The sequence below is a fragment of the Chroicocephalus ridibundus genome, chromosome 1 (genome assembly GCF_963924245.1).
Source record: "Chroicocephalus ridibundus chromosome 1, bChrRid1.1, whole genome shotgun sequence".
NCBI lineage: Eukaryota > Metazoa > Chordata > Aves > Charadriiformes > Laridae > Chroicocephalus > Chroicocephalus ridibundus.
The window spans coordinates 233,158-285,363 of NC_086284.1; the positions used below are offsets into that span (position 1 = coordinate 233,158).

Genomic DNA, 52,206 nt, shown 5'->3' on the forward strand with positions numbered 1-52,206 from the left:
AGGCCCCCTTTAGGGACTGGAAGGCTGCTCTAAGGTCGCCCCGGAGCCTTCTCTTCTCCAGGATGAACATCCCCAGCTCTCTCAGCCTGTCCTCATAGCATAGGCGCTCCAGCCCTCTGATCATCTTCGTGGCCCTCCGCTGGACCCCTTCCAGCAAGTCCACGTCCTTCTTGTGCTGAGGACTCCAGAGCTGGACGCAGTACTCCAGGTGGGGTCTCACCAGAGCGGAGCAGAGGGGCAGAATCACCTCCCTCGACCTGCTGGCCACGCTTCTTTCGATGCAGCCCAGGATGCGTTGGCTTTCAGGGTTGCAAGCGCGCATTGCCTGCTCATGTTGAGCTTCTTGTCCACCAGCACCCCCAAGTCCCTCTCCTCAGGGCTGCTCTCAAGCCATTCTCCGCCCAACCTGTAGGTGTGCCTGGCATTGCCATGACCCAGGTGCAGGCTCTTGCACTTGGCCTGGCTGAACTTCATGACGTTCACACAGGCCCACCTCTCGAGCCTGTCCAGGTCCCTCTGGATGGCGTCCCTTCTCTCCAGTGTGTCGACCGTGCCACACAGCCTGGTGTCGTCAGCAAACTTGCTGAGGGTGCACTCAATCCCACTGTCCATGTCACTGACAAAGACGTTAAACAGCACTGGTCCCCGTACTGACCCCTGAGGAACAGCACTCGTCACCGTGGGCTGCCCAGGCAGGCAGGGACAGCCGGGCATGCCACCGCCGCTCGGCCAGCAAGACACGCCAGCAGCTGCTGCAAGCTGCCGCCTCTGCCACCAGCACCCTCGACTCCTTCTGCCGCGGGCTGGGAACCGGCCAGCAGCACTGCAGCCAGCGGCTGCCTACGGCCGGTCCCACCTGCTGGGGGCATCAACGGTGAGCGGGGCAGACCTGCGAGGGTGAGGACGTTCAGGCCTGCCCAGCAGCTCCCTCCAGCCTACAGCGCAGCAGGGAAGGACGCCGCCCGGGACATCACAAACAAGGTCCTGTGCAAAGTTTTCACTGCAAGCCATGGACCCAGCCAGCAGCACCGCGGGACCGTGCACATTGCAAGGCTGCGGCCATGACTGAAAGAACAGACAAGGTGTTGGCAGCCAACAGCAGCAAGGCCCCCGCGGCTTGTCCCACACTGAGGGGGGCACAGGGGGTCACTGGTGCTGCCAGCAGGGCCCCTGCACCAGCTTCCCTGGGCAGGCACGCGGGGCCAGGACACCAAGGACAAGCAGCACAGCAAGATCCACCTACTTCTCCCATCTTCAGTGAGCAGGCCCCTGCAGCAGAGGCAGAGAGGCAGGCACCTGCCCCATACACACCCCGAGAATATGAGGACAAGGGTCTGCAGGACACACCAGCACCCTCGACCTCTCCTGCCGCGGGCTGGCAAATGGCCAGCAGCACCGCAGCCAGCGGCTGCCTACGGCCAGTCCCACCTGCTCGGGGCATCAACGGTGAGCGGGGCAGACATTCGAGGGTGAGGAGCTTCAGGCCTGCCCAGCAGCTCCCTCCAGCCTACAGCGCAGCAGGGAAGGACGCCGCCCGGGACATCACAAACAAGGTCCTGTGCAAAGTTTTCCCTGCCAGCCATGGACCCAGCCAGCAGCCAGCAGCACCGCGGGACCGTGCACATTGCAAGGCTGCGGCCATGACTGAAAGAACAGACAAGGTGTTGGCAGCCAACAGCAGCAAGGCCAGCTCCCTCCAGCCTACAGAGGAGCTATAAAGGACACAGCCCGGTGCCTCACGAGTGAGGTCCTGGCCAAGGTTTTCCTTGGAAGCGGGGGACCCAGCCAGCAGCCAGCAGCACCACGGGGAAGGGCTGAGGCCATGACACCAACATCAGACAAGGTGTTAGCGGCCAATGGAGGCAAGGCTTTTGCAGAGGATCCAGCCATCCTGTCCATCAAGACAGAGTCCCTGGAGGAGCTGGAGAGGAGCTGCCTGGCCCGCACCAGGCGCAGCCTGGCCCAACTCAGCAATGCCACCCTGCAGTGGCAGCAGGACAGCCCGGAGGAAAAGCCAGGGGCCTTGGCCGAGGAGCAGGAGAAGTGCAAAGACAGCAGTGACAAGGAGCTGTCCCAAGGGGAAGACATCAGCATCCACACCATCTGGGTCAACGCCTCCGTCCCGGAGCTCTTCCAGGACACCCACGCTGGTCCCCAGGAGGAGTCCGGCCGGCCCAGCCGCCTGGGCACAGGGGTGGCAGGAGACATAGCTGGAGACCTGCAGAGCGCGTCTCCTGCCCTGGCTGGTCCCACGGATGCTGAGCCGGCAGCTTGTGCCCTGGCCGGAACTCCTGAGCAAGAGGGGCACCGCACGCCTCTGGCTCCCATGGCAGAAGAGGAGGCAAAGGCAACCGCTTCTCCCATCCTCAGCGAGCAGGCCCCTGCAGCAGAAGTAGAGAGCTGGGCACCTGCCCCATACACCCCCCCAGGCTATAAGGACGAGGCTTTAGAGGACACAATCCTGAGCATGGTGAGACAGGCTCTCATCAATTCTGTGCCTGTGAGGCAGCGCTTGCGGGCACCTGCCCCATACACCCCCCAGAGTACAAGTACGAGGCTCTGCAGGACACAGCCCTGAGCATGGTGAGAGAGGCTCTCATCAATTCTGTGCTTGTGAGCCAGGAAAAACTGGCAAAACGCAAGGCTGCAGCAACAGCAGCAACACCACCTGCAGCACCACAGGACAGCGAGTCTGCCTCGGCTGCAGAGCCTCGGGGAGAGGCCAGCGCAGCCCCTCTCATCCCTTTGGCACGTGAGCATGGAGAAAACATGGCTTCTCCCACGTCGGAAGACCACTACGATGAAGCGGCTGCTTCAGTGCCTGAAATCCCTCTGGCAGAAGCCGGCGCTCCGCACTTTGCCCCAGCAGCACAGGCAGAGAGCCAGGCACCTGCCCCGCGCAGCCCCACAGCCTACGAGGCTCTGCAGGACATGGCCCTGTGCATGGTGACAAAGGCTGTGGTCAGTGCTATGGCTGTCATCCAGCACAACCTGGCCCAAAGCACCCAGGCTCTCGGCAGGGACACCTCCCACTAGACCAGGCTGCTCCAAGCTCCGTCCAGCCTGGCCTTGAACACCTCCAGGGATGGGGCACTGACAGCTTCCCTGGGCAACCTGTTCCAGCGCCTCACCACCCTTACAATACAGAAATTCTTCCTGATATCCAATCTAAATCTGCCCTCTTTCAGTTTGAAGCCGTTAGCCCGTGCCCTATCATTACACTCCCTGATAAAGAGTCCCTCCCCATCCTTCCTCTAGGCCCCCTTTAGGGACTGGAAGGCTGCTCTAAGGTCGCCCCGGAGCCTTCTCTTCTCCAGGATGAACATCCCCAGCTCTCTCAGCCTGTCCTCATAGCATAGGCGCTCCAGCCCTCTGATCATCTTCGTGGCCCTCCGCTGGACCCCTTCCAGCAAGTCCACGTCCTTCTTGTGCTGAGGACTCCAGAGCTGGACGCAGTACTCCAGGTGGGGTCTCACCAGAGCGGAGCAGAGGGGCAGAATCACCTCCCTCGACCTGCTGGCCACGCTTCTTTCGATGCAGCCCAGGATGCGTTGGCTTTCAGGGTTGCAAGCGCGCATTGCCTGCTCATGTTGAGCTTCTTGTCCACCAGCACCCCCAAGTCCCTCTCCTCAGGGCTGCTCTCAAGCCATTCTCCGCCCAACCTGTAGGTGTGCCTGGCATTGCCATGACCCAGGTGCAGGCTCTTGCACTTGGCCTGGCTGAACTTCATGACGTTCACACAGGCCCACCTCTCGAGCCTGTCCAGGTCCCTCTGGATGGCGTCCCTTCTCTCCAGTGTGTCGACCGTGCCACACAGCCTGGTGTCGTCAGCAAACTTGCTGAGGGTGCACTCAATCCCACTGTCCATGTCACTGACAAAGACGTTAAACAGCACTGGTCCCCGTACTGACCCCTGAGGAACAGCACTCGTCACCGTGGGCTGCCCAGGCAGGCAGGGACAGCCGGGCATGCCACCGCCGCTCGGCCAGCAAGACACGCCAGCAGCTGCTGCAAGCTGCCGCCTCTGCCACCAGCACCCTCGACTCCTTCTGCCGCGGGCTGGGAACCGGCCAGCAGCACTGCAGCCAGCGGCTGCCTACGGCCGGTCCCACCTGCTGGGGGCATCAACGGTGAGCGGGGCAGACCTGCGAGGGTGAGGACGTTCAGGCCTGCCCAGCAGCTCCCTCCAGCCTACAGCGCAGCAGGGAAGGACGCCGCCCGGGACATCACAAACAAGGTCCTGTGCAAAGTTTTCCCTGCCAGCCATGGACCCAGCCAGCAGCCAGCAGCACCGCGGGACCGTGCACATTGCAAGGCTGCGGCCATGACTGAAAGAACAGACAAGGTGTTGGCAGCCAACAGCAGCAAGGCCCCCGCGGCTTGTCCCACACTGAGGGGGGCACAGGGGGTCACTGGTGCTGCCAGCAGGGCCCCTGCACCAGCTTCCCTGGGCAGGCACGCGGGGCCAGGACACCAAGGACAAGCAGCACAGCAAGATCCACCTACTTCTCCCATCTTCAGTGAGCAGGCCCCTGCAGCAGAGGCAGAGAGGCAGGCACCTGCCCCATACACACCCCGAGAATATGAGGACAAGGTTCTGCAGGACACACCAGCACCCTCGACCTCTCCTGCCGCGGGCTGGCAAATGGCCAGCAGCACCGCAGCCAGCGGCTGCCTACGGCCAGTCCCACCTGCTCGGGGCATCAACGGTGAGCGGGGCAGACCTGCGAGGGTGAGGAGCTTCAGGCCTGCCCAGCAGCTCCCTCCAGCCTACAGCGCAGCAGGGAAGGACGCCGCCCGGGACATCACAAACAAGGTCCTGTGCAAAGTTTTCCCTGCCAGCCATGGACCCAGCCAGCAGCCAGCAGCACCGCGGGACCGTGCACATTGCAAGGCTGCGGCCATGACTGAAACAACAGACAAGGTGTTGGCATCCAACAGCAGCAAGGCCAGCTCCCTCCAGCCTACAGAGGAGCTATAAAGGACACAGCCCGGTGCCTCACGAGTTTTCCTTGGCCAAGGTTTTCCTTGGAAGCGGGGGACCCAGCCAGCAGCCAGCAGCACCCCGGGGAAGGGCTGAGGCCATGACACCAACATCAGACAAGGTGTTAGCGGCCAATGGAGGCAAGGCTTTTGCAGAGGATCCAGCCATCCTGTCCATCAAGACAGAGTCCCTGGAGGAGCTGGAGAGGAGCTGCCTGGCCCGCACCAGGCGCAGCCTGGCCCAACTCAGCAATGCCACCCTGCAGTGGCAGCAGGACAGCCCGGAGGAAAAGCCAGGGGCCTTGGCCGAGGAGCAGGAGAAGTGCAAAGACAGCAGTGACAAGGAGCTGTCCCAAGGGGAAGACATCAGCATCCACACCATCTGGGTCAACGCCTCCGTCCCGGAGCTCTTCCAGGACACCGAAATAATAATATAATAATAATAATAATAATAATAATAATAATAATAATATAAGAAATAATAGTGTATCAGCGTCCTTGTAGTTCAAGCTTCTAAGTTACAGAAACTAAGAAATAAATTACAGTAATTAAACTGTAATAGATTAAAAAAAATCTGTATTATCATCTTCCATTGCTTTGAATTTTCAGGAACACATGTTAGCAGCTTTGCTTTTAGGATTTATAAAAGAAGTAAGGGTACATTTAAAATCAAGTAATTTAAGTACTAAAGGGTAGATGAGATGACAAAATTAGTGGTAAAAAAACACGGTGTCAAAAAAGACTCTAAAGCTTTAAGACTATGAGATTTATTATGAGCAGTGTAACGTACCGCCAGCTGACTAGCTGGTATCTACTATGTCTGCTCCAGCTATTCATTGCGCAGACAGAAAGAGCCTGGAAACGTATCCTTCTTCATGAAAGTGAGTACAAGGCTGGAACGGCCACGCATTAACACATAAATTTGGTCACAACATGACAAAGTGTGAAGGGAGAGTAGAGAGTAGCAATACAGTATTAAGGCCTAAGCTGTAGGAAGAACCAAAGGCTTCAACACCGGCATGATTTTCTTCTCTCTTACACTGCTGTAATCTGCTGTTTTCTATTTAATCTCTCCTGATTTAAATTCATCCATACAGCCTAATCTGAGGTGAACTTTTTTCCATAAAAATCAATGTAAGATAAACTTTGTTGTAGACTGAAAAAGGACACGTAAGAGAAAAGCTGAACTTCTACATTGTACAAGCGCTCACCAAGGGCTGAGCACGAGCTTGGCCAATTTTTAACTACTTTAACCACTGAGACAATCAAAACCACTGTTTTGTCCATCACAGCTCACTGGGACACATGAGATAAAATCTACGTCCGAGAACCTGTACACCCTCGTCTGTCTGGTGGCATCCTTGCACTGCTTCCTGCTTGGATTTTCTTTTCTTTTGACTGATTAGTCTAGATATTGCTTACTAAAGAAACTGCTTGATGTTTTCAGCTTTCATTTCGGCCGTAAACGTTGCCTTCATCTCCTCATAAGGACTCACAGATGTCTTCTTTTCTGTGGGTTTTGCAAACCAGCCTGTACAACACACCAAAACACAATAGTAAGAACACCAGAGCAATCTTACCATGACACACACCATCCCTCTTTGGTTTCACCACAAGATTGTCACTGTGTATTTTACCACTGTTTTTATCTCAGCACAGACAAGCAGCCACAATCTACTGCAGGCTGCACAGCGACGGCAGCAGCAGTTGCCCTCACGTGAAGAGAACTTCTTTACCTAGGTAGATACTGAGGGGAATAAAATACTATATTCATCACAGTTATTTTACTGTACATTCTAAGGAGACTTCTCTTTCTTTAGCACCAGAACATCATTCTGTCAGTCCTATCAGTCAGCTCAGCAGTAAGGCAGCAGCCTTACAAAAAAGCACAGCAACACAGCCAGCCTTTGTAAGGAACAGATGTCTTGTAACTCCTTTCTCACTCTCTGGTCTGTCTGGCTCTTATTCTGGAATTTCTCCCTTACTGTGCAGGCATTACCAGAGTAAGCGATGAGAGGAACACCTGGCTAGGAAGAAAGTGTTTCTGACATCTGTTTTTTGCTTTTAAGTCAGAGTTGGGACATGGTGAGTGCAAACGCAGCGGCGGGTACATGGGCAGTGCAAATCAGCGAACCATCGGGGAGCCGAGGGCGGGTGACAGGCTGGCACCGGCGAGGCACCGGTCACTGGCATAGCGGAAGTGTGCCACATGAAATGTGCCACTTCTCTTTCGGCATGAAGAGAGCGATTCAGTCAGGGCTTCCCGATGGCACGAACCCCAAGGACATACCAAAGGGCGTTTCAAAATACAAGTGGCTCTTTTGTTTTCCTTCCTCCCCTCAGCTGGCCCTGAGCCATCTGCGAACCAAAAGGGAGGGAAAACCTCTTGTGGCAGCAACCCGCAGCCCTGCCTGCTTGGGCCGAGGTGGCACATGAAATTAAAGCCTCTTTCACCCCTCCTGTCAGCGCTCCTCCAGCCCCGTATGTGTCTTCCCGCCGTTCTGGTTTGGGCCCGTGCAGTCTCACGGCAGAGGGCTCTGTCCCCTCCTCACAAACCCAGAGCCTCTTCTGGGCAGAACTACTTTATTTAAAAGGAAATCGAAAACCCAGCCGAAAAAGACACTCTCGACTGAAGACCCCTTCTCTTGCGGAGGAGTCAGGAGTCCCTGGAAGGGTCGGTGGCTGGCCCGGACCGGCCTGAGAGATTATGAGGGAAGGAGGGAGGGAGGGAAGGGGGGAGGGAGGGAGTGTCGGCCGGGCCGAGTACGGACCCACCTCGGGCACCCCTGGCACAAAGCCGCGGGCGCTGGAAGCCGCCTGCTCCTTCCCCCCACCCGGCCCTTCCTCAGCCCGGCTCCGAGCCACCTCCCCCGGCTGGAAGGGCCGAGGGTGGCCGGGAGAGCCCCCCCGCCCCCGATGCGAAGGGGGGTTAAGTCCGCACTGTCCCGATAAGGAACCCGAGGAGGAATAGCCCCGCCGCTGCTCCCAGGACGACAGCCCAGAAGCGGCCGCTAGCTGCCCTGGGGCCGGCCGGCTCCCTGGCAGCGCCGAGCGACGTCCACATGGCTGCCGGCCCCCTCCCCACCGCTCCCGGCACGGCCCGCCCCGCCGGCCGAAGTCCCGCCGTGGCCCGGCCCGCCCCGGAGGCGGGCGGGCGCTGGCCGTTCGTTGCGGCCAGCTCCGCGGCTCCCGCCTGAGCCCTGAGCCGCCCGTGAGGGCTCTGCTGTCCGCCGCCGCCCAGGGGCAAGGCCGTCCCGCCATCGCCGGCAATGTTGGAGTCCGCCCGGCTGCCGCAGCCGCTGCCCGGGGGGTTGCCGCTCTCTCGATGGACTCTGTCAGTCGATCCCAGCGCGCCCAACCCCCTGCTGCCCTCCCCCTCTTTCTCTCCTGCTCCTCGACACCGTGCCACCCCCTATTTCTTTTAACTTGCTACAGAGTGCGGTGAGGAGGGAAAGCGATGGTTCCCGGGCCTGGCTCTCCCTGCCTGTTCCACACAGAGCAGTGCTGTGCCCTCCGCCACAGGGCACACCCCAGACCCGGCAGCACCAGCAGGGCGAACGTGAGGGGAAACAAAAGCTAAAAGCTGCGGTAAATGATTTAATCGCAAACAGGATTCCAATTAGAATTGATAATTTATTAAAGGAACAAAGGCAAGCAAACAGCGCTGGCTGTGCCGGGAGTCTCTGCCCAACCGAGACACACACCTTACAGACGCCATTTTTGGTTTCTCTCTCCTATACTAATACGTATTCATAACTGTCTCTAAAATGGTTGGCCCTTGCCAAAAATGGGTGTATCCCCCCTCTTACAGGTCACTATGCAGATAACAACAGGAGCGGGTTAAGTTGGTGTTCTAGAATGTTCGCCAGGTGGCTCCTGCAAAACACAGACAGGATAGACACACCGTCTCGTCTGCGGCCATACAGACAAAACAATCAAAGGTCACACTTCACCCTGTGGCCCTAACACTGTTCCACGCTGACACGAATCAGTTAAGCACATTTCACAAAAGCCATCATTTTGAGAGATTTATTCTAAGGAATATTGTACCCCAATACCCAGCACTCTCTGAAAGGCAATAAGGACCCTTCGGACGGGTATGCGCCCCTGTGGAGGTGGGTTGACTACCACCCATTTCTGTGCTCTGTGTTTCTTTCCAGTGTACACAGGTACAATCCCAAAGAGCACGGGTGCACCCCAGCTGCTGGGTTGAGAACAAGCCTGAAACTTCGTACGCTCCTGACTTTGCCGGAGTCTTTTTTTCCACCTCGTAAAATCTCCACTGTATAGTTTTGGAAAAACCTCTCCATTCAGTCGGGTCATCGCATTTGGGAGGAGGTCCGTGATCAGAGGGAAATTGTGCATACAGAGGTGACCTCCTGGGCTCTGCATGGATTTTTATCCTCAGGGGCCTGGCTGAGGTACCAGCTAGGGAGACAGCTGATGTTTAGGTCATAAAGTCTGTAGTTCTCTTGTGTCCATGTCCACATATAGTATGTGCAGCCTGTTTCAACAGCAAGTGCCAGCACTTTACAGGACTGCTCCGATTGCACGACGCTACTTGCTGATGCAGACAAAACCTAAGACTAGGATGAATTCCAGACACTGGACTTTGACCTCATCTGCAGAGCCCATTGCACAAGGAAACTGTAGTACAAGACCACTAGATGAGCCCTGTGGAAAGCAGAAGTGTTGGTTGCAAGGAGCAATACACCAGTGACACAGCAGCAGCATGCTTCAAAATTTTGTAAGATACAAAATGCCTCCAAATGACCAGATAGATACTAAAATAAAATGCCAGTATTTGTGATATTAGTCCCGTGTCCTCCTCCCTGTTGTGCAGAAGCCCTGCTTTTAATGGTTCTCTGAGCGGGGTATTCTGCCACGTCACATCACGCCCAGATGCCTGCCAGGTTGCCCTCAGTGTGCTGGCTGTTGTAGATACCATTCTGGAATGGCCAGCTGTCCCCTATAATATATAGGGAACTTAAGTTTGGAACCGAGCACAGTGAAAGGTTGTACCCCTACCCAGCAGTCTACTTTCCTCCCCCGTTCTGTACCTGAAGGGGCATAATGTGCCCGTGTTCACTACTCCACCACTACTTATTGATGGAAGCTGAAATCCATGCGATGTTTAAATTAAGTGGGCTGAAGAATGGAACATGTCTTCTGGTATTCCTAAAAAGATTAATATGGCCAGGGCACCTTTGGGCACAAGAACTTGGAAGAACGCATGGATCAGCTAATTTCTGTTTGAAGCACTTGGAAATTAAGTTAATGAAGCACCATGGGGCTTTTGCATGAGCAAAAGCATATAGCTTTTGATTAATATTCCAGAGGGATGTAATCAACCCCAGGGGCTTATGGCCACGCTTACTCAAGTGAAATAAGAGAGACAGAAAGGAACGGTCAGGAAACGGAGATGGGAATATTGTCAAAAGTTTGGTGCTGTTGAATACTCTGGAACTAATTGACCTGCCCACACCACTTAGAAGCTCTGAATTACTGCTTTGAGACATTTTATATATAGGCTTCCAGTGTGCCTGTTGCTTGGACGGGACATTATGACCCTTAAATACAAAACAGCAGCAGCCAAAGGGCATAAGAAAGCTTTATTCAAGAACAAATTGCAGTCATGATAAATGCATAAAATGTTATCCTTGTTCCTATACAGAATCTTATCGGTCACTTTGCAGCTAAAGCCATTTCACTAAACCAAAAATGTTCAATACACCAAAACTACGAAAAATTAATATTTCTCCTCTCCCTGTGCTTGATCGGAAGATCTTCTACTAATCACAGTATTTTAAGGCTTTTTTCTTATCTCTGAGCTGTGAGGAACAGACAAAAAAAATTTTTTTTTTCAATTCGTCCACCTGAAGAAACAAACTCACTGGTTTTTGAGATGCAAATCTTAGGCAATGTTTTGGTTAGGATTATCCTTTTGCATACCATTTATCACGACAGTTTTCCTTAGGTCCAACTGAAGCCAATTTAGTGTGACTTAGGTAGGATCTGTACTGGCAAGGTGTTGAGGAACTTATCTGTATGTCAAGGTGCTGTTCAAACACAGATACAATAAGATCAACTTCTGTGGTACTTTCTTTTGATATACCTGCAGGATTACTACTTTAGTCTTTGCTAGTCCTCCAGCCTGTGAAAATGTTGTCACATTAATTTTCTGCAAATAAGGCTTACAAATATTTCGGGGGAGGGTTCTTGATGTACCTACTAAATGCATGCTGTAAATTTACTCAGGTTTGGGATTTGGGGAAGGGTGGGGCAAAGTTGTCTCAGTGGCAGCTTTTGCAGTAGCCTTTCATTCTCTGAGTCACAAAGCTAGTTTGATAGGTGATCGGGACAGGAGCTTTCCAACTCTTTCGGTTAGAGGATAAAGCAAAGGTGAAACCAGTTATGTCACTTACAGCCCACCGGAGGAACAGCCAGTTTAGTGTGGAGATAACACTACTGTAGTGTCTGAGAACATCTTTTCTAGCTTGTCAAATAAAGGTGTGTTTGCTTACAGCTGCCAGTCGTTGTTACAATTTTAACTGTGAAAGAGTGGACGCTCCAAGGCACAGAGTTCTGCTGTGGAACTGGTGACAGGCTGGCCGAGAGCTTACGTGCCAGGGTTTGAGGGGAGGCCAACAAGGGGACGTCATGGGGGTCAGCTGCTACTGGCTGCTCTCTCAAGATGAGCAAATGGATGAAGTCTTCTTTAAACAACTAGAAGTCTCATGATTACAGGTCCTTCAGCACGGGAGTGGATAAGCTAGTGAACAGGCGGCCCAAAGACGTGGCATATAAATTCTCAGAGCTTTGAAAAAAGGCTGAACAAAGCCCTGTGCAATGTGATCTAACTTGGACGTTAGCTCTGTTTTGAGCAGGAGTTGCTCTGAATCGACATCCTGGGGTCCCTTCTAACATTTTTCTATGATTCCATGATTCTAATGGAGAGCTGCTTGTGGATTAATATGTGATCTGCTTTGTAAATGTTAAAGTCTATGTTTCTCTATTAGAAATTTGTGATGCAGATAGCGAAATGAAAAGACTTGCCTAGCTCCCAAGGGTTCTGTACGATTAGATCATTTATTTTGAAAAACGTAAAGAAATTCATGAGTTCCAAGACTCTCTTATGCTATAGAACCACTCACCAATTAAATCTGAAGTGTTTCTGATAGAAGTTATTGTTACATGCTTCCTGAGCGAATTAAATTAGATGTATTGTGGTAAACTGTCAATAGAAGAGCAGGAAATGAAACCTAGACGACTTTTCACCTAGAAAACTTTTCTTACCCTTTATTCTAGGTCCATATTTTCAAACTATTCAAAATAACAGCTTCACACTTTTTAGTCATAGAATATAAGGCAGGCAAATAATAAGTAGGTTTATAACTCATGTTTCCCTTTCCCCTGCTATATACTCTTCTCGTATTTCAATAGAAATTGCATAGCTAAAACTTTCTCAAGGTCCTAGAAATCCTGCTGCTTTTGTTTTTCACGTTATTTCAGTGCTTCTGAAATATCCCATTCTGCAAGGTGCCACATATGCTTACGTACTGGAAACAAGACTTGAGCTTTCTTAATATCTCTCTCCCCGTAGGTCTCTGTATAAAGAAGTCAGAATGCTGCCTCTCTACCTACATGAAGCACTGAGCAATGATAAAAGTAAATGTAAACAGCACCTCCCCAATTTTAATGTTTGGTAGTCAAGTTGATTAGCTTTCTGTGTTGGGTTTGTGCCTTGTCCCTATGTTGCGCACTTAGAGATCTGTGGAGTATTTGAATTGTTGTGATAACATTCCTTCAGCTGGGTCTCTGTTGACTATCAAAAAAAGCAGCAGTGGCAGGGCTGCTTTCTGACTGTAATGGCTTCTGGTGCTGAATTGGCCCGTGGAGGAGTCAGACAACCTGAAGACATGGCAAAAGGTGGCCCAGGGAGTATCTGCCCATTTTGTGGCAACAGAATGTTAAATCAGGTCAAGCTGCCCGGTGTTAATGTCACCAAGAGAATATAAATGACCTGTTATTACTGGAAAATTAACTCCACAATGGCTGAACTGCTTTGAGTTTTTCTATGGATCGAGAACAAGTTTTTACAGAAAGGCAATTTCTTCTGTGCCTGTTTTCATCTTTTTCCTTCCCATATCTTTCACATATAGCAAGCACAGATTCTTCTGGTGGTTTAAGCAAAGACTGGGATGCCAACGTGGAAAACAATTTGTCTTTACTGATAGTGAGTCACAGTTAGCCAATATGCATTCTTCAAATTTTACAGATTAGTGCTGTTGCTGTGCTATCATTGTTATATATCTTTGAATCATACAACGGTTTAGGTGGGAACGGGCCTTAAAGATCATCTAGTTCCAACCACCTGCCCTGGGCAGGGACACCTCCCACCAGACCAGGTTGCTCCAAGCTCCGTCCAGCCTGGCCTTGAACACCTCCAGGGATGGGGCACTGACAGCTTCCTGGGCAACCTGTTCCAGCGCCTCACCACCCTTACAATACAGAAATTCTTCCTGATATCCAATCTAAATCTGCCCTCTTTCAGTTTGAAGCCGTTTCAGTGCCTGAAATCCTTCTGGCAGAAGCCGGCGCTCCGCACTTTGCCCCAGCAGCACAGGCAGAGAGCCAGGCACCTGCCCCGCGCAGCCCCACAGCCTACGAGGCTCTGCAGGACATGGCCCTGTGCATGGTGACAAAGGCTGTGGTCAGTGCTATGGCTGTCATCCAGCACAACCTGGCCCAAAGCACCCAGGCTCTCGGCAGGGACACCTCCCACTAGACCAGGCTGCTCCAAGCTCCGTCCAGCCTGGCCTTGAACACCTCCAGGGATGGGGCACTGACAGCTTCCCTGGGCAACCTGTTCCAGCGCCTCACCACCCTTACAATACAGAAATTCTTCCTGATATCCAATCTAAATCTGCCCTCTTTCAGTTTGAAGCCGTTAGCCCGTGCCCTATCATTACACTCCCTGATAAAGAGTCCCTCCCCATCCTTCCTCTAGGCCCCCTTTAGGGACTGGAAGGCTGCTCTAAGGTCGCCCCGGAGCCTTCTCTTCTCCAGGATGAACATCCCCAGCTCTCTCAGCCTGTCCTCATAGCATAGGCGCTCCAGCCCTCTGATCATCTTCGTGGCCCTCCGCTGGACCCCTTCCAGCAAGTCCACGTCCTTCTTGTGCTGAGGACTCCAGAGCTGGACGCAGTACTCCAGGTGGGGTCTCACCAGAGCGGAGCAGAGGGGCAGAATCACCTCCCTCGACCTGCTGGCCACGCTTCTTTCGATGCAGCCCAGGATGCGTTGGCTTTCAGGGTTGCAAGCGCGCATTGCCTGCTCATGTTGAGCTTCTTGTCCACCAGCACCCCCAAGTCCCTCTCCTCAGGGCTGCTCTCAAGCCATTCTCCGCCCAACCTGTAGGTGTGCCTGGCATTGCCATGACCCAGGTGCAGGCTCTTGCACTTGGCCTGGCTGAACTTCATGACGTTCACACAGGCCCACCTCTCGAGCCTGTCCAGGTCCCTCTGGATGGCGTCCCTTCTCTCCAGTGTGTCGACCGTGCCACACAGCCTGGTGTCGTCAGCAAACTTGCTGAGGGTGCACTCAATCCCACTGTCCATGTCACTGACAAAGACGTTAAACAGCACTGGTCCCCGTACTGACCCCTGAGGAACAGCACTCGTCACCGTGGGCTGCCCAGGCAGGCAGGGACAGCCGGGCATGCCACCGCCGCTCGGCCAGCAAGACACGCCAGCAGCTGCTGCAAGCTGCCGCCTCTGCCACCAGCACCCTCGACTCCTTCTGCCGCGGGCTGGGAACCGGCCAGCAGCACTGCAGCCAGCGGCTGCCTACGGCCGGTCCCACCTGCTGGGGGCATCAACGGTGAGCGGGGCAGACCTGCGAGGGTGAGGACGTTCAGGCCTGCCCAGCAGCTCCCTCCAGCCTACAGCGCAGCAGGGAAGGACGCCGCCCGGGACATCACAAACAAGGTCCTGTGCAAAGTTTTCCCTGCCAGCCATGGACCCAGCCAGCAGCCAGCAGCACCGCGGGACCGTGCACATTGCAAGGCTGCGGCCATGACTGAAAGAACAGACAAGGTGTTGGCAGCCAACAGCAGCAAGGCCCCCGCGGCTTGTCCCACACTGAGGGGGGCACAGGGGGTCACTGGTGCTGCCAGCAGGGCCCCTGCACCAGCTTCCCTGGGCAGGCACGCGGGGCCAGGACACCAAGGACAAGCAGCACAGCAAGATCCACCTACTTCTCCCATCTTCAGTGAGCAGGCCCCTGCAGCAGAGGCAGAGAGGCAGGCACCTGCCCCATACACACCCCGAGAATATGAGGACAAGGTTCTGCAGGACACACCAGCACCCTCGACCTCTCCTGCCGCGGGCTGGCAAATGGCCAGCAGCACCGCAGCCAGCGGCTGCCTACGGCCAGTCCCACCTGCTCGGGGCATCAACGGTGAGCGGGGCAGACCTGCGAGGGTGAGGAGCTTCAGGCCTGCCCAGCAGCTCCCTCCAGCCTACAGCGCAGCAGGGAAGGACGCCGCCCGGGACATCACAAACAAGGTCCTGTGCAAAGTTTTCCCTGCCAGCCATGGACCCAGCCAGCAGCCAGCAGCACCGCGGGACCGTGCACATTGCAAGGCTGCGGCCATGACTGAAACAACAGACAAGGTGTTGGCATCCAACAGCAGCAAGGCCAGCTCCCTCCAGCCTACAGAGGAGCTATAAAGGACACAGCCCGGTGCCTCACGAGTTTTCCTTGGCCAAGGTTTTCCTTGGAAGCGGGGGACCCAGCCAGCAGCCAGCAGCACCCCGGGGAAGGGCTGAGGCCATGACACCAACATCAGACAAGGTGTTAGCGGCCAATGGAGGCAAGGCTTTTGCAGAGGATCCAGCCATCCTGTCCATCAAGACAGAGTCCCTGGAGGAGCTGGAGAGGAGCTGCCTGGCCCGCACCAGGCGCAGCCTGGCCCAACTCAGCAATGCCACCCTGCAGTGGCAGCAGGACAGCCCGGAGGAAAAGCCAGGGGCCTTGGCCGAGGAGCAGGAGAAGTGCAAAGACAGCAGTGACAAGGAGCTGTCCCAAGGGGAAGACATCAGCATCCACACCATCTGGGTCAACGCCTCCGTCCCGGAGCTCTTCCAGGACACCCACGCTGGTCCCCAGGAGGAGTCCGGCCGGCCCAGCCGCCTGGGCACAGGGGTGGCAGGAGACATAGCTGGAGACCTGCAGAGCGCGTCTCCTGCCCTGGCTGGTCCCACGGATGCTGAGCCGGCAGCTTGTGCCCTGGCCGGAACTCCTGAGCAAGAGGGGCACCGCACGCCTCTGGCTCCCATGGCAGAAGAGGAGGCAAAGGCAACCGCTTCTCCCATCCTCAGCGAGCAGGCCCCTGCAGCAGAAGTAGAGAGCTGGGCACCTGCCCCACACACCCCCCAGAGTACAAGTACGAGGCTCTGCAGGACACAATCCTGAGCATGGTGAGACAGGCTCTCATCAATTCTGTGCTTGTGAGCCAGGAAAAACTGGCAAAACGCAAGGCTGCAGCAACAGCAGCAACACCACCTGCAGCACCACAGGACAGCGAGTCTGCCTCGGCTGCAGAGCCTCGGGGAGAGGCCAGCGCAGCCCCTCTCATCCCTTTGGCACGTGAGCATGGAGAAAACATGGCTTCTCCCACGTCGGAAGACCACTACGATGAAGCGGCTGCTTCAGTGCCTGAAATCCCTCTGGCAGAAGCCGGCGCTCCGCACTTTGCCCCAGCAGCACAGGCAGAGAGCCAGGCACCTGCCCCGCGCAGCCCCACAGCCTACGAGGCTCTGCAGGACATGGCCCTGTGCATGGTGACAAAGGCTGTGGTCAGTGCTATGGCTGTCATCCAGCACAACCTGGCCCAAAGCACCCAGGCTCTCGGCAGGGACACCTCCCACTAGACCAGGCTGCTCCAAGCTCCGTCCAGCCTGGCCTTGAACACCTCCAGGGATGGGGCACTGACAGCTTCCCTGGGCAACCTGTTCCAGCGCCTCACCACCCTTACAATACAGAAATTCTTCCTGATATCCAATCTAAATCTGCCCTCTTTCAGTTTGAAGCCGTTAGCCCGTGCCCTATCATTACACTCCCTGATAAAGAGTCCCTCCCCATCCTTCCTCTAGGCCCCCTTTAGGGACTGGAAGGCTGCTCTAAGGTCGCCCCGGAGCCTTCTCTTCTCCAGGATGAACATCCCCAGCTCTCTCAGCCTGTCCTCATAGCATAGGCGCTCCAGCCCTCTGATCATCTTCGTGGCCCTCCGCTGGACCCCTTCCAGCAAGTCCACGTCCTTCTTGTGCTGAGGACTCCAGAGCTGGACGCAGTACTCCAGGTGGGGTCTCACCAGAGCGGAGCAGAGGGGCAGAATCACCTCCCTCGACCTGCTGGCCACGCTTCTTTCGATGCAGCCCAGGATGCGTTGGCTTTCAGGGTTGCAAGCGCGCATTGCCTGCTCATGTTGAGCTTCTTGTCCACCAGCACCCCCAAGTCCCTCTCCTCAGGGCTGCTCTCAAGCCATTCTCCGCCCAACCTGTAGGTGTGCCTGGCATTGCCATGACCCAGGTGCAGGCTCTTGCACTTGGCCTGGCTGAACTTCATGACGTTCACACAGGCCCACCTCTCGAGCCTGTCCAGGTCCCTCTCTCCAGTGTGTCGACCGTGCCACGCAGCCTGGTGTCGTCAGCAAACTTGCTGAGGGTGCACTCAATCCCACTGTCCATGTCACTGACAAAGACGTTAAACAGCACTGGTCCCCGTACTGACCCCTGAGGAACACCACTCGTCACTGGTTTCCATGTGGACATTGAGCCATTGACTGCAAGCCTTTGAGTGTGGCCATCTAGCCAGTTCCTTATCCACCGAGTGGTCCATCCATCAAATCCATGCTGTTCCGATTTAGAGACCAGGACGTCGTGCGGGACAGCGTCAAACGCTTTGCGTAAGTCCAGGTAGATGCTCTATCTACCAATGCGGTCGCAACATCATAGAAGGCCACCAAATTTGTCAGGCACGGTCCGCCTTTGGTGAAGCCATGTTGGCTATCACCAATCACCTTCTTATTTCCCATGTGCCTTAGCAGAGATTCCAGGAGGATCTGCTCCATGACCCTGCCGGGCACAGAGGTAAGACTGACCGGTCTGTCGTTCGCTGGGTCATCCTTTTTTCCCTTTTTGAAAATGGGGGTTATGTTTCCCCTTTTCCAATCAGCGGGAACTTCACCAGACTGCCACGACTTTTCAAATAGAATGGAAAGCGGCTTGGCGACTTCATCTGCCATCTCCCTCCGGACCCGTGGATGGATTTCATCTGGTCCCATGGACTTATGCACCTTCAGGTTCCTCAGATGGTCCCGAACCTGATCTTCTCCTACAGTGGGCGGGTTTTCATTTTCGTAGACCCTGCCTTTGCATTCTGCAACTTGGGTGCTGTGGTTGGAGCCCTTGCCGGTGAAGAGCGAGGCGAAAAAGTCATTCAGCACCTCAGCCTTCTCCATACCCTGCGTGACCAGGTCTCCTGCCTCCTTCCTGACAGGGCCCACGTCTTCCCTAGTCTTGCCTTTACCCCTGACGTACTTAGAGAAGTTCTTCTTTTTATCATTGGTGCCCCTAGCCAGATGTTAGCAGCAGCCAACACCTCGTGGGCCCAGAACGAGGTGGGGGCAGAGTAAAGCCAGGGGAGTGGAGGTTTGCGCACTAAGATGGGTGGCACGGTTCAGCAGCCCGGCAGTGCTGTGAGTGTTCCTGTAAGGCAGGAGTCCTGTCAGAGCTGGCAGCGGGTCTCCAGCGGGGGCAGCTGGTGTTCTCTGGGGCCAGACTCCTGCCTGGAGGATGAGCCGTGGCAGAGCAACTGGCAGCCCCAGCGGCAGGAGTCCCAGCTCAGCATGGACTCCAGGTGATACCGTAAGTTGGTGATTAAGGACTCTCTAAGACTCCATTTTGGAGGTTTAGAAAGCAGGCATTCTTTATTGCAATGCTGGGAGCACAGGGAATCACTTCACCTAGTGCGCGCGCTGAGTTGCTCAACTACAAAGGTTATAAACGATCAGAATATACATATTCATTACATTTCCCAGAAATGATTAACATGTTCATATTATCACCTAGAACTCATTAATATATGCAAATGTCCTTGACACGTGTGCATCCATGTCCATTAGTGGTCTTCCGGCGTCCTCTGGTGGTTGTCGCTAGGCTTCCTGACCATGTCCGCTGGTTGAACTCGATCTTTGCGAGTACTCAGTTCATCTTTTGGCTTAGTTTGCAACGCCTGTTCTCACAAAACTAGCTTATTCTAGCATCTCTCCCTACCTATTCTACTCAAGGAGACAACGTCTCAAGACTTCCTTCTATCCCACTAAAGCTAGCAGATGTCTAACCCATCCGCTTACAGAGCATTTCACACTGAGCTACATTGTTCCAGTCAGGAGTGTCGGAGGATGTCGGAGTGGGAGACGGACCCGGAGTAACGATGGAATCTCAATATGAGTATGATCGTTCTCCCTTTATTCAAGTTTTCACAGAGTATATATAGTCAGGCAATAAGAGCACGCGCTAGCGGCAGCTATAGGATTGGCTTACAGTCTCTGTTCACACGCTGTCCATGCAGTTCATTCACAGATCAGGTTGGTTACAAGAATTCACATAGTAAATTACTTAGTCATTAGCACAACATGTTTTCTACCTTCTCAGTTCCTGTTTTTCCCATGTACTAATTCCATCTTCTACCACCTGTTTTGCCCTTAATCTAATCTCTCATAGTAGGGAGGCTGGCTCACGTGACCATTTTCTCTCAGACACATTCCTACACAGGAGGGAACCAGATGTTCTTTTAACTCGGTATCAGTAAGGCCTGAGGGGCTTCCACCCCAGCGTTTTGTGCTGTTCAAGGATCCTGTATCACCAGCTGCTGTATCGATCCCTCCTTTTCTTTTGAGAGTTCGTAGCTTTTAAGCTTCGACCCTCATTATTAACAAAGCCAAAGCAATACTTACATCATTCACAAACTAAAGTTATACTTACGCTATTCAGAGTGAAACTGAAGCAATACTAAAGCAACAATCCAGTGCCTCAGACAGCTGCTCAAGAAACTTGTTGCCTCACCTGTAAAACTTCCTTCCTGGTAAGCTCTTTCTATAAACATCAGCTGATCGTTCATGGTTCGCACTGCGACTGGACTGCAGGAAATGGAGAGAGAGACGTTCCACACCATGAAGAAACACGACTTCCTAGTTTCATTTAAACACTTTTCCTCTCCTTTGGAAAGAACGAAAATGACAAAGATGGTCCACAGCTTGCAAAAAGATGAGGTTTTGCAAGGAGATATTCAATACATGTTATATTAATGCATTAAGATGTCTGTGTTAGAAAACTCAACTCCAAGATTTCAGACTATGCAAAATAAGATGGGAGACTGAGAGTGTCAGATACTTTTTTAGTATTAAATGGCACTAGAAGCATCCCACTTAACAGAGGGGAGAGGAAGGCTGAGATTTAGGCCAAGATGATGATTTTGGTGTCCACCCATAAGCCAAGTATCCAAACTCCTGATCTAATCTATACAGTAACATAGTAAGGATGGGATTCAGTTGCCTAAACACAACTATCTGGTACCTTACAAGGGGTACAGGAGCACCTGGCCTCCAGCCACAGCACTCAGAGGGTGTGGCTCAGAGGGCCTTCCTATGGGGCCCTTAGGTTTGCAAGCATCATATGGATGTCTTACATACTCTGAAGCATCATCCTGTCTCCTTGAGGTGTGCTGAAAGTACAAATTCTGCCATCACCTACAACACTCAAGTGTAGGTGTCTAAATACAGACCTCAGTCCAACTTTTACTGCTACCCGCCTTTCCATGTATTACAATAATTTTAATGACAAGCTGATGCTAGTAATAAGCTTTGCAGCTGATACTATGCATCACGGGAAGCAGAATTCATCTTATCAGATATTTCCTGTCTCAGAGTTCGAGTGCTCTATTCTACACTAACGAGAGTCTCCTTGGGTAGTCACTGGAAAGAAAGAACTGCCACCCTGGGTATCTAAGGCAGATATACACACATATATACATATATATATAAAATATTTTTTTTTCAGACTTACTCTTTCTTGTCAACTTGTTCAAGTCTGCTATGAAATTCAGCAGCAGCCTTTGAGAAGTTCACCACAGCGGAAAAAAGAGGATCTAGAAAAGGAAGGACTTTGTGAGCAACTTCAGAGTATCTGCTGACCCCAATATACCTTTCAGTTGCCCAGTGAAAAACTACATTTGTTTTGCTGATATAATTGAATTCATTTCATTGGTTTTCCATAATTCACTAGTTTCCCTAGCACAGACTTTAAAGAGCTGCACTAGCGGCAGTAATAGACAAAGACCTTGTGCAATGAGGTCAACAATAAAGCAGAATGCTTGATAAAGCTTTCACAAGTACACATCTTCCCTCTGCCGGGCAAGGAGAAGACTGGCTGGCATCGTAAACAGAGATCTCTGCAGTTTCCTTTTTCACAAAGGGGTGCAATGCAGCATTTAGGTATAAAAAGCCTGACTTACATAAAAAACACCAGTTCTTCCAGCAGGCTGTGGAAGGACAGCAGGATTTCCCTCTTGGAACATTATGCCCTATTCATACCATAACAGAAGAGTGTGATATGTATATTGAATAGTATTAGGTGAGGCGTAAAAGACACAACTGTCAGGGACCGCAGGGATAGACAAGGCAGATCGAAGTGGACTGCTCGCTCCACTCGTGGACTGGACCAACAGCACAGGAGGTGTCTCTGCCATGACCCTGCCTGCCATCGCACAGGGCTGCTACTCAAACCCCAGGATTTTGCCTGTTATGCCCGATGTCGTGGTGTTACCTCAAACCAGGACACCTGGCTATGTGCAAGCAGGCATGTCAGTTGCTTTTTCCTGCTCGGTCCCTGGCAGTATGTCCAAGACACGTGAAATAACTTAGCCAAAGAAGCAGCAGGCCTTTCTTTTAATGACAGCATCAGCTGCGATGATTTTCCTGTGGAAGGGTCTATTTAATACAGGCCTGGGAAAATTATAAATTTATACAACTATTTCACAGAGTAAGTAAAAGATGGATGTTATCAGGAGAAGAACTTCTGGCCTTCCCAAAATTCAACTCAATTACAAAGAGAGAAGATTTACAACTTGTATATTTTGCCCACAAGTTTCAGAAAACTTTAGATAAACCTGAGTATCCTCTCTTTGATCGTACAGGAATATGGGGCATAAGATTAGCTCATCTCCTAAATCCAGTCCTCTGTTGGCCCTTCACTGTTTATAAATTTATCACCACTTTTTATAAGTGTATCCCCCTATTTGGTATGACAGGCTTTCTGTTCCCAGGACTCCTACTGAAAGCTGTTCTGCAGTCTCAGTTGCTCTTCTATTTCTAGGAAACTTGATCACCAGCCTACACTTGCTCGTTCTTGTATTAATATTTTTGTTTAGTTTACATAATTAGAGGCACAGATTTCATGTAGTGACCTATTCCGGGACTGCAGTATAGATAGATCCACGTCCCCTGGTGAGAATTTACACTTGTCCACAACTGTGGCAATACTTATAAGTTTGCCAGAGGACAGAGTTCTAGGAACAAAAAAAAGATGTATTAGTCAGAAGGTAGTTTGGGCAGCTTCTAAACTTAAATAAGAAAGAAACCCAAATACTGAAAATAAATCATTTAACAGAAATTTTGGTAGATGCTCTACTACTGCAAAAAGGAAGTCCAGACTTGGTGTTTCCTTACAAGATGTGTCACAGGAAACACAAGGACGTATGGAAATAAATCCTTGTGTTATGCAAAATCTGAGACCAGATGATCCATCGTGCAAAGCTTCCTGTCTTGAGTGGCCTTTTCACAAAAAAGGGTGACTTTTCAAAATAGTCAAGAATTTTTTCACCTAAGCCTTTACACGAAGTTTTAAACTTTTTAGTTTTCCCAAAATGAGGATTTGATTTATTTCTAATGCTTTACACAACCCAAAAGTGTACTGCATCTCCAAAAAGCTAGTTTATGTCTCTAAACCATGGGTGCCTCAGATACCAAGTTAATTAGGACCAACTGAAAATCCTCCTTGGTACAGAAACACAAAAAGATAGAAAGTGAGAAGGAGAGAGAGAGAGAGAGAGAAAGACAAAGAGAGAAAGACAAAGAGAGAAAGAAAGAAGGAAAGAAAGAAAGAGGGAGAGAGAAAGAGAAAGAAGGAAAGAGAGAAAAAGAGGAAGGAAGGAAGGAAGGAAGGAAGGAAGGAAGGAAGGAAGGAAGGAAGGAAGGAAGGAAGGGAGAGAGAAAGAAAGAGAAAGAAAGAAAGAAAGAGAGAAAGAGAGAGAGAAAGAGAAAGAGAGAAAGATAGAGAAAAAGAGAAAGAAAGAGAGAAAGAAAAAGAGAGAAAGAAAGATAGAAAGAAAGAAAGAGAAAGAGAAAGAAAGAAAGAGAGAGAGAGAAAGAAAGAGAGACAGAAAGAGAAAGAGAGAAAGAAAGAAAGAGGGAGAGAAAGAGAGAAAGAAAGAAAGAGAGAAAGAAAGAAAGAGAAAAGAAAGAAAGAAAGAAAGAAAGAAAGAAAGAAAGAAAGAAAGAAAGAAAGAAAGAAAGAAAGAAAGAAAGAAAGAAAGAAAGAAAGAAAGAAAGAAAGAAAGAAAGAAAGAAAGAGAAAGAAAAGGAAAGAAAGAAAGAAAGAAAGAAGGAAGGAAGAAAGAAATTACTTACTGTGGAAGCATTCCTAGCCTGGGATCGAGAGTATTCTGCTGCTTCCGACCTGTTTTATATGCTTCGTTGCAATGTGTTCAAGTGCTCAGCAAATGGATGTATTTTTGCAGCAGAGTTAGAGAGGTGCTCCTATTGCCTACAAGTGGCATCCAGGCACAGAGACAGATATTCAGCATGTTTCCCACGGTCAGATGAAGGCTTTGGCTGAGGAGAAGTGGACACCTGCATCTCCCAAGTTCCAGGCAGTTGCCCTAAATGTTTAACTGGTCTTCTTTCTTAAGAAAGAACGTGAGAAGCAGGCTGATACTATCCCTTTGTTCTGCATTTGATTGTGTTCCATGACTGCTCATGAGCACTGCAATAATGCCCAAAATTAGTAATATGCATGAAAGTTACTATAACCCTCTCATCCATAACCCTCCCATCTATAATGTGTTAAACCCCTGTTATGTTTAGGGAAAAAAAAAAGGCTCTTTATTATGATGGGAGAATTGAAACAGGGAAATAAGGAATGCAGTTTCAGAGCTGTAACAGATATATCATGCCCTTGCATAATTCTCATTAATGCAGGTAAGAAATAGTGTTGTGGCTATTACTCACCAAATGATACTTTGTAAGTTTTCAGCTGTTCTTCATGTTTCTTGGCCAAGTTATAAATTCTATTGCTATATCCTTTTAAGGCTTCTCCATAATCTCTACAGTCCAATGGAATGACCTGGGAATCTGCCAGTTCATAAACCAGTTTGCCTCGTAACTGGGCAATTGTAAGCTGTTTCTTGAAGGTGGGGTCATAAAACTTTTCCACTAACTCAAAGGTCTCATACACAGTGTGGTAAATGATAAACAGGATAATTGCTGAATTTGTCTGCTATCTAAAAAAGAGCAAGCAAATTTGTCAGTGCACTGTGTTCTGACTGCAGGTAAGGGATGTATTGATCACTTAACGACTATGATGTCTCGCGCAGTTTCCAAATCAAAAAAGCTATTTGCTATAAAACACAATTTACTATCCTTTCATTTTTGTGTGTTTATTTTAAGAAACTGAAACAACCTGAATCCACGGACTGTTGCACAAGAGGCTTCCTTCTATCTACACAGACCTGCCTTCAGTTCATTGTACAGAGATTGCCCTCATTAAAAGTGAAAGCAGTGGGGCTTTGGATAGCAGAAATCCTCAGTCATGGCCCCTTGTGCAGTTATTTCTGAACACCATCACGGAAGATTTGTATATCAAGGGCCCTATTAATAGTATTGTGGAATGAAATACACACCTCCAATCAGATTCTATAAATACCTTTCTGTGAACTTGACAGTGTGTATAATATATGCTTCACTGAAATGTTTTATTCTCCAAACATTTAGGTTTCTTGCTAAATTAAGAAAAGGCACTGATATGCAAAGCAGCCAAAGATTCTTTGTAGCTTTTTTATTAATCACGAAGAACTGTTTTTAAAAGATGACTGCTCAGCACTACCAAACTTCTTCAAGCAATGTGGAAGACTCACCCTGATCTTAGTGTAACGGACTCTGCCTGATGCAATTCCCAGTCGCTGAAATTAAGCTTCAAAATCACTGCCTGATCCCTGTTTGTTTATTCTACATGTGGAAAAGACCAATCTTAGTGAGACTGCTTACATTACAGTATGGTAGTAATTTATGCAAAATGCAGATTTTTCAAAGAAATGGAAGTCGGTTCTTCTGGAGGGCACATCAGGGACACTAGTAGGATCAGACACTAGATGAGTGGCAAGCTTAATTATTCTAACTGATGCTATTCACCACACTAATTCAGTATCCTATATTACTAGGAATATCTTTCAAAGGTAGCAATCCTGCTTATGACACTGACCACATTTAAAAAACAACGTACACATTATGCACAAGTGCCATAAAATTGTATCAGGCATGTCTCTGCAATCTTAAAGCGTTAATCATCTATTTCCAAACTAATATGAATTGGGCAGCAATATATGTAAAGACAGATGTGTTTATATACTTAGCATTTTCTATAGTACAATCAAAGACTGATAAATAATTTCCACTGCAGAAGGCATGATCAGCATTTGTTACTTACAAGTAAATATTGCCATCTACTGGGTAGGTATGGCAAGACAGAGGAAAAGAAAAAGATAATAAAGACAGATGTGATATTCTAAGTATTTTCAAATATTTATTTAAGTTTTATATTGGTTTAAGTTTATATGTCTAGCCTGGTGAATAATTGGTGTTTGTCAGCTAAAGAAGAAAAATAATCCAGCTAAAGTTCTTCTGTTATTATAAATTTCTGTAAGGAACTATTCGTATCAACTACGAAACATCAGATCTGGTAACTTTTTCAAAAGGAGGAAGTCTCAGCGACTCTGACGAATCTGGACACCCATCTTACCTGGGTCCGAAAGACAGGGCAATACACACAGAACGCTTTGGTCAAATCACACAAAGGGCAGTTCTATTTCCCTTACGTGAGTAACGACACATTTTGAGTAAGATTTAGCCCTGTGAGTCACTGGCTCAAACAGTGTTTTGGAGTTTTCATACCTTCAAATACGAAGTTTAATAGCTTCGGGTATAGATTTGTAATGCATTACATTTACATTCATTGTATAACCAAAGAATAAGTATCAAGAGAGCTTTTTAATTACCGCTCTAGGCAGTTTCTTTCAACTGAGCATTTGCTTATCCTAACAGTTTTGATATGATCTCATCCGGAGGGTGACTACACTGTATTTCAAACTCTTTCCCTGCCCTGGTCTTTTTTGATTGCTTTCCAAATTGGTTTTCTACTAACAAAAGGCCCTTAAAAAGTGTGAGGTTTCTCTCTATCTTCTGTGTATCTATCTGCCGCCTTCTCTTCCCTCTGTCTACACAGACCTGCCTTCAGTTCATCATGCCTTTAAGAACCCAGTCCGGATAAGCAGCACTATGTACCTTACTAACGATACTCATGGTTGAGGATGGGTCAATGATTTGGGCATATGAAATACACCCCTGCTCTCTGGGACTGAATTTGTTGCGCAAAACATCCACAAAATGTAGGTGCTGCCTGCTGCATCACACAGGAGCGAGACGGAACAGCAAAAGCACCGAACAGCATTGTAGCAGGGTAAATTAAGGTTATACGTGTGTTTTACTCTGCAGTTGCAGGGCTTTTTGCACATGCAGCACGTGACTGTGGGCTCAGCTCAGCCAGAATTCCTCTTTTAGTCCCTAGTTGATCCTGGGAGTTCCCAGCACTGAACTCAGTTTTAACACCGCTGAACTGAGTATTGCTGTCATTTTTACACTCTTCCATTTCAAAAAGGGATGAGTCAAAGCACTGACATTTCCTATTCAAATAAATTTAACTGACTGTTTTGAGTCAACCAAGCACTGCTTTCATGCTAAATATATACACACACGTTTAATTTTTTGGAAACTGGTAACTATGTTTGAAACGGCTATTCTAATCAGTGAGTGGTATTTTACTAAGCCTTGGCTTTGTGGTAGATATTCTAATTAGGTTAGTAATTGCTATTTGATTCATTCAATTTATAACCTAACTAATAATTTGTAAGTCACATGAACTAAAAGTTGGATCAGTAATTGTTAACTTCATAAATAAATTGATATCTTTAAAACAAACAGTAGTGAGGTTCTGCAAAAGAATATGAAGGGAGGGAGCAAGCCTGTATATGCACACCTGAGGCCTTGCATATATGCAAAGGCATGTCTGCAACACAAAGAATTTCCTTCATTTACGAACAATGGAGATTGTCTATGTAACAAAAGGACGTGGCCACAGTTGCGGAGTCTTTTGTTGCGCAGCAGACGGTGAATACCATGGGTTAATTTTCCTCAAGATTTAGCAGGTGACAGATCTGACAGCTGCAGAAAACATGAATGTGAGCTGTGAGGAATGTCCCTCGAGAAACCGAATCTAATTTAGGTGTCAAAAAGGAGGAATGCACGCCACCAGGATAAAGCAAGAGAGCGATAATATTAAACATTGAGGTTCAAACATGAATTGCCCTCATGGCTTTCTGATCTAGTACAGCTGCTTTTTCATGAAATATGGATTGATAGGTTACTATATATTAAATTATTAAACAAAAAACATTACAGAACAGCAGTAGCAACATGTGAACAACCCAAACATAAAAATTTATTCATGACTTGCTCAAGAGAAATTGATCTTTAAGTATCATTGTTTCTTATTCTTCTTAGTTAAAACAACTGTGTGTTTTTTCTTGACAGCATCTAAATATGTGCACAGGTACACAGACAAAGAAATCACAAATAAATTTTTATACACAGTATACTTTTGTTACCGCTGGAGTTCAGGTGGGATGAAACTGAATTGCCAGCTCTTTAAAATCTCTCAGTAAATGATTTAAAAGATCATTTAAATTATGCTTTCTTCATGTAGTATCTCATAAACCAATAATAAGATGCAGAGAGTCTATTGCAGCTGGAAGCCAAACAGTTTACGGAAGAAAGAATTAGTGGAAATCCAAAGGAATAGAAATCTCAGCTTTGTTAGCAGAAGAATTATGGAATCCCTTTAGTGTTTGGAAGCATGTTTCTGGTTTTGTTCCCTCCTTCGAAATGTGTCATTTTGCTACGTAATGTTTTGGTTTCCTGTAATATATACCAATAAACTAAAAAAAAATAATAATATTAGAATACTTCGTTTTATAGATTTTCAAAGCTCTATCCACATATCTAAATATAACCATGTAAATAAAATTCTGACAGAAGAGCAAGACAACACGTTTCCGTTAAACCATTCAGTACTAATAAATTGATATGGTTCATCAGAAATGTGTTTCATCAGACAATTTTCTGCCTGCCCTATTTGTAATTTGGATTTTACAGACAAGCAATGAAACCTCTGGTAAGACCTGTATTTCTTAGCGGGGCTGAACAAGTACACTTACAGGGTTACGAACTCACCATGCCCAACAGGGAAAGGAAGAGAAAGATATTCAAAACCTCACTTCTGAATTTCTCAACATCCCAGCACCAGGCAGCAATATAGTCAGAGATCCCACTACAGAATTAATCAATTTTCCTGCCCCGAGATTCTACAATACTGGAAATTTCACAGGAATTTGGAACTATTCACTCATAGAATACCTACCCTTTCATTTGCCCAGGAGGATTAATTTCCACACAAAGGGCTGGGAGTTCTTACGGATCACAGCTACGGGATCTGGACTGTAGTTTACAGAAACTAAGGAATTTCTCAAATAGAAAGTTAGAAAATAGACCAATTCAGGTTATATAAAATGCTATCATTCTGTTAAATGAAGGGATGGATTTCCACACAGAGACCACTGAGGGACGTTAGCTTTGAATCAAGAGTTATTGCACTTATGTTGTAAAAAGTTAGGTGGGTAATTTGTATAAATATATGAGGGCCTCACAGCACCTGAAGGAGTCTGTTGAGCTCCAATTTTATCTTGGAGCTATTGATTGCAGTCTAGGAATTGATGCCACTGGGTACTGCAGCCGCCTGCAACAGATTTTCAAGTGTTGCTTTCTTTACACTATTTTTTATTTACCTCAGCCCATTCTGTGGAGCCCAACAATCCAAATTCTTCTGCGTCCCAGCTAGCAAAAATAATAGTTTGCTTAGGTCTCCAACCTGCAATCACATAGTTAAGCTTGAAAATTCAACTTAAAGTTAGAAAGTTTAGTGAAAAATCACCACGGTTAATTGAAATAACTTTAAAAAAATAGCACCTAATCGATATAGCAGTAAAAAAAAATCCTCTCTAAACTCCTTAGAGGAACACACTATTGCAGAGGCATTCCTTCTTAATGCAATATTTTCATTCCACACCACTAAGAGGGTACTATTACACTGATGAGAGACGTGAGGGAATAAATTCAGCCAACTAAGATGCAATGCTACGTATGCATCTCTTAATTGAATTTGCATCTTTCATAATGAGAAATACAACTTTCTGTAGCGGTAAGAAGTTAAATCGACACAACTGCTTGTGGGAACACAGTTCTCCAAAGCTGCTGTTTTCCATATCCATCATTTTATGTCTGCAATAAGTAAGTTACCTTCCATCTTCATTTTACCAAAACTCTGTACAACCAGCTGCACCCGTAGTTGGATCGATACCACCAAATACCCAGGAGTCTCTACGGCCTCCTAAAATAACGTATCTGCCCGGAAACAAATACACAACATCAAGCCTTAACTAAAAATGCATTTAGGTTACCTGTATTTCATTTGATTGCATCCCTACTTCTTTCAAACGAAATATGAAGTTTGATACCAGTGCTACAAGTTTATTTTTTAAAGTAATCTGCAAGTATATACATAAAGTCAATAAATATTTTATGCATATTTTTCCACTTAAAAAGTTTTTCATGTAGACAGCCTGCTACTTAGTATCAGCAATAGTATGTTGAGGTCCCAAATCATCACTAGTTTTCTGTACTCTGCGTTGTGTTAATTTTTGCAAAGGCAAAATGTATGAGTGATGTAATGTAATCTGAGAAACCTACTGTAAAATGATAGGCTTTATAAAAAAATTCCCTGACATCTATCATTCCAGCATTTACGTCCAAATACATTATTGGGAATGACAATGAAAAACAGTGTGTTGGGAGGGACAGGACAACTATTAAAGGTTTCTCATAATCCGTCTTATCTGGCTGTCTAAAAAACTTGAAGCTTCTTGCAACATGAGAACAATTTACCAAACACAAAATAAAGAAGGAATTAAAAGCCACAAGCACTCACTGCTCACCTGGTTCCACAGCTCCTCTGAGGATGCCAATGACGTCGTAAATTCGTGTTATTTTATTGTTTGTGTGAACATGCATTCTGACTCTTCTGAAAGGAAACGCAGTACAGAGTAGCCATTTCTGCCTGAGAAGGCAATAAGAAGTCAATGTAATCGCTTGTGAGCCAGGACGTTCGTGCTTCTCTTCTGCTCTGTGTGTTCAGCACTGACCATGCTGCATCAGTGTCCCATTTTTCATTTCAGGTTAACCAGAAAGATGCCTTAGAAACAACAAGCCTATGAAGAGGGACAGTCTATAAACTTTCAAACATTTACAGAATTTATTGTCCTGTTATTTATGGCAGTCAATTGGATAATTGTGTAGTAGAGGAGTTAAATGAAAAGCACATACAGTAATGAATTTTGACCGAAATTATAATTGTGGATATACATACTTTTATAAAGAATACACTTTGGTTTCATAGCATAATTCTGTGTTATAAGATAGAACTTGGAGAGAAGGTCATTAGAAATATTCATCCAGGAATAAACTGAAATCTCTGTTTAGGACAGCAGATCTAAGTGATCAAGATTTGTCAGTCCTCCATCCCCTACTCCTCCCCCCCAGTAAAATCCACTTTTGAAGTTTTATAAAAAGGAAGGAAATTCAGGTATTAGGAGAGCTAAAAATAATGTAGTATTCAGCCCATCTTAACCTGTAGAAGAAACAAAGCATCAAATAATGCTTTTTTTGCATCTGGCAAAAAATTTGCCATTTGAAGTTATCTTCTCAGCAGCAAACCTGCACAGCTGTCAAAATCAAAACCTACTTCAGGACAGCTACTGGATCTTTGCCCAGAAAATAACTGACACCAGCGCCTTGAGCATCCATATACTTGCACACTTCCCATGTGCAAGTGACTTTCTACCAAGACTCAAAAGATTTGTTTCTATATGGAGCTACTCTGAGAAAGAGGTGTATGTAGGATTAGCCCGTATTTACAAAAACTGCCACCCGATCAAGCAGGAAGTGTTAAAAAGTGCATTCAAAAATATTTCCCACGTATATGTTTTGTGGATGAATCATATTGTTTCTTTTCTCACTGTTGCTCTTCAAGACATTCCAAATAGCACCTCGCTTATATCGAATATGCTTTCTTATTTATTTATTCTTACTTTACTCATTTTCAGCTAGTGTTAACGCAGAGCAGGAAAGAATAATGACCACTGAAGTCTTTATAAAATTATATATTCAGACATACTCTTGTTTTGCAGGAGGTGGAGCAGTGATAATGACGCACCATTTTTACACACTGTTCATTGTGGTCTGCTACCAGTCCTCACAGAGTAATATCTCGTGTAAACTGAAAGTATTTTTAGGTGAAAAAGTGACAGAAGAGTGATCTTTAGCTTTATCTATTGCAGCTTATCAGTTATAAACACGGAAGAATGCTATGACAGTCCCTGACACCCAGTCAAACCCCCGATCGCCAGGTGCAATTGTCACGCGGCTTGGTCTGCAGGAGAGCGACTCTGTTAGTGCTGGAGACCTGGACAGTTGTATTTCTCTGTTAGAGCTGACAAATGTAAACCACCAACACAGTATTGCTAATCCAACTGGTCAAAGGCTGGCTCCTCCCAAGCGAATTAGGAAGATATATGTGCTTTGGGGTCTTCTGCGCTGTTATTGTTCAGGGCTTTCAACCACAGGGCCTACCAGCTTCGGGGAACAGTTGATGGGCTCCCAAATCATTGCCACACTTCTCAGCTCTAAGTTCACAGAAACCCTGGGAGGCTTCCAGTGGAAAGGGACACACGCATAGAAGGGAACTACTGAATTATCAGCCCTTCTGCGTTCAACAGCTACAGGCTCGCTGTCCTATTGTCCCCTTGGTCATCAGAAACAGCAAAGAAAAGACCAAAGCTCGAAGCGAGGAGGAAGTTTAGGGTTAATTCAACAGTAGTAATAAAATGTCTACTTACTGCTATATAGCCATTTTTTAAAGGACTAGTGAAACAACGTCTGAACCTTAAAGTAAGGATTAAAGTTGGAATGACAGGGCTGGACCTATACCCTCTGAATATGTCTGTCCATTGACATTGGGGACACTGAGCAAAAACATAGTTTTGATAATTTATTTTCAAATTCTAATAGCTATCATCAAATGTTTCACACTGAGAAGAAAGTCAATTTCTCCAGAATCTCTCTAGATGCATTGTTTCACAATATTTTTCTTGTGGAGATTTTTTTTTTGCAATATTTTATAAATAGGCAAGTGTTAAAACAGACCTTGTAGAAGAGTTGTCTGCAAATCCTGGCCCTATGTTATACGACACGTTGAGATTTCCCTTCCAGCTGCTGTCTGGAGCTGCGGGTCCTCCCATTGCGCTGTTAAGTGAAAACCAAGACAAATGTAGTTGACCAGTAGGCTAAAACCTTAAATTCCCTTAATGGTTACTGCACCTAAACCAAGGTGGGTTTACAAAATTCTTAAAAACATTATGCCAGAAACAGTTTGCTTTGAATTGTCCACATTTTCTGAAGTATGCATTACTTCAAAAGAACTATAAATACAAGTAACAGCATCGATTTTACCATCTTAGTATAAAAAAATTTGCTGAACATTTGTGAATACTGGCTTCTGGTGAGGAGGACCGATGTATACTCACTGTAATAATACTTCTGCATCATGATACCCAATGGGATGAACTGGGATTTTGGGAATCCCTACACCTTCATTAACTTTCTACCTGAAAGTGTACTCTGAGAAACCAGAACAAAACGTCAAGTTTATAGCGTTCTTAGCAACTTTCACCAAACTGGAAATAGTTTTGAACAGTGCAGCCACACAGTAGCCACGAGCATAAATCAATTTTTTCATGCTTACATAATTTCTTAGACATTGTTTCTAGGAAACCAAAATGTAATGACAGAGCCACAAACCCAATAGCGCATCTGCACAACTGTGTATGAGAAGTCCCCACGTGTGATGCAAGGTGAGATCTGCTGTCCATCCGTATCATCACATCTCCTCAAAGCTGACTGTGGGACAACCACGCCGGAGTGTGAGGTGAAGAAAGCCCCTGTGCAGCCTGTTTACAAGCTGCAGAGGACATCCACAGATGGATTTACCTATGTAGAAGACAGAGAACGTCTCTCTGAATCTGGTGGGCCAGGCACGCGCATTCTATTGGTTTTTTAAGTATGGTGCTGTTTTATGCCCCCAACAACGGTCACACAGGCCAGTGAGCCTTCCAGAAGCACCCCTGTGTTCCCATCCCCTTGGCAGACAGGCCTGCTGCGCACTTCAGTTCAGACTGAGTTCAGGACGCCTACAAGGACAAGACAAGCACACGGTGCCAAGTTTCACAAGACTCCAGGTTACTGTTATTTTTAATACAGAAATTTTAGTCCCTGTAAAGAGGATTTTAAATTGATTTTCTGCTTGGAATTTAGGATCAGCAAGGAAACATACCTCCAAGCAAAGCTATTAGTCCTCTTTGATGGTAGACTATGGTCTAGTTTAAACTGGTTCTTTTGAGAAACACAGGCATTTAAAAATGGCTATAAATTCTCAGCCATTTTCTACTGCTTCACAGGCTGTAAGCAGCTTTTCTAAAACTTAAAAGGCTGGGCTCATACAAAGAGATTTTCCTAAAAACTTACATTCCCTTCCCAACTCAAAAGCCACCAGCTGAAATAAGCAGTTGAAATGACAACTCCAACACAAAAAGGAAGCCTACACGGGGTGGAAGCAAGTACAGGTAGCCTGGGAGGAACACAGAGAAAATGTCCGAGCAGACAGGGAAGAGCAGGTTAGGAAAGCTAAAGCCCAGACAGAATTACACCTGGCCAGGGACATCAAGGGCAACAAGAAAAGCTTCTATAGGTATGTCAGCGATAAAAGGAAGACTAGGGAAAATGTGGGCCTTCTCCAGAAGGAAACAGGAGATCTGGTAACCCAGGATATGGAGAAGGCTGCAGTACTCGATGACTTTTTTGCTTCGTATTCACTACCAAGTGCTCTAGCCACAGGCAAAGGCAAGGACTGGGAGAATGAAGAACCACCCACTGTAGAAGACCAGATTCGCGACCATCCGAGGAACCTGGAGGTGCACAAGTCCATGGGACCTGATGAGATACATCCATGGGTCCTGAGGATGAAGTTGCTAAGCCACTATCCATCATATTTGAGAAGTTATGGCAGTCCGGTGAAGCTCCCACTGACTGGAAAAGGGACATATAACATAACCCCAATTTTTAAAAAGTGAAAAGAGGAAGACCGGGGGAACTAAGGGCCAGTCAATCTCTCCTCTGTGCCCAGAAAGATCACAGAGCAGATCCTCCTGGAAACTATACCAAGGCACATGGAAAATACGGAGGTAATCAGTGATAGCCAACATGGCTTCACTAAAGGCAAATTGTGTCTCACAAATTTGGTGGCCTTCTACGACGGGGTTACAGCATTGGTGGGTAAGGGAAATGCAAATGACATCATCTACTTGGACGTGTGCAAAGCATTTGACACTGTCCCACACAACATCCTTGTCTCTAAATTGGAGAGACATGGATTTGATAGATGGACCACTCAGTCTATAAGGAATTGGCTGGATGGTCGCACTCAAAGAGTAGTGGTCAACAGCTCAATGTCCAAGTGGTGACCAGTGAACGAGTGGTGTTCCTCAGGGGTCGGTATTGGGACTGGTACTATTTAACGTTTTTGTCAGTGACACGGACAGTGGGATTGAGTGCACCCTCAGCAAGTTTGCTGACGACACCAGGCTGTGTGGCACGGTCGACACACTGGAGAGAAGGGACGCCATCCAGAGGGACCTGGACAGGCTCGAGAGGTGGGCCTGTGTGAACGTCATGAAGTTCAGCCAGGCCAAGTGCAAGAGCCTGCACCTGGGTCATGGCAATGCCAGGCACACCTACAGGTTGGGCGGAGAATGGCTTGAGAGCAGCCCTGAGGAGAGGGACTTGGGGGTGCTGGTGGACAAGAAGCTCAACATGAGCAGGCAATGCGCGCTTGCAACCCTGAAAGCCAACGCATCCTGGGCTGCATCGAAAGAAGCGTGGCCAGCAGGTCGAGGGAGGTGATTCTGCCCCTCTGCTCCGCTCTGGTGAGACCCCACCTGGAGTACTGCGTCCAGCTCTGGAGTCCTCAGCACAAGAAGGACGTGGACTTGTTGGAAGGGGTCCAGCGGAGGGCCACGAAGATGATCAGAGGGCTGGAGCACCTCTCCTAGAAAGAGAGGCTGAGAGAGTTGAGGTTGTTCATCCTGGAGAAGAGAAGGCTCCGGGGCGACCTTAGAGCAGCCTTCCAGTCCCTGAAGGGGGCCTACAGGAAAGATGGGGAGGGACTCTTTATCAGGGAGTGTAGTGATAGGATGAGGGGTAACATTTTTAAACAGGAAGAGGGTAGATTTAGATGAGATATTAGGAAGAAATTCTTTACCATGAGGGTGGTGAGACACTGGAACGGGTTTTCCAGAGAAGCTGTGGCTGCCCCATCCCTGGAGGTGTTCAAGGCCAGGCTGGATGAGGCTTTGAGCAGCCTGGTCTGGTGGGAGGTGTCCTTGCCCAGGGGACGGGGTTGGAACTAGATAATTGTTAAGGTTCCTTCCAGCCCAAATCATTCTATGATTCTATGATTTTATGACATACAGGTAGAATTTAGTCTTCAATAGGAAAATTAATAAAATAATTTTAAGCAGCTTTTTACTTTGCATCTCTACTGAAAATAGATTAATTTCTTGTGCCACAATAACTTTCAGCACCAATTTATAAAATGCTTGATGGCTCAGGGTACAGATCTTTCACTCACCTTTCGCAGGATAACCTGGCGTTAGAGGGTCCCCAGCTCCATTCTGGTTTAACACATTCCCACGCTGGGCTCCTCCACCTGGAAGGTTCCAGCCGTTTGGATAGGGATCTACTCCTGGGGCGCAATAGTCAGCAGGATCTGAATAAAGTATGATCCCTTGGACTCCTGCTAATATGGCATTTTTAACCTGTGAAAACACTTGCTTTTAAGAAAGGGCTTTTTTTTTATGCAAAAAGAAATCTGAATGTTGCAATTTACTCTCATGGGGATGTAGCTTTAGAAGTTGTATATGTGGAAGAGGGAAAATGACCACAGACTCAGCAGAAAATCAAACCACAGCAAAACACAGTATGTTCATTATTTGCATCACACCTTTCGTCATAGCTCAAGGCTATGAAATAAAGCACAGGGAATGAAACTGAGGCACAAAACCTGACCAATATCCCCACTGTCCCACTATCACCAATTTTGTCAGAATTGTCTAAAGTCAAAAGAATTAGTTATTCAATCTCTGTGCATCAGACTCCTTGTCAAATACTTACCTCTTCAAAATACTGCAGTTCCATGGATGAAAAGTATTAAAAGCCCTGGCTCTATGAAGTACTCAGTTCCCTAAACTAATCTCTTGCAAGAACTGCCTAAGGAGTTTGCAGTCATCTCAGTCTCGGGAGATTAATGCATTCATCTGTTTTTATTGTTTTGGAAGTTACTCTTAAAATGCAGCCACAATGGACACATTGCAGGTGTCCTTCTGCTCATGTGTTCCAACTTACAGCCTTCCCTAACTCCCACCGGCTCTACCTTGAGCCCTCTCTGACCCACAGAGGGAAAAATGAAACACAAGCCTTACTTTGTTTCCTCTGAAGATCTTCCCATATCTGGCAATGACAATCTTTCCTGTACAGTTAATTCCCATTTCATGCTCCAGCTTAAAAAAATCTTCAGTGCGGCCATAATTCACATATACCAGATCTGCCTGCAGAGAAAAGCAGTTTCACGGCAGCTGGCCGTTCAACCAACAATATACCTGTTCTCAGAAATACACAGTTTTATTCACTATGTATGATATAGTTATTTTTTTGCATTTCCATAAATGAGAACCAGTGCCCATAACAACAATAGCAAAAGATTTCCTTAATATTCTATAGGATGCATTGGCTCAAACTCCTTACCTTTCTATGTTACCCTTCACTTAACAGCAACCCTATAAACCGAGGTTGGAAATGAAGCCAATGCACTTTGCTAAACTGACAAACTTCTGTGGCCATGAAAAAATAGTGGTATCTCTTGCATACACAAACACTATTATATGATTTCATTCATCTGCGCAATGCAAAGTTGTCTCTGACTCGCTCTTCCGTGATGAATGATCAGATTAAGTGAGTGACTTTTGTAGCCTTTGAAGACATTCACTTAGTCCAAAATGTCTTCCAAATTGATTTATATATTGCTATTTCTACTTGTGACTTCAGCAAGTCCTCTCCATACGATTGAGTAATATGGAGTAACCTGAGGTGTACCCAACATTTTCCATAAAGATAAAAGCTTTTCACTGGTTATGTGATTTGCTCTTTTTGAGCTCTTTTTCTAATAGGAGACTTCTAACCTTCACACAATATGCGGCCTAGCTGTCCTTACGTGTTTTCTTATACTAATAGTTAATTAAAACTACTACAAGAAATCTTTTGAGAAGTTGGAGCAATCCATCCCAGCAAGTGTTTTGCAATAGATGACTTCAGCTAATAATACTCTTACATAATTTGTTTTTTCTTACCTCTAGCACACCTTGTGCTGAAAAAGCATTATAAGGTGGCAGTATATCAGTAACATTTTCATACCTCTGTGGAGGTGGTTCAAACAACAACGTATTGAAAATCTATCAACAAATAACAGAAGTCTTTGGTCAAAGACTCTACCTCCAGGCACGAGTTCATACACTAAGCTTAGTTATTGCCAATGATATGCTAGTTTCCATAAATTGTTAGTAAAAAATATAATTCTAACTAGCGCACATAAGTTCAAACAAAAAACCAGCTAGGGATACATAGCTGAATTGTTATAACAGAGCGCAGGTATGAATACAGAGATAGATCACTTGTCAGAAGGCACTGCCTGAACCTAAGCAAAGAAGTGGCTGAAAATTGCCAAGAGGTGGTAACAGTAAAAAGACACCTAGTTCATGCATGCCATCACAGGTGTTTTTTGTGATTACTCTCGCCTGTATTATAATTCCCCTCTTCACCTCTTTGCTAGTTACGCCCCAGTTAAACACGCTGCCTTTCATCACTATCACTCATGTAACACTCCTGTTGCCTCAAGGTTCACGTCCACTTTCTCACCTTTTGAGATTATAGCTGAGAGACTGTGTTAGGGAGTTTCTGGAATAACTTCTCCATTCTTTCACCTCTAAGCTCACGTCATCCCCAAGCACACATTCCTTAGCTTCTACCAGGGTTCTTCATCCCTACCTATGCTTCTCTAGCAGTCCCATCTCCTCTCCTCGCTCAGGCGCCATGTCAGATTTTATATTTACTTCTTTATTCCCATGAGTATACAAAACGGAGAAGGTGACTCTAGACCGCCTGTACATTATTACTTCCAACACTAACTTAGGAGACACCACTGGAAGCCAGTAGGATCAGGTTCAGATGAAACAAGGCAGTGCTTCCTACAATGGATAGCATCCGTGTGGCATTCCTTACCTCTCAGCATGTTGTGGAAGCAAAAATTATACACGTGTTCAAGCAGAGTTTGGACAGGTAGTTGGAAGAGAGATCTAACAAGGGTCACTAACTGCATAAATACCTGGAAAAGAGGTCTAAGGAGGATTCTTAAAGAGACTAATTGCACCAAGTTCAGAGAACCCCTGACCCGAAAACAGCTGGACACTGGAAGGATTGCATGCCTTACATGCCTTTATTTGTTCTTAAACTTCCCTGTGCAGCCACTCACGGCTGTTTATGGCAAGAGGATATTAGCCTAGATGTATCCTTAAGCTGAACCAGTAGGGCCAGTCTTACACCTTATAATCTGTTGGTGTTAATTGCAGCCTCTCCACACATCCGCTTTCTGCTGTGTGAGACACTGAGATTTCAGCCACTCTGCTGTTCTGTTACACAGTCTGCAAAATCATTTCTAAAAATGCGTTCCCTTTGCACTGGATTTTTTATCATATTATAAAACACATGCTGGGATGAGTGGATGGTAAAACAGAGGAAGACACTCTTTCTTTAGAGAAGTCTTAGATAAACGTAGTTTAACCATTAAAAAGGTCACCTCATTCCCTTGACCGTCAATTACTGAGATGTAGTTTGGCTGCTTTTCATTTGGATATGAAAGCAGCACATCATAATGAACGAGTTCTGCTGAATCCAGTCCAAAACCCTTCCACTGGCCTTGAATTTGTTCGGCAAGTAGAAGATTCTGTTCAGTTCCTGCGAGGTGAGGCAACTGCGTAAACGAGCTAAAATAAAATAGAAAAACGCAAGTAAGCAGCAAATGCAGAGAAGCACAACAGTGAACTCTGATCAGTGTGTATAAAGCTTATCTTCAAGCTACACACGTGGAAAGTAAGGTTTTATACTGAAAGTCTGAGCTGTATAACATGATCGTTTATCAGGGTCTGCACCAGCATAAGCACAAAATGTAGTCAGAGCAGAGGATCTTTCCTGAGGCCTTAAGATAAGTCAGCTGAACCTTTCTCTTTGCATAACAGAAATAGCCACATCTACACACAAGCAATGAAAATCAGTGCCAAAGACATTCAGCTAAATAATATGAACAGTGTGCAAGGAGCAGAAACAGAGAGAAAAAAGCTACACATTCAGAAAGCAATCCTCCAAATAACTCTGGTATCTGATTATGGGTTTGTCCATTTTTGGCATAACATGTCCTAATAAGTTTAACTTGAAAATCATTATGTCAAATTATCTGCACAGATTTGTTCTTTTTTTCTTAATCAAAAGCCTGAATAATAAAAGCTTTCTTAATAACATTTACATCCAGATCAGATGTAACAAATAATGGTCATAAATAGTCAGAAACAATATCCAGCCCCTCTGGGCTACCCTACAGAAATCTGACTACAATTTGTTTGGCCCGCTGAACAACAGTTATGGTGAACGCTGATCAGTCAGCTGGGTACCACGCACCAGCTTCGAATTCCCAACAGGCTACTTGTTAATGGCTGCCCCACAGATGTCAGATACCGTTAATTACCATTAATTAGCGGTACCAAGTACCATTAGTACCACTTCAACTTGTCAGTTCAGACTGTTTTCAACCAATGTAACAACTTGTTCTTCAGTATGCGCTTCTTCAGCTTCCAAATGGGAATGCTGCAGGAGACGATGTCCAAAGCCTCGTTAAAGTCAAGGATGTTTCAGCCACTGTAACATCTCCACGGATACATATAGACAGTCATTTCCTTACAGAAGACCATCACCCTGGATCAGGGTGATCATATAAACACATAATAAAAAAACGCTGACTGTTCCTAACTGTCCTTTGTGTTTGGAAACAGATTGTAGAAGGATGTTTGGTCACCCTTCCACGGATTGAAGTAAAACTGACCTACCCATAGTGTCCCCAGATTGTCCTTCTTGCCTTACTTAAGGATGGGCACAACATCAGCTTTTTTCAGCCACCAGAACTTCAATCACCAGAACTTCTCATAGACAGCAGCCTTGCAGTCATAACATCCAGCTCTTTCACGTGAATCCAACCTGGCCTCCTGGATTTGAATGAATCTAGGTTCTTGATGTAGACCACGACCTTCTGCTCTCTGCTTTTGTCTTTCCTTCTCTTTAAACTGTGTGGGTATGCACCAGGGTTCGGAAGCAACCTTTGACAAAGCTTGTTACCTGTCGTCTTCTTGCCTTTTAATTGTCTAGAGTATTCTAAGTACCTTTTAATTCCTTAAGTACCCTAGTTTAAAAACTACATATGCCACCAGGAAAAATAGACTGAACAACGTGTGATGCCTTTTTTCAATTTTTCCCTTCCAGTTTCATCCTTTCCAGAGCTACAATTCAATATCAAGTTGTCTGCACTTTCTGAGACTCAAAGTTTGTTTTCCCCACTTGATAAAAACAGATTTAGTAGTCTAAATAACTAAGAATGGGGATCAAAAATTCTTAAGTTCACATTTTTTATGCTTTTAACAAACTTTCTGGATAGAGTATTAGGATAATTTTTCTGCAGTTCCTGCTTTTTATTTGAATTTAGGGGGGAAAAAAGACCAAACCAGTATAAAACATGTGGCCCATCATCAAAGCAAGCAGACAAACCAGAGACCATACATACCCTATGGCCAAGAAACTTTAGCATAATTGCAGAGCTATTTCATGCTGCCATCAATCTCCGTGTTGCCTGGACTCTCACTCAAACATTATCTTCAGAAACTCTCAAGCTACTGAGAGGAACAAGTACAAAATAAGATAAGGCCTATAGACTTAAAAAGCTAATTGATATTAGAAATGAAACCTTTTAGTTTAAGAATAAATGTACAGAGATAAAATTTGTCAGCAATCCTTTGATGTTTATGATGCAGTTGCTGACTTACATACTGAATATCTGCATGTTACTAACCAGAGGTTTTATTTGTTTACCTTTTGTGTGAATATATTTGTTCCTCTGTAGAAGATATAAATATGCACAAGAATGATTCTTTTTTCATTTCCAGTGAAATACACGGCAAAACAAGAAGGTATTTCTCTATCCCTAGCATTTTAGATGATTTGAAAGAACCACGTGGATGCACTAGGATGCTAAAAAAGCATATTTAATAACAATTGCATCATGCAAGACTTAACCAACCATACACACACATTGCACTGGGACAGGGCCCGTCACCACCTGAAACAGAAGACAGGGAATAACGGGACCTCAAGCACCCAATTAACAGGACATTATCCAGCCTGGCCACACTAAAGGAATTATCAGTTGTAACTATACATGCAACTCAGCGCCAGGCAAACTTTGAAGCATTTTGAATATATTCATTTTCTACTTCGACTAATTGGGTTATTAGCTACTCAAACTGAAAGTCTAAGTGGACGCTGGACAGATTATCAATCAAATGTAATTAATAGCAATCAGCATACCCCAACCACAGCAAAATCATCTCGGTCTGAGACAAAGCAAAGTTATGTGATGTTAGAGTTTCGGACGCTTGTGAAGAAAAACCAGACACTTACACTGCATTAAATCAGGACTACAGAAAATCATACTAAAAAGCATGATACGCACTGGCAGTAACGCCCCTTGAGGGAAGCACTCTTAAGAGTACAACCACTCCAAAAGGTAACTGCAAAAATAGGGAGAGGAGGACAGAAGGGTTGTGAGTCTCTCCCTTCTTGTACAAACCAAATACTTCCAAAGCATCTAAAGAGCTCTGCTCTCACAGGCCGTTCCTTGGAGCTGATGTTATCACTTTCTGGCTTTTGCAACTGACAAAATTATTCCAAAACCAAGCTGCGCAGGACTTACCGGAGGAATTGCTAGGTGTTTTCTGCTTCCATTTCAGCCACAAGTTTCTGTCTCACATTTTAACAGACATCGGATGAGTCGGGTGTTTTCTCGGTCAGTTTTGTAAACCATCCTGAAAATTTGAAAAGTTTGAATTTGAAAAGCTTGCTGCTTAGGAAGAACCTCGGTCCTCAAATATTTGAGCCCATGTGCAACCTAAAGTACTGAACAGTCTCCCTAAAACCACGACAACGAACAGGGCTTAGAGCACCCTCTGTCAGCGTTTGCTGGTTCAAACATAGAAGTGAAACAGAGAAGTTAAATACAGTTCATTGACTGAACTGTCAAAAAAGGGACATATTAAGAAGAGCACACCCTAAATATCTGGTAAATACAGTCCCCCTTTTAAGGCAGATTCACCTCTCATTAATTTTAAACTATAGTTTAAATTCTCAGTTAACTGTTTGCAGTGGAAAGATTGAACTCCTGATACTCATGATGAAATTCCCTTATTTAATTTATACGTATATTTAAAAATACGTGCATAAGAATGTTTAAGGTGAAGGTCTAAGACTCAACAGCCGCCCTGCCAGTTACACATCTGGGGAACGGTGGGGTTAGTCTATTTAATAACTAAAGGAATAAAGCTAACTGTGACCCTTGTCAGTTTGAAAAAGTTAAAGATTTTTCATTTGCCATAAATCTGAGAGAGCATACCAACTACATGAATTTGTCTTTAAAAAAAAAAATAAAATCCTTTTACAATTCTAGCTAGAAAAATCCCAAACTGTGCAAACTGTAATCACAAAGCCGAGTGTATGTGCTGTCACATGCACAATACATATGATCCGTTAGACTTAAATGCAATTGTAGGAACACTCGGAACATAACAGTGATACTGGATGGGACCAAAGGTCCATCTTTCCCAGGATTCTGTTTTGGAGCACGGCCAAAAGATGATGTTCAGGGAAAAGGGTAAGAATAGCTCAAGTATCAGAAATTTGCAGCTCAGGGATCTCCTAAATCAAATTAATAGTTTTCATATTTAATAACCTTCATGGATTTTTCTTTCATGCTTTAGCCTTAGGTGTGTGCTACAACACAAGTTTAAAAAGCACAGATGCAGACATGCAATTTTAGACTCAAAATCAAATGCTGCAAGTGAGTGCAGAAAAGAATCTAGTGTTCCAGTGAAGTTCACTGCACATAATGGAAAATTCAGCAACTCCACTCTTGGCTGTCAGTCAAAACTCCTCCTCCTCTACGTTCTGCCTTTTAATTTCTGAAATAGCAACTGAACAGGAGCATTTAAACCCATCTTCAGCAAAAATCAGGAAATACAAACAACAAAAAAATAATCCTGGAGGTTTTACAGTCACAGAAGTCTCAGACTCTTCTATTAATCTCTCCTTTTTGAATGTCTGACTACCCATTAGACTGGTAATTACCCATTACCCATCTGACTACCATTGGACGCTGTCAGTTCACCAGGGCTCTTCTTGGGCCGAAGCACGCAGCCGTAATATTCCTCACTCCTTAAAGACCAAAACTGCTCGGGAGAACAACCCTTTAGAAAAACAGTGGGACGAGTATTTTACAACACCCCTGAGAAGCAGGAAAAGCTCCCCGATGGGGAGTTAATCACAACAGGAGTCACACGTAAGTATCTGTAGAGGGCAAAGCTGCGGGTGGAGCCCTGGGCTCTCCGTACTCACCTGCAAGAAAGCCCAGCAGGAATCAGCCCAGCAGCCCGCGGCAGCCCAGCCACGTGCAGAGGGTGCCCCTGCTCCTGGCCATATGGGCACCGGTGGCCGTCAGCTCTGCAACCTGCACAGAGGGCAGGCAAGCAGCTGCCTTCCTCCTCCTCCTCCTCCTCCTCCTCCTCCTCCTCCTCCTCCCTCCCACAGCCTCAGGGCTGCCCCGGCTTCAGCGATTCTCAGCTCTCCTCCTGCCCAACCAGCCGTAGGCCTTGGATGATGATGATTTGATTTTCTGAGTGCAATAAAACACGCCCGTTTCTTTGTCTCACTCCCAAGACAGCTTGTTTGTAGCTGTATGTGTATCTCAGCATCAAATATGCATCTAGCCTGTACACCAAGCAATGCATAAGGGCTAATTTCTCCTAATTATCAGGACTTTCTGGTTTTGAAAGTTCCTGTTTTAGGCTTAATCACAATCAGTATTTGTTCCAGTGGAAGCGGCCAAGAGATGAAATGGAGGAAGGGAAAAGTTGTTTTCTCTTTACCAAGGAAGCACTGAATTGCTCCCCTTTGTAATCCGTGGTTACATTCATCCTTGGCAAGTGATGAATACTTAGAGCAGGTCAGAATATAATTGAGATTAGCCAATGGAGCCACTTCAGACGTCATCCAATTTGCTACTGGGAGAAGCTGCAAAATTATTTCTTGCATTTTCTAGCTTTTTGCATTTTGGATTACAAGGTTTTTAGGATTAAGTTTCCCTTGTCTAATTCAGCCAAATCCAGCACCCCATGGGAAAGGACACATCTTCAGCCCAGGGAAGAGTCAAGATACCTTCACAGAATCATAGAATCATCGTGTTTTGTACAAACTTACCCTGGCCCTGCACATCACTCCCTGCTGGTGAGTTCCTGCACAGCTACACGGAAGCCAAGCCTGATCTTTCTGGAACTGAGGACCTGCCCATTTGAGACCAGTTATCTGGCTGAAGGGAGGACAGCTTTTCTGGGAGCCTGGACATGCTCTGAGTTCTTACCACTCACTCCAAAAAGAGTCCAAATTAGATACATCTTGCCAAAGAAATGGCAGTGCTCCGAGTATCAAAACTCTCTTAAATAGACTAGGTTGAGCTGAAAATATTCAGAAACAGCTGAAAAGACTGGTTAACGTCCTAATTACTTCATTAAGGTTTTTCAGAGATCAGAGAAGAATTACACCACTTGGGCATTCTGCACCAGTCACAGACACTGTCTTAAGCGTACATCTGGATGGTTTTGTTCAGACCCCCCATGCCCCCCAGGTGCCCGTACAGAACAGATATGGCCCTCTGGAGGTAGATGAGGAGGGAAATAAGGATACTGATAAAGCCCCATCCAGGGAGTCGCCAAAGCAGCCAGCTCCACGCATTAAGACTGCTGCTGTGAAGAGCAGGAGGAGGGCAATAGTCATAGGGGGGTCCATTCTGAGGGGAACTGAGGGTCCCGTATGCAGGCCGGACCCTTCCCACAGGGAGCTCTGCTGCCTCCCTGGGGCCCGTGTTAAGGATACAGCCAGGAAGCTTCCTGGCCTGATACGGCCCTCCGATTATTACCCTCTTTTGATCGTACAGGCAGACAGTGAGGAGCTGGAGAGCAGAAGTCTGAGGGCAATGAAAAAAGATTTCATGGCCTTGGGACGGCTTGTCAAGGGTTCGGGAGCACAAACTGTGTTCTCCTCTGCCCTTCCAGTTGTGGGGACTGATGAACGGGTGAACAAGAAAATCGGACGGATCAACACCTGGCTCCGAAACTGGTGCTACGAGCAGGGCTTTGGGTTCAGTGATCATAGTTTGATCTGCAGGACGCCGGGCCTGCTCGCTAAGAATGGGAAAACCCTATCCCAAAAGGGGAAAAGGGCACTAGGCTGAGAGTTAGCAAGGCTCATGGACAGGGCTTTAAACTAGAAATGAAGGGGGAAGGGGATAAAACCAGGCCCACTAGTAATGATCCTAGGGATAAGGGGCCAAGGATGGGGGTGAAAGCGGTAGCCCACGTCAAGTGCATCTACATGAATGCACGTAGCATGGGCAACAAACAGGACGAGCTGGAAGCCGTTGTGCATCAGGACAGCTATGAGGTAGTTGCCATCACGGAAACGTGGTGGGATGACTGTCACGACTGGCATGCTGCGATGGATGGCTATAAGCTCTTCAGAAGGGACAGGCAAGGAAGGAGAGGTGGGGGCGTGGCTCTGTACATTAGGGAATGTTTTGATTGTATAGAGCTAGATTCCAGTGATGGTAAAGTCGAGTGTTTATGGGTAAGGATGAAGGGGAAGGGAAATAAGGGAGATGCTGTGCTGGGAGTATGCTACAGAACACCCAACCAGGATGCGGAGACAGATGAAGTATTCTATAAGCAGCTGGCTGAAGTCTTGCAATCGCCAGCCCTTGTTCTGGTTGGGGACTTCAGCCGGCCGGGTATCTGCTGGAAATATAACACAGCAGAGAGCAGGCAGGCTAGGAGGTTCCTCGAGTGCACGGAAGATAACTTCCTGACACAACTGGTAGGTGAGCCTACCAGGGGAGGTGCCTTGCTAGACCTACTGTTGATAAACACAGAAGGACTAGTGGGAGATGTGGTGGTCGGAGGTCGTCTTGGGTTTAGTGATCATGAAATGGTCAAGTTTTCAATTCGTAGTGATGTAAGGAGGGGGGTTAGCAAAACCTCCACCTTGGGCTTCCAGAGGGCGGACTTTGACTTGTTCAGGACACTGGTTGAGAGAGTCCCTTGGGAGACGGTCCTGAAGGGCAAAGGGGTCCAGGAAGGCTGGACGCTCTTCAAGAAGGAAATCTTAAAGGCCCAGGAGCAGGCTGTCCCCAAGTGTCACAAGTCTATAGGGCAGGGAAAATGGCCAGTCTGGATGAACAAGGAACTTCTGATGGGACTTAGGAATAAAAGGAGGGTTTACCACCTTTGGAAGAAGGGACAGGCAACTCAGGAGTAGTACAGAGATCTCGTTAGGTTATACAGAGAGAAAATTAGGAAGGCAAAAGCCCAGCTGGAGCTCAACTTGGCCGCTAACATTAAAGACAACAAAAATAGCTTTTATAAATACATCAACAGAAAGAAAGCCAGGGAGAATCTCCATCCCTTACTGGATGCTGGGGGGAAAGTTGCAACCAAAGACGAGGAGAAGGCTGAGATACTTAACGCCTTCTTCACCTCTGTCTTCAATAGTCAGACCAGCTATCCCCAGGGTGCTCAGCCTCCTGAGCTGGAAGATAAGGATGGAGAGCAGAACAGCCCACCCATAATCCAGGAGGAAGCAGTCAATGATCTGCTTCTGTACCTAGACGTACATAAGTCTATGGGGCCGGATGGGATTCACCCAAGAGTACTCAGGGAGCTGGCGGGAGAGCTCACCAAGCCTCTCTCCATCATTTATCAACAATCCTGGTCAACAGGGCAGGTGCCAGATAATTCGAGGGTGGCTAACGTGACGCCCATCTACAAGAAGGGTCAGAAGGAGGATCCGGGGAACTACAGGCCTATCAGCCTGACCTCGGTACCAGGAAAGATCATGGAGAGGATCACCTTGAGTGAGCTCTCACGGCAAGTGCAGGGCAGCCAAGGGATCAGGGCCAGCCAGCATGGGTTTAGGAAGGGGAAGTCCTGCTTAACCAACCTGATCTCCTTCTATGACCATGTCACCCGCCTTCTGGATGCGGGGAAGGCAGTGGACGTTGTCTATCTGGACTTTGGTAAGGCCTTTGACACCGTCCCCCACAGCACTCTCCTGGAGAAGCTGGTGAATCATGGCATAGACAAGTTTACTCTTTGCTGGGTAAAAACTGGCTGGACGGCCGTGCCCAGAGAGTCGTGATTAATGGGGTGAAATCCTCTTGGCGGCCGGTCACCAGTGGTGTCCCTCAGGGCTCAGTTTTGGGGACAGTTTTGTTTAATATCTTTATCGATGATCTGGATGAGGGGATTGAGTGCACCCTCAGTAAGTTTGCAGATGACACCAAACTAGGTGGGAGTGTTGATCTGCTGGAGGGTAGGAAGGCTCTACAGAGGGCCCTGGACAGGATGGATCGATGGGCCACGGCCAACTGTAGGAGGTTTAATAAGGCCAAGTGCCGGGTCCTGCATTTCGGTCACAACAACCCCAAGCAGCGCTACAGGCTTGGGGCAGAGTGGCTGGAAAGCTGCCTGGCAGAAAAGGACCTGGGCGTGCTGGTGGAGCCAGCTTAATGTGAGCAAGCAGTGTGCCCAGGTGGCCAAGAAGGCCAACAGCATCCTGGCGTGTATCAGGAACAGCGTGGCCAGTAGGAGCAGGGAAGTGATGGTGCCTCTGTACCCGGCACTGGTGAGGCCTCACCTCGAGTGCTGTGTTCAGTTCTGGGCCCCTCTGTACAGGAGGGACATTGAGGTGCTGGAGCGTGTCCAGAGGAGAGCGACCAGGCTGGTGAGGGGTCTGGAGACCAGGTCATCTGAGGAGAGGCTGAGGGAGCTGGGCATGTTTAGCTTGGAGAAGAGGAGGCTGAGGGGAGACCTCATTGCCCTCTACAACTCCCTGAAAGGAGGGTGGAGAGAGGTGGGTGTTGGCCTCTTCTCCCAGGTGAATAATGACAGGACCAGAGGAAATGGTCTGAAGTTGTGGCAGCGGAGGTTTAGACTAGATATTCGGAAGAATTACTTTACTGCAAGAGTGGTCAGGCACTGGGACAGCCTGCCCAGGGAGGGGGTTGAGTCACCATCCCCAGAGGTATTTAAGAAACGTCTAGATGTGGCACTTCATCTGAAGGGCAGAGATTGTAGGTTGTTTGGTTGGACTCGATGATCTTAGGGGTCCTTTCCAACCATGAAGATTCTGTGATTCTGTGAAATGATAAGCATGTCCAGGTCTGTGATTTTTTTTTCCTGTCATTTCCCAACTGCTCATAAGCCATCACAAATTCTGAACAGCAAGGACTTTCACACCAACATATCACTTGACATGTACAAACCAGATGGAATTCCGCCTACAGAATTTATAAAGAACGAGCATATTGGTGTATTATTAGCATTTCTATAGCACCACAGGTGTATGACTGGCACACAATAGACAGTAAAGTGACAAGGGCTTTTGCAGATTACTATCTAAATCAGACCTCACATGATGATAACATCAGTGGAGGAAGAAGGTAAGAATAGCAACAGTGAGAAAGTATAAAATGTATTTATTTCTATGCCTACATCTTTTTAAAATGATAAGGGCATCAGCTATGCTGAGGTTAAACAATAGCAGCAACCAAGCAGCTTCTACCACTTAAAATACAGTGCTAGTACTCTTAGTTATTGGTTGTGGCATGTTCTTACATTCCATGGATTGACCACCAGTGGAATATATTATGTTCTGTCTAAAGGCAAGTATAACACACAGTATAAATCTATGCCTTGAATTATGCGCCCTCCACAACAGGACAGGGGCAGGAAATAACATAAAAAGCTCATGTGTTGAGATAAAGACAGGGACATCAATTGCCAATTACCATCACGCTCTTCGTCAGGCGTAGAACGTCACATATGTATTGCTTGAACAGATTACTAAACAACTGCGCAATCAACTGTTTTAAAGCAAGCTGCTCTCCTTCTCACAAATTGTTGTAGGCCTACTCCAGTGTTGAATAAAGCCACATTCTGAAAACTCCTACTTTCATAAATTGGAAATTTGGGGTTCTTTCCAGCCCTGAATTCTTGAAACATTTATTCTTCTCTCTTAGCTGAATAAGGGATTACTTGCTGCTCCTTCCATGAACCTGCTGTAGCAGGTCCAGAGGAGGCCACGAAGATGATCAGAGGGCTGGAGCCCCTCTGCTGTGAGGACAGGCAGAGAGAGCTGGGGTGGTCAGCCTGGAGAAGAGAAGGCTCTGGGGAGACCTTACTGTGGCCTTTCAGTACTTAAAGGGGGCTTATAAGAAAGACGGGGCCAGACTTTTTAGTAAGGCCTGCTGTGATAGGACAAGGGGTAATGGCTTTAAACTAAAAGAGGGTAGATTTAGACTAGATACAAGGAAGAAATTTTTCACGATGAGGGTGGTGAAACACTGGCCGAGGTTGCCCAGAGAGGTGGTGGGTGCCCCATCCCTGGAAACATTTAAAGTCAGGTGGGACGGGGCTCTGAGCAACCTGATCTAGGTGAAGATGTTCCTGCTCACTGCAGGGCATTTAGACTAGATGATCTCTAATGTCCCTTCCAACCCAAACTATTCTATTCTATTCTATTCTATTCTATTCTATTCTATTCTATTCTATTCTATTCTATTCTATTCTAGAGTCAGCTTGATCTACTGTGGAGGCCAGTGCAAGGAATGACATTACTACACAAGAATTTTTGTTGTCCCTCTTGGATCATATCTATTTTATAGATAGATATTTGAAATTGCTTACTGATACATTGCAAAAGTACCCCTGAGCTATCTCATCTACACACTTCCTAGGAAGATGAGAAAAACAGGATATAAAGGCTAAATAAATACCATTCACCCAGGCAAAACCGAAGCTTTGGCCTGATAACAGAGTTTATAGATGCTGCTGGCTTCCCTTTTGGAAGGGGGAACAGGATGGAGCAATCCAGACGCTTCTTAAAGAATGTGGGGAGAGAGCAGCTAGAATTAATTTTTCCAAAAGAAGGGAGGAGGAATAAAGCCACTTCCTCCTATTCTGGCCTCCATTTTCCTCAGTGCCCGGGCTGTAAGTGGGGGTTCTCTTTAGCATTGCTTTGCTGCTCCTTTCTTGTCCCTCTCTTTTTGTTCCTGTACCTCCTTTGTTTTCTCCCCTTTGCTGGTACTACCTGTTCCAACATATGCAGCACAAGGAATGCAGCATCTATCCTGCATGTTCACTGTTTTCTGAGGCTTGGGACATGGCCTAAATAACCCACTATACACACTACAAAATCACAAAGCCAACATTGCAGTATCATGTCTTACAAACGCTCCTCAGAATAACTGGAGCCAGAGAAAAAGGAGCCTGACACGGTGAGATCTGAAGTACAGCATGCCTGGTATGGAAAGTCACCTCTGTGAGGAGGTGGAAGAAGCTGCTCCAAACCAAACCTCACCTCATTCTTCGCTGTCAATGAGCATCTCACTTAGCAGCCCAGGAGAGAGCTCGGAGCTGTAAAGACCATCAGTATCCCGTAAGACTCATCTCTCTCTCAGTCACTTCCCGACCAAGTCGAAACCACATCCATCAGCCACCCTATTCTTTCACAGGGCTTTTTTCCTGCTAGAACTAAGGTATTATCCGTGTGGGATGCTGCTAAGACTGCTTCTCTGACAATAGCTGGGTATTTTCTTCAATGCTGAAAATACCAACCTTAGCCTAAATTTAATCAAAGTTAATACTTGAGGCTGATGGGAGATAAAACCAGTTCTAAGTAGGCACAAAAATTATGCAAGACAAGCACTGTGAAAAGATTACTAGGAAAAGAGACTTCTTTTTTCTGACCAGGTGACAAAACTGAAAAAAGGTCCAAAACACAAACTCCTGAACATACAGTACTTCTTCAAATTAATATCACTATTAAAATTAGCAAGAAAATGATGATTTACTGCATAGGCCTTATATTGAGCTCCAGAAGGGTGAGAACTGCATATGTTGAGAGTGAAAACAAGAGTGAGGTTCATCTGAAGACAGCAGAACTTGAAGATAGCTACATATATTCCACTTAGTTTAAAAAAAAAAAAAAAAAGTATCCCTGGTAAACTCAAAAAGCTCCAGAAA

The 52,206-nt window shown here is 46.7% G+C and overlaps 1 pseudogene; it reads right to left on the reverse strand.

The window, feature by feature from the left end:
* Nucleotides 1–18,959: 18,959 nt before the first annotated feature.
* Nucleotides 18,960–44,552, reverse strand: LOC134511266 (N-acetylated-alpha-linked acidic dipeptidase 2-like; annotated as a pseudogene).
* Nucleotides 44,553–52,206: the final 7,654 nt, after the last annotated feature.